Genomic DNA, 68,827 nt, shown 5'->3' with positions numbered 1-68,827 from the left:
CTACTATACTTTCTGCTTGATGACGTGCGGCAAGTCGAATTTACCTCGGACGCATTTCAGCTTCACACCGGGACAATCTTTAACTCTGAAATTGATAACCAACCCAAATTCATCATACATTATTGGTGGCAGACGCAGCAGATACTTGTTAAGTTTAATATTAATCCATTTGGTTTTTGGTTAGTTTGATGGATCGCTTATAAAGCTAATCACAAGGTTGATAAGTAGTCACCATCGCCCATGAATTTTGAAAATATTAACTATTCCTTACATCGTCAACGCACCAATAATGGGAACAGAGATATATATCTTTTGCCTGCATTTACACTGGCTCACTCACCTTTGTAATTGTAAAAAGATCTATAGCTAAGTATATTTATAGTCAAGATGTGCTGCAGTATTATGGCGACTGCTCCATTTGTCATGATGAACCACATCACTCACCTGCCGACTCTAACGAGCACGATATTGTGTTGCTGCAGGTTGTGTCCGATGCCCGGCACGTAGGCGATCATCTCTCGCCCGCTGGAGAGACGCACGAGCACGCATTTACGGTTAGCGGAGTTCGGCTTCTTGGGTTTTCTGATCAAGGCTTTTAGTATCACACCCTGAAATTATGTTCCTTATTTAACTAAAAGTAAGAGCCTGTTTAGGGAAACATAACAGGGGTTCTGGGTTATGCTTTAATGAGAAGGTTTGGAGCTTAATTCATCACGTCGCTCCGTTGACTGTTCGTGAATACACACAAACATACACTTGTAGGTTTTTCACGTTATTTTACTTCAAAGTAAAGCACTGTATTAAAAACACAAATTAAACACACGAATATTCAGTGATGCTTATATGCTTGGTACAGATTTACTCGATTTAGCTAAATAATCGAGGTTTTGTAAAACACATTGTTAGGAGACTATGTAAAAATATATATCTTAATATTCCGTATGGGTAAATAAAAACCTTCATAATATAAGAGATATTTGTGCACATTGTCTTTTATGCATATTTCTAATGCGCTGTTCATAGCAGTAAGTTTTGGCATCCCTTGTTCATATGTTACAATTACATCCTAAAGTTGAGAGTGGTGTTTCAAAATTTTTTTTTTAATTTTATATTTGTATCGCAGACTGGAATCTAAGATGTAATGTCCTATTTGCCTGTTCCTTACCTAGCTTCTTAACTCTACAAAACAAACGATAAACGATATACACACACAACGATACAAATTATTGATATGAGGCGGTAAACTAATGAGTGGTATTCACACAAGCGCGCCTGACCATATTAATAGTGACATTTAACTGAAAATTGTAAATTAATAATTTAAAAAAACCTAATACACGCATTTTATAGAATTATTTTCTTCCAATTTTGTTTAATGTTAGTTTAGTATGGAGAGTGTTTCTGAAGGGACAATATTAGTAAAACACCAGTGAGTTTGTTATAGCCCGGTTTCTATATTTAACGAATTATTTTTTTACATCTGTAACCGATAATTTTGATATGACTTCAATACTTACGGAACGTCATTTTTTAAATGTTTTTTATTCATGCATAAGGCAAAACGAATTGTTTTTTTTAAATATAGTAACCGGATATGAAAGAATAGAAGTATGTAAAATAGTCAGCATACCTTGGCGAAAGGATTTCCATTGAGCGGATTTCTTGATTTTCTCTTTTTGATATGTGGACCCGTTTTGTGCATCTGCGCGAGGGATGCCATCGTTCTCGACAACACTGATGTTGCTTGGAGATTAGAGCCGGTTAGGAAGTCTGTTGTGGGTGCCACTCGACGGATTATAGATTGTGTGGGTGTAGCTGAATAAAAGTTTATAGAATAAAATACCATGATTCATGATATGTACTAATATTATAAATGCGAAAGTAGCTCTGTCTGTTGGCTTATTTCTGTCACGAAGAAATCGAGGTAGTCTTAGATTTGGTTAAGGTCTTAAGTATATAATTTACAGGAACATATTTGCTATGCGAACTGAATTACGGGGAAAAGCTATTGCTATATAATAAAACTGATATAAATTGAAAACTTGCACATTAAAAAATAAATAAACAGCATATCCAAATAGGAGTATTGTTTAAAATACATAGCTGACATCTTTTTCATATTTTTTTCGCACGTAGTCAATATTCTTATCTCATAAAACAGCAGGTGCAGGTGCAAAACCCTCTGTTTCGGATTATCTTCCATCGTCATGTAACCTAGATATTTTACTGTAATTTGAACTCTAACACAAAGACATAAGGATATCGAAAATATGCATGACGAAAAGGCTAAATGTGTACTGTTAACCGCGAATATATTGTTAAAATCAAGGTTTTGAAGGCGTTCTCGCAATTGTATCAATTGTGTGGGCTGTGATCAAATGTTCACATGGTCTCGTGGGGCGTTGTGTACTTTATAGCGGTTCTTGAAAGGTATGATTGACAAGTCCAAGGTGTTGTACGATTCGATGCAGCGGGAACATCAAGTGTGGTCCGTTAAACAACTATTTTGGATTTGTATACATTTTTATAGATACGGTTAAATCAACTGTTGTTTGTTTGGATATTGATAAACTTTTCCTGGTTATAATATATTTGTTGATGTTACTTGCCGCTTTATCGATAACGGGCTTTAACAAGTTTCATAATACTAACAAATTATCGGTTTTGAAAAATACTAAAGTTTTTTAAGCTCCAAACCTCCTCCTCAAAAAGCGAGAGGAGGCCTTAACCCAGCAGTGGGGCATTTATAAGTTGTTACTGTATTTAATATTTCTTGCAATTTAACGGCTCGGTTTTAATGACATTGTAATGTATAAATTTAACGTATATATATCGCCGTTGCAGTTTTATTATATGTACATATATAAAGTCAAGATTTTTTTTCCCTAGTTACCTAGTCAGAACAACAAATGATTATTATAGATTGTTTTGTTATTTTTAAAATAGATGTTATTTTTTGCAAATTAAAAATATTCCAGGAACCCGAAACATATTCAGAAGTTAAAATTATTTGAGCAACAACTAAAATAACAAACGTATAGTAGAGTCGAAGGCAATATCACGTAGTGTCCGGCTGAATGTTATTGTTTGAGAAAATCGTCGCCAAGTGTCTCCCGGGAGGGAGGCTCGCATCTGTCTAGCGCAAGCAAATATTATAATATCGGTACAAGTTACGAGCTGAACACTTGTTAAACGTGTTTTAAGATTTGTTGATTTCATATGCAATTAAATCAAAGCGACAATTGACAATAGTACAAATACATTTGTAGGTATAAGATTTGATTTGAGTAGAATACAAGAATTTGTAACGTACCTATTTTATCCTGAATTTGTTGATTTGGGGCTGATTTATCGATGGGACTATGTTATTTTGAAAAGTGAACTGGCGATCAATAAATCGGTCGTATAAAATTAAAGAATTGAAGTCATTTTTTTTCATCAAAAATATTTATACAGAGCGTCATTTACAAAACGCGTATACACTAAACTTGGACTGTGTCTGAAACAGTACCTGCTCTTTTTGCGGATTATAATCCGCTAATAGTGGGCATTGTCCGCACACGACGGACACATAGATTTGAAATTATCCTTTCTGACAACGTTGCTTCGAAATTATTTAGAAAAAAAAGTCCACAGGCGACAATAGGGAAGAGTTGGGCTACGGGAGCATTGTCTGTTCCCAGAAACGCTGTAAATCATATTTGTGTAAGAATAACTTTAATACCACTCACAAATGGTACAACTTTATCGCAATTGTCAATTCAACATCTCATACAATGCGTTCGGTTATTGCAAATAACTGCACATTGTTATCAACAATAATAATAATTCTTGGAAGGATTCTTAAGACTTCTAGAAGAAAACTTATGATATATTTTCGTAACATTAACGAATTGATAGTATAATGTTAAATATTCATAATCTATATTGTTTAAATATGTATTATATATAAAAATGAAGTAACAGATCTTAAATGTCTTACTGCCAATTATGGAGAAGGTATGGAGTATACTTCACCAGGCCAGGTAGAGTATACTCCAATATTTCATGTATTTACTGGTGGTAGGGCTTTGTGCAAGCTCGTCTGTGTAGGTACCACCCACTCATCAGATATTCTATCGCAAATCAGCAGTACTTGGTATTGTGTTCTGGTTTGAAGGGTGAGTCAGTAATTACAGGTACAAGGGACATAACATCTCAGTTCTCAACGTTGGTAGCGCATTGGCAATGTAAGCGATGATTAACATTTCTTACAATGCCAATATCACTGGGCGTTGGTGACCACTTACCATCAGGTGGCCCATATACTCGTCATACCTATATAAAAAAATACGCTGGTCTACCATGGATTGGTTAGGTATAGTTATTATAAATAGAATTATAACTAACACAAGCGTTCCTATACAATTTTTATCCTTCATCATCACGTTTGAGAAGTATTATTATAAACACACATCGAGCAAGTGAAATCTTAGATCAAAGAATTCTATACCTATAAAGGAAAAGTGCTAGAAAGTTTTACTTCTGCTCAAAGATTCGAATTTTAAGAATGAGCAAAATTTCCGCGTCTTTAACGCTAAAGGATCTGCGGCGGAGCGATCAAAACAGACACAATTGATTCATTGCTACTCGTATTTTCTATGAGAAAGATTAATATGGGAAGATCCCACGTAGCGTCCGGTCAACAATCATTACTTTTAGTATCATGCGATAAATATATCAAAAAAATAATTAGTAATGTTTTAGGATTTATCACATTATTAAAATATGTAAATTTACAAATAATCAATTAATTTGTAAAGCATGAAAACTGTTTTTACTACAACATCTACATATATAAAAAAAGACTTAAAACCATCTTCGCACAAGAATTTGTAAAACATTATAAATGCCGGTGTAAAATTTTGATATCAGCTCGTAAGCGATTTTTAGCTCGTAGAAAATACAGCCATAACAACGTATAACATATATACGTAAACTGAAAATATTTTTGCCGAAAAAACAATCGGATAGTAAAATATTTATACCGAAAATACAATAAAATGCTTATGTAAAATACTTGCATGATACTTCAGGACAACATAATGCATATCAATTGGTATAGTATTTATACTTATATTTTTGTCCATTTTTATATGTTTTTTTTTTTAATTTCAATGCTAATTTAAATTCCCTTATTATTAGTTTAGTATTATTACTTTAATTTAACTAAAGCCGGTTGAGTCGTTATATCTGGTATTAGGCTTGCTGGTCCGTTTCAAATATTTAATAGTCTTGTTTTTCCTCTACCAATTTTTTATATTTGTAACCTGAAGTTACCAATAAGTATAGCACACTTTGGGAATGAAACAATCGCCTCCGGGTTATTTCGAAAGAAAAAATGTAATTCTGTTATTGTTTATTGTCTATTTTAAAATGTGAGTTATAAAATATCTCGCAGAGTTTCTTTCGCCGTTTCTTCTTAGGCCTGAGGTGTTTATTTCCGAACCGGTGGTAAATTAATGACAGTCAATAAGTAACGCTTATATATTGACTAAAGATTTTCAAATTTGGAATGTTTAGATATATATTTAAGATTTGTTATTATTAACCTGTTGATTTTCTAAATAAGTTTATTTGTGATATGAAATTTATTTCGACGAGATAAAAATTCGAAGTGGAATGTGCATTTGGAAAAATTTGCGACGACGAAATTGCGACCAATTTATTTTGTTTTGAAATGGTTTTGCTTTATTATTTACTTCATGCCATTTAAAATAACAGATATTATAGTTTACTGTGTTTGACTTTCAATCACAAGTTTTTGTGCTATTTTAATACAAGACAACATTTCAAAGGAGCAGTTATACAAAAATTTGCATGAAATAGCCGAGTCATTGTCCGGTAAAGCAGTGTTCGGAGTTCGGTGTAGTAATCCCGAATGTGCAAGCAACGTGCGACAATATGCACAAAGCCGAGGTGTGAATGAGATCTTCATCAGCGGTCAGCGCTGACTCATGCCATCCTCACAACCCTTATTTAAGCTTCGAATCGTGTAGCGTTAGCATAATACATTATTTCTCTGCTTGGACGCTTCGCTTCGATGCTTAGACTTTACTAATATTGAAAAAAAAACTATAGCCAGCTACTATTTAATCCTTGTACTTGATCAAATTAAAAAAAAATCAAATTTCCACAAGATCATTTCAATTGCTAATTTATTTATACTAATATTATAAATAAATTTGCCGTGGAGTACCGGCTTAGAATAGTACTCCCTCAATCTCATCCCGTGGGTGTCGTAAGAGGCGACTGAGGGACGGGGAAAAGGGGGGATGGGCAGCAGCGTCCCCCCTCACATAAACATCTTACCCCCCCTACTGCGCTCGCCAACACGCCTGCCCAGCGCGGCGAGTATGGGCAAACCCCTCCATTAATGGCAGATGCGCCCAAAAAAAGGCCTCCAGTTACCGGCAAGCCCGCTAGGCCCGACCAAGGTAGCGGTCGCGGTATCGGCAGGGCAGGGGGTGCTAAGAATCACCGGTTCACGGCAGGCTACCGTATAAAACGACTGAACATGGCAACGTATAATGGACGCTCGATGAGGCTGGACCATCACCTCGCCGAATTAGAAGTAGAGTTAAGTCATATAAACTGGCATTACTGGGGTTATCTGAAATCCGAAGACAGGGGGAGGACACGATAACTCTAGAGTCCGGTAACTTACTCTACTTCCGCGAAGGTGATAACCTCTCCCAGGGTGGTGTCGGTTTTCTAGTCAAAAAGGATCTCATTAGCAGCATTGTGGAAATCAGTAGTGTGTCGAACCGGGTAGCGTACCTTGTCCTAAAACTTTCCGACAGGTACTCCCTGAAGGTCGTACAGGTATATGCGCCAACTTCGACATACTCTGATGATGTGGTCGAAGCGATGTACGAGGACATCGCAAAGGCCCTCAACGACACCTCGAAGGCCCACTACAATGTTGTTATGGGAGACTTTAATGCTAAAGTGGGAGTACAAGATAGCGGTGAATCGAAAGTCGGACCTTACGGCTTGGGCTGCAGAAATCACAGGGGGCAAATGCTGGTAAACTTTCTCGAAGCGCAGGGGCTTTTTTTGATGAATTCTTTCTTTCAAAAGAAGCCTCAGAGGAGGTGGACCTGGCGAAGCCCCGATAACGTGACAAGGAACGAGATAGACTTTATCATTTCGAATAAAAGGCACATATTTAGAGATGTTTCAGTGATCAACAGGTTTAATGCCGGAAGTGATCACCGCTTGGTTCGAGGCACTCTAAATATCAACTTAAAAGCCGAAATATCGAGAATGATGAGGTCTACTCTCCGACCTACCATGCTCCAAGCTGCTCAAGGCTCCGAAAAGTTCCAAATGGAACTTCAAAATCAATTCACCGCGTTGGGAACCATAAGCAGCATTGATAAGAGAACCGACACGCTGGTCAAAATACTGCAAAACACATCCCGCAAGTGTTTTCCGCCACCGAGAAGAGACAACGCACCAAAACTCTCTGCTGAGACACTCGAGCTCATGAGAAAACGACGAGAACTACCATCGTTTTTGTCAGATAAGGCCTTAAACCGAACAATAAAAAGTCAAGTCCTCAAGTCGTCTATACCGCAATCTTTGAAGACGAAAGTCTTCAACCAATGCGTCTTACCTGCCATGACATACGGTGCCGAAACGTGGACACTAACTGCGGGACTAGTCCACAAATTCAAAGTCGCTCAGCGTGCTATGGAGCGAGCTATGCTCGGAGTATCTTTGAAGGATAAGATCTGAAATGAGATTATCCGGAAAAGAACCGGAGTCACCGACATAGCTTGCAAAATTAGCAGGCTGAAGTGGCAGTGGGCTGGTCACGTATGTCGTAGGACCGATGGCCGTTGGAGCAGACGAGTCCTAGAGTGGAGACCGCGAATCGGCAAGCGCAGCGTAGGGCGCCCTCCAGCCAAGTGGACCGACGACCTTAAGAAGGTGGCGGGCACCAACTGGATGCGGAAGGCGGAGGACAGGGAGCTTTGGCGCACCTTGGGAGAGGCCTATGTTCAACAGTGGACAACGATTGGCTGTTGATTGAATATTATAAATACGAAATAACAAGGGGCCCTGTCTGCCAGTCGCGGTAGGGGTAAGGGGCAGTGTTAGGTATAAAAAGCCCATAAGTTTCAAGGTTGCTTCATACAAAATTTCATCAAAATCAGTTCAGTGATTTATTATTATTATGTATATATGTTTTTTGATGAGCAATCTGACTAAATACTTTACGCTCATTCGTCGCCTATTGAACGACAAATTATTTTTATTATACATATATTATTATAAAATAAGTTTAATCAGTGATTCAGGAACTAGATGGAACTATATGACAAACAATAATAATGGCTTATTTGTAGACATTGCTTTGCTATCCGTACATGTCCCAGTGGACATAATCCGGGTCCACGCGGAAGGGTTCCACGCAAAAGACAGACGCGATCGCAATCCCCAAACTACGATTGATAACCATACCAAAACAACTCCTGTTCTTTATGGCATAGAAAAGCATTTTCCCCACAAAATCTAGGCAGCTGCCAAAATTAATGCGGATGTCGATTTCGCGTATCGAAATTACATGTTCGCTAAATTGACAGTTATATACGATTTCCTATTTACTATCGGATTTGTTTACGTACGATGTTATTTATAAGGGGCTTACATTGGGGATTTGAAATGCGCAACAATATGTATTTATAAAAAAAATTTACATACATAAATTTTTTAATCTGTATTTTTTGTCTTTAAATAAAATGATTATACAATTTCTGACAGCACACGCTGCGGAGACGTGTCTCTCTGTCAGGGACGATAGGTGATTATTACTCTAAAGATTTTTCTTAATCTAAAAATTATTCTATAAAAAACTGTTGTATAAGTTACATTGAGATCAATATTGTTGAAGAATTGCTTTCAGTTGCTTCTTAGTGTTATTAATTTTTTTCTATTAAAGTCCCCATTAATCTAGATCACAGCTGTATTACGATCTGGTCTAAAACATTAATAAGTAATTTTATGTGAACTTTCGGTAACTTCGTGTCTTAAGGGAAAGTCTTTTTTTTATAGTATAGATAGGCGGACGAGCATATGGGCCACCTGATGGTAAGTAATCATCAACGCCCATAGACATTGGCATTGTAAGAAATTTTAACAATTGCATCACCAATGCGCCACCAACTTTGGGAACTAAGATGTTATGTCCCTTGTGCCTGTAATTACACTGACTCACTCACCCTTCAAACTGGAACACAACAATACCAAGTACTGTTGTTTTGCGGTAGAATATCTGATGAGTGGGTGGTACCTACCCAGACGAGCTTGCACAAAGCCTTACCACCAGTGAAAAGTATCAATAGTCCACTAACACAATTTATCACTAACTGGCATTAATCACTTAAAAAAGGTTAAGTCCTTTTCAACATTAGAGCCAATAATAATTATTATCATATTCTATTTATTGGTTTTATTTAATTGAATTTATATTCACTAATATTATAAATGTTTATCTCTCTGTTTCATGGCTAACTTAGCCGAACCGATTTTGATGCAATTTAGTAGGCAGCAAGCTTGAGCCCCAAGGAAGGACGAAGCCTATATAACTGTTTGCTTTTTTATACCTTACATCTAAATGAGAAAAACAATTTTTTTTTTATAAATACTTTTTAAATGTTAGTTGCAATTTAAAGTAATATAATTTATTATCTATATAATTTCCACATAGGTCATGACTGCCTCGTTGGTCTGTTGGCTTAATGTAAGGCCGCAGACCCGGAGGTCTTGGGTTCAATTCCCAGGTCGGGACAATAAAAAGTTATTGAGTTTTTCTGTCAGAAATTTCTCAGTAGCAGCCTGGAGTTTGGAAGTTAGAAATGTACACTCCAGTGCCTCGGAAAGCACGTAAAGCCATTGGTCCTGCGACAGAACTCTTTCCGGTTGTGTTGGATTGCCGTCCCATTGGATTATGAGAGTTAGAGAATAGAGAGTGCACCTGTGTTTGCATACACACTTGTGCACTACTAAATTATTAGTATGAACACGGAAACAATTATTTTCAATTACCTTTGCACTATTTTAATATTATTTAGTACTTTTATTTATAAAATTCCAATAAGTACGTGATTTTTTTTCATAACATAACCTCAAATTCTATATTTATTTTGGCATTTGAGTTTTGACATAAGGATGACAGAACAGACCGACGGTGCTGCATGTATAATATGTTTTAAAAAATTAAAAAAAGAAATCATTGTTGGCGCAAGCGCCTGTTAAAACTGTGAAGCAATTTAGTATATGGACGTTACGGAACGATTTAGATATAAGGCACTTTGTTTATTTACCTACCCTGTCATAAAAATATGTAACACAATAAAATTTTCATTGCAACTAAACTACGCCTTTTTTAATATCTCCTCGTTAAATACTATCAAAATGCACAACATGGTCCGTTTCGAGCCTGGATGTGAAAAAACCAGTTCAAATTAAAGAAAATTTATCAAGGATTTATTAAATTGTTGGACATCAATAAATATTATATACGCAGCTGGGAATCACTGCATGATTTTGTTGCGTCATCCAGAGGATAACTTGGACGCTGATATAATAAGAAGATTTTGTGGTCAGGATAGCAGAGTACCCAGTGGTAAACTCATAAAGATCTTGATGATTATTAATTCCCAACACTCTAAGGTAGTATTTAACGTAAAATAATTTGCTTAAGGTTAGTATATCTTTGTTAATACTGTAACGTGAATAAAATTCTACGAATATTATTATAATAAAGTTAATTTAACTTAATCAAGCCTAGTTAAATTATTTTATTAATTATGTTGTAAAGATCTATCAAAGAGTATTTATCAAAGAGTATAAAATAACTGCATTATGATAAACGCTTTGTTAGGTCATAAAGATTAATTGCAACATCACTTTACGGTTATAATTTATTAAGATTTCAGTTTATTTAGCTTTATTAATATTGAAGTTAAGGTAATTTTGTTAAGTTCTTAGAGCACGTGCTAACTTGTAACCTGTAGTTATTTAAATTTTATTTGTTGTACTGTTAAATCTTTAAAATATTGTCGTATTGCTTATTATTACAGTCTGTAACTAGTATAAATTGTTGATTTGTATAAATTCTCACTTTGATTTGTATAAATTCCAGATTGTTACACCAGCCTACGCAATGCCTGAGGATAAGGAGCTTACTAGGAAACGTGCGAGTTACAAAGGAAGGTTAACTTTCTTTTCTAACTATTTAAATTCATTGGATCCTTCAACTTTGAGCACCTCTGAGGTTAGTGAGTTACAGTTGCGTTTTAGTAAGCTCGAGGCTATGTATGAACAATACGATGAAGTGCAGGTGTCATTAGAATGCAATACTGACAATATGGATAGTCAATTGTCAGAACGTAGCGAGTTTGAATCCTTTTATTATAAGTCTATATCTCGAGCTCAAGAAATACTTGCAAATCATAAGAAAAAGGATCAAGAATCAATCATAAATTTGTAAAGTTACCAACGATTCAATTACCAAAATTCAACGGATCCTACACAAACTGGCTAGAGTTTCATGACACTTTTGTGAGTTTAATACATTCAAATGATGACATGAATGATATTAATAAATTTCATTATTTAAGATCCTCGCTAGAAGGATCTGCTGCTGTGGTAATTAACTCAATTCAGTTTTCTGCTGCGAATTATTCTGTGGCTTGGCAACTTCTTTGTGATCGATTTGATAATAAGCATTTATTAACTCAACATCATGTATCAACATTATTTAATATGGATGTCATTCATAAGGAGTCGTCAGTAACATTGAAAAAATTAATAGATCAGATAAATAAAAATTTGCGTGCATTAGAATCACTAGGTGAACCTGTTAATCAGTGGGATACTCTTTTAATCTATATTATTACACATAAATTAGACAGTAAAACGTATCGTGAATGGGAGGAGTACAAAGGCAATCTCGAAAAGAATTCAAAAATTACGTTTTCCATATTTTTAACTTTTATTAAGAATCGAGCTGATATAATAGAAACATTAGAACTTTCAAATTCCTCAGCTAATAAAAATGCAAACACATTAAAAAATGTTAAAGTCAAGACAATGATTGTACAAGATTACAACAATAAAGGTAACTCTGGTGATGATAAAAATAATTTAAGTTCTGCTTTATTTAAACCTAAAAAGTGTCAAAAGTGTAGCGGTGACCATAAATTGAGTTCGTGTCCTGAATTTTTGGCACTGTCATGTGAAGCACGTTTGCAAATTTTACCTAGCTATAAGGTATGCTTTAATTGTTTGTCTGTGGGTCATTATGCCAACAACTGTAAGAAGGCAGGCTGTAAAATATGTCGTCGCAAACACCACACTCTTGTACACGTTTCTGAACATTCAAAATTTAAAAATACTCCCTCTGTTCACAAAACTGTTAATGGTAATGATACTGGTAATAATGCAACTATGTCCGCTCAATCAAATCAAAGCGCAAACTTATCGTTAACGGCAAAAATTGAACACAGTGTTTTACTTTCGACCGCATTAGTAAATGTGATGGGGGGAAACAATATAGTTCACACCGCTCGTGCTCTTCTTGACAGCGGCAGCACGTCCTGTCTTATGACCGTGACATGTATTAAACTCACAAAAGTGTCATGAAACTCTAGCCAGTTTGTGTAGGATCCGTTGAATTTTGGTAATTGAATCGTTGGTAACTTTACAAATTTATGATTGATTCTTGATCCTTTTTCTTATGATTTGCAAGTATTTCTTGAGCTCGAGATATAGACTTATAATAAAAGGATTCAAACTCGCTACGTTCTGACAATTGACTATCCATATTGTCAGTATTGCATTCTAATGACACCTGCACTTCATCGTATTGTTCATACATAGCCTCGAGCTTACTAAAACGCAACTGTAACTCACTAACCTCAGAGGTGCTCAAAGTTGAAGGATCCAATGAATTTAAATAGTTAGAAAAGAAAGTTAACCTTCCTTTGTAACTCGCACGTTTCCTAGTAAGCTCCTTATCCTCAGGCATTGCGTAGGCTGGTGTAACAATCTGGAATTTATACAAATCAAAGTGAGAATTTATACAAATCAACAATTTATACTAGTTACAGACTGTAATAATAAGCAATACGACAATATTTTAAAGATTTAACAGTACAACAAATAAAATTTAAATAACTACAGGTTACAAGTTAGCACGTGCTCTAAGAACTTAACAAAATTACCTTAACTTCAATATTAATAAAGCTAAATAAACTGAAATCTTAATAAATTATAACCGTAAAGTGATGTTGCAATTAATCTTTATGACCTAACAAAGCGTTTATAATGCAGTTATTTTATACTCTTTGATAACTACTCTTTGATAGATCTTTACAACATAATTAATAAAATAATTTAACTAGGCTTGATTAAGTTAAATTAACTTTATTATAATAATATTCGTAGAATTTTATTCACGTTACAGTATTAACAAAGATATACTAACCTTAAGCAAATTATTTTACGTTAAATACTACCTTAGAGTGTTGGGAATTAATAATCATCAAGATCTTTACGAGTTTACCACTGGGTACTCTGCTATCCTGACCACAGAATCTTCTTATTATATCAGTTTCAGTTATCGACAGTAATAGTAAACGTGAAATGCTTTCTGTTATTTCACAGATCTTTGATCCTCTAGGCCTTCTAAGTCCTTGTGTAATGACAATGAAAATGTTGCTTCAAAAATTATGGTTACACAAACTGTCTTGGGATGAACAACTGCCTCCGGAAGTTAATAAACTTTGGTTCGAATTGATTGTTGATTTACCGGAATTAAATAAAATTAGGATTCCACGACGTGTTATTATTGATTCATACCAGTTTTTAGAATTTCACATTTTCTGCTATGCGTCTGAACGAGCCTACGGTGCGTGCCTATACGTACGTAGCGTTAGTGATGAGGGTGATGTATTAGTGCGTTTATTAGTAGCTAAAGGTCGAGTTGCTCCGCTTAAACCCACAACTATTCCGAGGTTGGAACTTTGTGGTGCCCTGGTAGGAGTTCGTATATATGAAAAGGTTGTTGCCTCATTACGAGTACGAGCAGCACGAATCTTTTTTTGGAGTGACTCTATGATAGTGCTAGGCTGGTTAAAAATGTTGCCAAATAAGCTTCAACCCTTTGTCCGGAACAGAATTGCAGAAATTTTAGATAAGACACCCAGTTGTGAGTGGAGACACGTTCCTACCGATAAAAATCCCGCGGAATATATTTCACGTGGTGTCGCATTTAAGTTAATACGGAATTTGAAAGAATGGTGGTCCGGACCAGAATTTTTGATGAAAGATATGTCATGTTGGCCAACTAAACCTTTACATACAGATGATGATACACTACCGGAAATGAAATCAAATATTACTATTTTACATGCTTTGGCCAACAATGATGAATTAAATAGATTAATTAATTTTAACTCTTTTTCTAATTTTCTACGGCTTAGGCGTACTTTAGCTTGGGTTTTACGATTTGTTGATCTGAAATGCAAAAAGATAAAGAATATTGGTCCTTTTAGTAGTAAAGACTTACAAAGAGCTTTTAATGTAATAATTCGGGCATCTCAAAGTGAATCATTTATAGATTATACTTTATTAATAAATAAAAAGGAGTTGCCTAAAAAAAGTCCACTAAATAAATTCAAAGTATTTTTAGATGACCAAAATATCATGCGTGTCGGTAGTCGACTCCAAAATTCAAACTATCAGTATGATAAAAAGCATCCTATTCTTCTACATTCCAATCATCGGTTTACAGTGTTAGTATTTGAATATGAACATAAAAGGTTATTTCATGCTGCCCCTCAATTATTATTATCTTCTATTAGAGAAATATATTGGCCTATTAGAGGACGGAATTTAGCTCGAAAATGTTACTTACAATGTACGCGGTGCTGTCGATTCAGAGGTGAAACAGTTACTCCCACTATGGGTTACTTACCACAGCAGCGACTTCTAGGTGGTTTTCCTTTTGAAAATATTGGTTTGGATTATGCAGGTCCAATCCAATCAGCAGTTCGACAAGGTCGAGGTACAAAATTAGTTAAAGTTTATATTGCCATATTTATTTGTTTTACAACAAAATCAATTCACCTCGAGTTAGTAGGTGATTTATCTAGTAATACATTTATTTTAGCTTTAAAAAGGTTCATCTCACGTAGAAGAAAGCCGAAAAATATATATTCCGATAACGGCCGTTCATTTGTCGGTGCATACAATGACCTTTCGAGCTTTCTTAAAACAAATTGTGATTCGGTAACTGAAGAGATGTCAAAGGACTTATGACATCTCTTCAGTTACCGAATCATGCCGGGATAAACTTTCATTTTGCCGGGATAAACTTTCATTTTATCCCGGCATACTCCCCTCATTTTGCTGGTCTTGCGGAGGCTGGCGTAAAATCAACTAAACATCATTTAGTTAGAGTGTTGGGCCTTTGTAACATCTCTTACGAAGAATTATACACAACTTTAGTCCAAATAGAAGCTATCTTGAACTCTAATTAAATAAGTGATAACGAAGTAACAGCCTGTAAAACGTCCCAATGCTCGGCTCAGGTGCAGGTGTTGTAACGACTGGGCCATCTTCAATCTTTTATGATTAATAGGTATTTTTAAAACGTTAGTTATTAAGCTACCTACATATACTAATATTTAAACTTTCCTCCTTACTTATGTGAAACATGAAGCTTTTGTCACATTAATTAAATGAATAATAAAATATTCATTGTCGTTTACAACGCTATCGTACAATAAAATCTTAATGCTAATTATTAAGAACTCTTTATTAGTTCAAACCTTTTTGTGAGCATACTCGTGTACCTGAATGTATGTAATTAATTCGTAGATATATATCTTGGCCAATCGGATATTCTAATTGGTTATTTGATTGCAATGTTTTATTCTTTAGCTCCTACGGAATTTCAGTAACTACACGTTAAAAGCCTTCCAGTATTAGATAACATAGCGACCGCTGTCACAAAATTATATTATATAAGACGCGGTGTGATATTTACATTAGATATTAAAATTATGAGGCAACATCAGTCAACGGTAACACCTGCCTGTGTTGCGAATATTAATCCTTTAAGTGTGGGCACTGACCATACTCTACAAAAAATGACATGCATTATGCCTTCTTATACATACAGCATCTTTATCCGAAATAATATTTTTGAATATAGATTCTAACGAGAAGAACTGACAACAAACTCAATAGTTAAGTACTCTTTTCCACCAAGTTAGTTTTTTTTATTTAGGTATATTAATAATAAAACTTTATTGTTATCCAATACATACATATTATAAAAAGTAGCCCTGACTCCTGAACTGGCGTTACCCGTGCGTCAGAAGTCAGTTCCATCCCATTCAATTATTAAAAAGTATTACAAAGGGTCTTATTACTAATTATTGTAAGTTAATCCAAACCGTGTGCGCGTGACTGCATAAATGTGTGTATGTGTGCTATAATTGAGCGTGTGATGTGAATGTTCATTTATGAGGTAGTTAATAGTTTCTCAACGTCTTCATAATTAAGTTGTTTCAACCATGGTTTAGTTTTGCCTTTTAATTGGTAGTTATTAATGTCCTTTATTCATGAAAATTGAGTATTTTTTATAAAATCTAGGTACGAGACTGTTATATTGTTGCTGTGCAAATTTACTTTTAACTTTATTGTAAGGAAATCGATGGAATATGAAGTAAATACAATTAAATATATGCGGTATGCAAACGTCGCGTTTGGCACTATAAGTCGGCAGATTGGGACGGTATGCGCGATTACTATGCGTCAGTCCCATGGAAGGAACGTTGCTTCAGTGGGAATGACCTGACAGCTAGTGCCGCTGCTGTTGCTGATGAGATCATGTTAGGAATGGAATACTACATTCCTAGCTCAGATCTCATCAGTAGGGGTACGCGTAACCGTTGGTTAACTCGTGAATGTGCCGACGCTGTATCATCTAAGCAGGCGGCATATCGCGCGTGGATCAACGGCTGCGTTAGCGGGGCATCTAACATTGACTCACTGAAAGCAAACTACAATAAAAATTCCAAGTCCTGTAGGAAGGCATACACGAGAGCGGATGCACAGCGCATTGTACAGATTGGTCATGACCTTATTTCGCATCCTAGGATTCCTCGCATAGCAAAACAATTTCTGCCAACCTTCGCTGCCACCGCTCAGAAATCCGGACGGATCGCTAGCTCACAGTCCGCAGGAGAAAGCCGATCTCCTGGCTAAACTCTTTGCCGACAACTCCGTGATCGATGATTGTAGTGCGCTGCCACCAACAATACCTTCATATGGCCACACGATGCCTGACATCAAAATCAGGCAACGTGATGTGCGTGCGGAGCTGCAATCACTTGATATACGGAAAGCTAGCGGTCCCGATGGAATACCAGCCATAGTGCTGAAGAAGTGCGCGGCGGAGCTGTCTTCTGTGTTAACGCGCCTGTTCCAACTTTCTCTCTCTTCGGGATGTGTGCCGGAGGCTTGGAGAAGAGCTAATGTGCAAGCGGTTCCCAGAAAAGGGGATCGGCCTGACCCGGCAAATTATCGACCAATAGCTATCACTTCAGTAATTTGTAAGGTGATGGAACGGATTCTTAACAACCAATTGATCCATTACCTAGAAGATCACTGTCTAATTAATGATCGTCAGTACGGGTATCGACCAAAACGGTCCACAGGTGATCTTCTAGCGTACCTAACACACCTCTGGGGTGAAGCTATCGACAAGCATGGAGAATCGTTGGCTGTCAGCCTCGATATCTCCAAGGCTTTCGACAGGGTCTGGCACAGAAGTCTTCTCTCCAAGCTACCGGCATATGGTCTGCCTGCTCAGCTATGCACCAGGATTGCCAGCTTCCTACACAAGCGTAGCCTTCGTGTTTTAGTAGATGGTTGCGCTTCACAATTCTATGTAGTGAATGCTGGGGTCCCCCAGGGATCTGTGCTATCTCCTACACTCTTTCTTTTGCATATCAATGATATGCTCTCTGTTGGGAACATACATTGCTATGCAGACGATAGTACAGTGCATGGTGGATATCACGGACGCGCAGTGGCTGGGCGGACGGAAACTGAGGAGAGGCGGAAGAATCTTGTCATTGAACTCGATAGGACATTAGAGCTCATCGCCAAATGGGGTTTTGATAATCTTGTTGAGTTTAATGCCAAGAAAACACAGGTATGCGCTCTCACAGCGAAAAAGTCACCATTTTCCCCTCTTCCCTTCCTCTGTGGCACACCGCTGATGATAAAAAGCAAAATCGCCATGCTGGGGATGGACGTTCGCTGCGACCTTAGTCCAAGGGATTACATCGAGGCTATTATAAAAACTGCTTCGTTATAAATATTGCTCGCACCTTTGGGATGGCTCCGCTAAGTACCTACTGGAGGCCTTGGACCGGTTGCAGCGACGTGCAGTACGCATTATTGGCGACGTAAAGGTCACAAACACCCTTGAACCTTTACAATTGCGTCGCGAGATAGCAGCACTGAGCGCTTTCTATCGACTGTATCACGGCGAGTGCTCTGAGGAATTATTCTCTCTAATTCCTGCTTCCCCCTTCCTTCTTAAGTCCACGCGAGCTGGTTCTCGATGTCACCGCCTAACTGTGACATCAATTCCATCGCGCACAAAGACATTTGGCAACTCCTTTCTGTGTCGCACTACCAAAACATGGAATTCCTTACCAGCTCACGTGTTCCCCTCCTCTTACAACCAGGGTTCCTTCAAACGAGGCGCGAAGAGGCATCTTGCGGGCCGGCAAGGCGGGGACGGCTAGTACAGAACATTCTTCCCGACTGTACTGGCCGTCGTCGCGTTTGGACTCTACTACCACTTACCATCAGGTGGAGTAGAGTCATTTGCTATCCCGGCACATATATAATAAAAAAAAAACTCGTATTGTAATATATGCCTATTTTTAACATGTGATTTAAATTTATTAATCAGCAAAATTTAAAATATTCACTACTAAATGCGGAAAGATAAATGAGCTGACGTCATATTTCAGTCATTTCGGCTATCATCATAAAGCTACTGTAATGACAAAACTGTGTACTGTACATAATAGCACAAAAAGTTATATTTTATTAGTATAATATTCATAGCTTTAATATATTCTTGGTATCCATAATATCCTCTATAATAAATAATAATAGGTCCTTACATATGAAATTAGCGTTTTGTCGTACTGACCACTTTGATCTGATATATCTCCTTTTCGGTTCCTTCTTCGTCGTGACACTCTTGTCAGAGCGGTCGTGGTCGCCATGAAGTATCATGAATTATTCGGCGCAGATGTTATTCGCCTCACGAGCCTTCGCCATATGTCCCTGTTAGTGGTAAGCCTCGTGCATTCATGCAAGGGACCGCCAACAGTTGTTTTTATTTGGTCGGTCCATCGCATGGGCGTCCTTCCACGTAATCTGTTACCATCCACCTTGCCTTGAATGACAAGGCGCTCTATGGAGTTATTTCCTTGCCGGGAGACGTGTCCAAAAAAAGTTAGTATGCGCTTTCGAACCAGCGCCGAAAGACGCTGTTTGATGCCGAGTTCTTGAAGAATGGCGATATTGGTGCGAAATTCGGTCCACGAAAATCTTAGCATTCGTCTCCAGCACCACATCTCCATAGTATCGATCTTCTTTTTTTCGACCTGCCGCAAAGTCCACGTCTCCGCAGCGTATAGAAATATGGGGAAAACAAGCGTTTCTACGAGCCGGATCTTGGTTGCTTTGGTAATGTTTCTGTTCCTCCATATTTTCTTCAGCTTCTCCATTGCAGTTCTCGTAATTGCCATAGGTCGCTTGACCTCATCTACGCATCCGCCATTATTCGATATTAAAGCTCCCAGATATATATAGGATCGGACGACCTCACAGTTCGCAATCTGAGTGATCTCAGGCGAGTTTTTTTTTGCCCGGTCTACAATCATCATCTTCGTTTTACTGCGGTTAAGCTTTAATCCGAATTCTTGGCATATGCGCTCCATTTTAAGAAGCAATTCTTCCATATGAACTGCGTCAGACGCAAACAGGGTCGTGTCGTCGGCATAGCGCAAATTTGTAATATTGCGCCCACCAACTGCAACACCGTCACTCCAGTCCTCAAGCGCAGTGCGCATTACCAGTTCTGTGTAAGCATTGAACAAGAGCGGTGATATTATGCATCCTTGGCGGACTCCAGCGCTGGGATGAAAGTCTTCAAATAAAACATCATCCGTCCGCACGGATGCAGTCCCATCTTCTAAAAGACGCCTAAGACGATGAACTAAGTGTTTCGGTGTACCCATGTCCAGTAACACCCTCCATAGTTTGGGCCATTTTACTGAGTCAAATGCCTTTGAGAAGTCAACAAAGCAAACATAATATAATATATATATATAATAGGCTTCTCTATTATCTGGCGAACAATGAAGATCTGCTCCCGTGTACCCCTTCCTTTTACAAAACCGGCTTCTTCTGGTGCAATTTCCTTGGACAGAAAGTTCTTCAGTCGTTCATTGATTATGTGTAGCAGGATTTTACTAGCATGAGATATGAGGGCTATAAGGCGGTAGTTGCTACACTTCTTAGTTGAACCCTTCTTGTGCAAAGGAACGAAAGCCGTGTGAGACCATTCTGTTGGCCATGTTCCTGAATGCCATATCTTGTTGCATATGTTGTGGAAGATATTGACACCTATGTCGTCTAAGGCTCTTATAGTTTCGATCGGTATAGCGTCTCTTCCTGTGGCTTTCCCCTTCTTTAGATGCATAATGACGGCTTTTACTTCCGATCGAAGAATGTCTGGCTCTAGGTTTTCATTTCCGGGCTCTGTATCAGGAAAGTTTTTCGACTGGTTGTCCTGGAACAAGGACTGGCAATATCTCTTGAAAATGTCAGTTATATGGTTTAGCTCATTGACTTCTCTACCATCACTATCTTCAATGACCCAGGTCTTGGAAGGAAGTGTCTTTGTGATGGATCGAATTTTATGGTAGAGATCTCTGGACTCATGTCTATTTGCATGAGCATCGATTTCCTCACATATTTCCTCTTTGGTTAAGGAATCCAAATTCAAATTTATAAATTCATTTAGCTGGTACATTTGAGTCTTGAAAACAGTCATTCATTTGTTTTTTCCTCATTATTTTTACGTACGCGGCGTCGCTTATTACCGCACAATGGAAAACATGAAATATGGGTATATTAACGAGTACGAGTTCTACCGCGGCACCAGCGCTGCAGAAACAGCTCGAAGGATTAATGATGTGTACGGCGCTGGTATCGCAAAAGAAAGCACTGCGCGTTTTTGGTTTTAACGTTTTCTTTCTGGAAATTTCAATTACAAAGAATATGTACTTACATATATGATGACTGTGTGGTATCTACCCAGAAGGGCTTGCTCACCCAAAAGCTCTACCGGCAAGTAAATATATAGATATAGATATAGCTATGAAGAAACGTTTACAAAAGTACGTTTTTATGTAGGTTTATTTAGATTTATAATCTAAGACTATTATTTATTACGATTATGAAATTTAATTAGCGATTTAGATAATAATAATAATAATAATAATAAATAACTTTATTCACTAAAAAAGAAACAAAGACAAGAAAATAATAATATACAAAACCATAAAAAAAGAGTTAACAATATTTCATATTTCATCATATCTATGGGTATGCGAATCTTACAATTCAAAAACAATTTCGTTCATGTCTCATATCAAATAAGCCCCAACCAAAACACAATAGAAGGCATCGGCTTCGACCTTATTTGTCTTAGACTTGCAAGTACAAACTACATTTTACATAATTGTATCGTAAAACAATAAGTGGTTATTAAAATGTCTTTTTGTTATAAACAAAATGTCTAACAAATCGGCAAAGCGTTTTGTTCATCTCCCGCCGAGTTTTTGGTTTATTGCAGGCGAAGAAGATAACGCAGCTATTGTTCTCAGAGAAATTAGAGCTGTTTCAGAGAAAACGTCCCGACGGGAAAACGGTTGCACCCTTTGTGTCATTGCGAATATTACAATGCAAATGATACAATTCGGATGAACGTTTCAACTGGTTCGTAATTTCGCAATTTCACCAAACGCTCGACATTATTTTAAAAGTACTTATTTTAAAATGTTTTCTCTTTTTAAATTTTATTTGTTTTTAAAATGGTGTTTACATAAAAATAATAATAAATTAATTTGCTACGGAAGCACTAAATTAGCGTAGAGACTAGCTTACACGACTTAAATTACAATATACCTACCTGTTTACGCCGAACTAATATCGGGGATCAAACGGTAAATAAAACTAAGGAAGAGCTTTCCACTGTTCACACTATAATTTATTTTGTCTGATCATTTTAACAAAATCACCTTTACATTATATATATTCAGTAGCGAATCTAGACAGCGCGATTCAGGAAACTGACAGATTTTATTACCGCCATCTATACATACACTACCTACAGAAGGTATTTTAGTAATTTGAATAATGTATAATTTAGATTATATTAATAAAAGTAAAGACCTCTACATAATATACTTATATATTTCAAAAATAATATAATCCGAAATTTGTTTAATTAGGAATTATTATAAATATACTGTACAATATAATTGTCTGTATTTGGATTTGATTTTGTATATTTAAAGTGCTATTTTATGTAATCGCTTTGAAAATGTTGCGTGTCTTTCTGTGGCAATCATTTGACCGAAACTTAAAATAATATTTGCAAACGACTCGTGCCAATGTGTTTCTAAGCGAGATTCACGTGTGAAATTTTATTATCGATGATTAATATAGATCAATACAAAAATAGCATTACGAAATAACAATAAATATGAGTTGGTAATCAAATTCGATTCCTTTTAGTTTAGCTATTCACGACTTAAAATTAATTGGATAAGTTTAGCTTATCTTTTCTAGACATCGCATACCTTTATATATAGGAGCTGCCCGTCCAGACGTATGTTCAAAATATTAGGTAATGAAAGATTTATTTTGAAGAACCAACATGTAAAACGGGCAGCAGAAGCCTTCTCGAAGCTATAACTCTTTTACCGCTAGTACCTGGAAATTGAAGTAGGCAAACAAGTAGTAATAAAATTCGCCGACGCACTTCTTTTTTGAATAAAATATAGGCTGGCCATTAGCAATTTACGACATCATTGTTTAAATTCTCCGAGAATCTAAGAAGCATTGAAGGGAGCCGAAACAAAACATAATTGATGTAGTTGGCAACTTAAGCTTATAATTTATGATTTTACCCTAATAATAAGCAATAGTTAACGTGATTTGATGTAAAAATATCGAAAATTATCTAAAACTCCGATTCGAGTAAAAAAGTAATATATGGTTAATTTATTGAGAAAGGTATATACTTATAGTCTATAGCTCGTAGACAATATATATGTGACGTAATGCTATGACACATGTTTATTAGAACACATAAAATGTAATTATATCTCTATATATATAACTTACCTGTGTATATCTTTGAGTGAAACTGAGGAGAGGCGGGAGAATCTTGTTATTGAACTCGATAGGACATTAGAGCTCATCGCCAAATGGGGTTCTGATAATCTTGTTGAGTTTAATGCCAAGAAAACACAGGTGTGCGCTCTCACAGCGAAAAAGTCACCATTTTACCCTCATCCCTCCCTCTGTGGCACACCGCTGATGATACAAAGCAAAATCGCCATGCTGGGGATGGACGTTCGCTGCGACCTTAGTCCAAGGGTTTACATCGAGGCTATTATAAAAACAGCTTCACGAAAACTCGGAGTTCTGAACAAGGTGCGGCGTTTTTTCACGCCACAACAACTGTGCCTGTTATACAAAACACAGGTACGGTCTTGCGTTGAATATTGCTCGCACCTTTGGGATGGCTCCGCTAAGTACCTACTGGAGGCCTTGGACCGGTTGCAGCGACGTGCAGTACGCATTATTGGCGACGTAAAAGTCACAAACACCCTTGAACCTTTACAATTGCGTCGCGAGATAGCAGCACTGAGCGCTTTCTATCGTCTGTATCACGGCGAGTGCTCTGAGGAATTATTCTCTTTAATTCCTGCTTCCCCCTTCCTTCTTAAGTCCACGCGAGCTGGTTCTCGATGTCACCGCCTAACTGTGACATCAATTCCATCGCGCACAAAGAAATTTGGCAACTCCTTTCTTTGTCGCACTACCAAAAAATGGAATTCCTTACCAGCTCACATGTTCCCCTCCTCTTACAACCCGGGTTCCTTCAAACGAGGCGTGAAGAGGCATCTTGCGGGTCGGCAAGGCGGGGACGGCTAGTACAGAACATTCTTCCCGACTGTACTGGCCGTCGTCGCGTTTGGACTCTACTACCACTTACCATCAGGTGGAGTAGAGTCATTTGCCATCCCGGGGCATATAAAAAAAAAAAAGAGTAAATAGTATGTAAAGTTATTATAACTTTTCTTTTAAAATTTCTAAAATAAATAAAAATGTAGTGTCTGTCTCTCAGTTTGCCGGGTCTAATCGCCAAAAAGAAAAAAAAAATATTATAGAGAATATTCTGATGTACTGTTTGTCTTTAAAATTATCATCCAAATCCGTTCTATACCTATATAAGTATAATTACAAAAAATATTTTCAGGAAGTCATTGCAATTCTTTCGAAATGTGATAAAAAGCGTTATTTTTCTTCCGTTAATATTTTTAGGCTTTAGGACTTGGGCTTTAGGTTATTGCTCAATGTGTAATATAAACTTAACGCGGCTTAAACCGTTGGGCACTGTTAATAATAAATACATGTATAAAGATGTATTCTGCACGTACTGCTTATTACTTCATTGTATAGTAAATGTAGTAATCGATAACTACCGAATTGTGTGATTGATACAGTTGCAACGCGGAAATAAGATGCATCTGTTATTTCGGAACACATTATCCAAAATGAACTCTATTGTATGAACTCTATATAGAGTTAAAGATTGATTGTGCCACGTATGCTTTGCTAGAATTACATTTAAGGTAATATAAGTTTTATTATATTGTGTTAAAGAATGAATTATAATGGCACAGGTTACGTGCCCACGGAATGCCCACGCGCCTGCCATTTGTGTTAACCCATTACAAAACTTAGTGGTCGGTTCGACCATTTTGTATTGTTGACATATTTCAAGATGGATGGTATAACTGTTTCACAATAATGTGTGTTTGATATCTATTTTATTTTCCGTTAGTGTTTTTTTGGACGGCAGACGATTTAAATTCCATGAATTTCAATTTGAAATAACTTCGAAGAGATACACTGAATACGGTTTTGTCACAAATTTCTATAAATGACTTTTGTATATTTAAATGTGTTACTTCGTGAAAATTAACAAAAATAAATTAGTAATGAGTATTTAAAAATATTTTTTTTATAATTTGGTTTAATTACTGCAATTAAATGAATAGTAATCATTTCAAAAAGTATATTATTCTGTATTTAAATTTTCTTTTTCGGAAGCATAAAAATTACGGCATATCTATTGTCAGCAACTGCAAACCATGTAGGAAGAACTAGCAACTAAACAACCGAGATTGGTCAATCGCTCTAGGCCACTGCTGCTTCACGACAACGCAAGACACACACTGTACAATTAACAACCACTAAGTTAAATGCTACAATTAGAATGTCTACGACATCCACCGTACCCCCCGGGCCTGTCTCCAACAGATTACCATTTTTTCCGGAATTTGGACAACTTCTTACAAGGAAAAAAATTCAACTCCGATGCGGAGGTCCAAACCGCCTTCAAAGAGTTTATTGATTCTCGCCCCCATGGTGTTTTTTAGTAAAAGGATCTATGAGATAGCAAAAGTGTATGAATAGCAACAGTATTTTGATTAATTAAATATATTTTACAAAAAAAAAATAACTTTATATTCCTCCCGTACAAAACGCCAATTTCATATGTAAGGACCTAATAATAATACATTTATTGTTATATGGTTCTTTAAGTAAAGCTTCTTTGGATGCGATATGAATTAAATTTCAATATAGTATAAGAGCAACGTTTCTGTATGTAATGTTTAAGCGAGTTCCAAACCTTCTCTCCTTAATTAATTATTTAAGTCGAGTCTTTACCTAGCGGTTGTTAAGTTAGGTACTTAAGTCCTGTGTTTGACAGAAAGTTACTGTCTAACACAGACGGGTTGAAAGATGCTTATCTAATTATGTATTTAAAAATATAACATTTATGTTACGTTCTTATAGCTCACTTCTCACACATACTTTTATCACCGAAATTTAGTTGAGAAGTTTTGATTTTTGATTTTTTATGTGAAAGTTTGTTTTTTAAAGACGTATAAATTCGTAAGTATATATTTTTTAATTGTTAATTTTAAGTGCTTAGTGATAATTTGACGGTGTAATTATTTCAGTAAATAAATAAAATAAACTCAATTCACAAATATCAACGTTTAATTTGTTCTTGGAGTGATGTTTAAGATTTATTTACTGATAGCTTTTGCGTCAGTTTCGTGTTAAGCAGAAAACTCGGACGACGTCACTATTGTTTACAGCGTCCGCATTGCGATAAATTGAACACAACTCGCTCAGTCTATACAAGAGCAAAGAACAAAGGTTTCGAATTAAGATAAAATTGTATAAAAGGCAAATAAAGGTTCTCAAATAACAAAATGTACTCAAGTTCTCGGCTGTAGTTCAAAAGCTGCTGTAATTTATACTAAGTAAACATGTCGTACGCGACTTTGTTAACGCTAACAATTCATAAGGACATTTTTTTGATCCCGCTATAAATATATGACATTAAGAGACTGTAACTGATTTAAATAATTACTAATTATATTTCTTTGCTTATTTTATTCCATTGGACATTCCTAACTGTAATATTTGACTTACTCCCAGCAAAATAGTAATACAATCCTATTGTTTAAGGGGAAATTTAATATTTATGTCGCCTACAGTCCCGTTACGACTCCCGCAGGTAGAGGATTACCCCTTCCACAACACCCTTTTACGCCCACAAATGAGACAGACGCGTTAGAAAATTGCATTCAGTGTTTACTGACTATTTGTTCAGAAAACAACACATGCTAAAAAATGGCTTTGTGGACCCCCTACGCGGAGGAACCTTTGGACTTAACTACAAATGTTAAACAGGAAGTCTCACCAGACAGTACCTCAACACCTGGTTCCAAGGTTCCTGACTATAGATATTCATCAGAGCCACCGAGCTTAGAACATGAAAATAGATCTTACAATTGTTATGAGTGCAACATCCCGCCGTCCCAAATATCTCCGGTCGAGAGTTGGAACTACAGAAACGCACCTTCAACATCGCAATCAGAGGACTTAGATGTCGACTCGCTGTCTGATGATGCCGAGTATCAAGCCTTTTCAAGCAGGATGCATTTCGAGCTATGGCCGAGAAGAATGGAGGCAGCTTACTTGGAAATAATCCGAGAATGAGGCGAGCGGTCCAGAGGAATCGAGACGCTGACGACTCGTACAGGAAGCAGAGAGAAAAAAACAATTACGCGGCGAAACAGAGCAGAGACAGACGAAAGTTAAGAGAAGTTCGTCACGAGTTTCAAGTGACATATCTAAAGAAAAGAATTGCGAAATTAAGGCCCAAGCTCAGAGAACGAGTATGTCAACCTTGTCAACATCGCAAACAAATACGGAGCTTCCACCGCATCCGTGTATAAGCACAGTGCAACACAGTGTTGAACCGTACCCATACATCGGGTATGTCCAGCCCATGTACGTGCCCGTTGTTGAACCATCGCCTGGGCCTTCGAGTTCCGGGTTGCAGCAATCGACTAATAATTATATAAGTACGTGCTTGATATCGCCACCCAAGTCTCCGGGATCAGACAAAAAAAAAAAAGCGTCCAACGGAGCTTCCACCGTATCCGTGTATAAGCACAGTGCAACACAGTGTTGAACCGTACCCATACATCGGGTATGTCCAGCCCATGTACGTGCCCGTTGTTGAACCAGCGCCTGCGTCTTCGAGTACAAATATGTCGCAATCGATGAGTGTCTCAAGGAGTACGTGCGTATTTTCGCCACCCAAGTCTCCGGTATCAGACGAAAAAAAAAGCGCCCAAGTTATATGATAGATGTAGACGCTTTATCAGACGATCCGGACTACCTTGCGTTCGAGAGGGAAGCCCTCAGAGCAATGGCCGAAAAGAAAGGAGGGCTATTGCTCGGTAATAATCCGAGAATGCGTCGTGCCGTGCAAACTAATCAGAACGCCGACGATTTTTATAGAAAACAGAGAGAGAGGAATAATTTTGCTGCAAAGCAGAGCCGTGACAGGAGAAAACTACGAGAGATCCACAATTCACTCAAGGTCACTTATTTGAAAAAAGACCTGTCTAAGATCATACGTCTGCTGTCTTCGAATAGGTGTATAGTGTGTGACCAGACGTTCCTTTAGAGATTTAGAATTATAATAGTGTTTAATTTTTTTTATTTTGAACTATAAGTTCTAAACTCTAAGGTGTTTGTGCAATGATGTTTGTGCAATCTTATAAATAGTATACTTGGAGTATTACAAGGTTGTACATAATTTTCCGTGACTGCGTTGTCGGCTAAAACTTAATATATATAAAATTAAATACAGTTACATCCGGAGAGGAGCCATACGGTGTCATTTGCTTCCTGTTCTTGCATGAATAACATTTATGAATCGTTCGAATTATCTTTCATTATTCACGAATGGTTTAACTTCTATTTGATCGAATGTTGCAACTAAAATCATATTCTCCAACAATTTTTTCTGCAATGGTTATAATAAATTACTTAAATTAATATCAGTATGAAACCAAAGAACACGTAGAGCATCGTACATACAATAAAATGAAGAAATTATTTGAAAACATTTCGCGATATTGTATCAGAAAATTGTGACATCATGATATCATTGTAATCAACCTTCACATTTTTCTATCTATTGTGTCAAAAACAAGCAAGCTTGAGTAGCAAATTAATAGCAAACGCAAAATCTACGCAACTCTTCATAATAGACCGAAAGTCACCCCATTGTTCTTCCGATGTGTCCCGTTGGTTCAGGTAGCGGAAGTAACCCGTGCAGCGGGGTGGGGGTGCCCTGCACAATTAGACCACACCCCCGAGAATAAAAGACCGGGGCGACCAACAACATCATTAGTTACTCGCAGTCAACCGTAACTACTAACCGTACTAACTAAAGTAATCATGGCTCTCTGGACACCATACGCTGAGGACTCACCATTAGATCTATCTGTGAATAGTACACGTGAAACGACATCGCAAACAAATACGGAGCTTCCACCGCATCCGTGTATAAGCACAGTGCAACACAGTGTTGAACCGTACCCATACATCGGGTATGTCCAGCCCATGTACGTGCCCGTTGTTGAACCATCGCCTGGGCCTTCGAGTTTCGGGTTGCAGCAATCGACTAATAATTATATAAGTACGTGCTTGATATCGCCACCCAAGTCTCCGGGATCAGACAAAAAAAAAAAAGCGTCCAACGGAGCTTCCACCGTATCCGTGTATAAGCACAGTGCAACACAGTGTTGAACCGTACCCATACATCGGGTATGTCCAGCCCATGTACGTGCCCGTTGTTGAACCAGCGCCTGCGTCTTCGAGTACAAATATGTCGCAATCGATGAGTGTCTCAAGGAGTACGTGCGTATTTTCGCCACCCAAGTCTCCGGTATCAGACAAAAAAAAAAGCGTCCAAGTTATATGATAGATGTAGACGCTCTATCAGACGATCCGGACTATCTTGCGTTCGAGAGGGAAGCCCTCAGAGCAATGGCCGAAAAGAACGGAGGGTCGTTGCTCGGTAATTATCCGAGAATGCGTCGTGCCGTGCAAACTAATCAGAACGCCGACGATTTTTATAGAAAACAGAGAGAGAGGAATAATTTTGCTGCAAAGCAGAGCCGTGACAGGAGAAAACTACGAGAGATCCACAATTCACTCAAGGTCACTTATTTGAAAAAATACCTGTCTAAGATCATACGTCTGCTGTCTTCGAATAGGTGTATAGTGTGTGACCAGACGTTCCTTTAGAGATTTAGAATTATAATAGTGTTTAATTTTTTTTATTTTGAACTATAAGTTCTAAACTCTAAGGTGTTTGTGCAATGATGTTTGTGCAATCTTATAAATAGTATACTTGCAGAATATTATTCTCTAAAGAATTGTAAGTTGAAATAAATTTAATAAATGACCAAACATAAATTGACCTTTTAATTATTTAAAACCTTTTAGTTTTGTTACAAAATCATAGAAAGTTATAATCAATTTGAAGTTTACACTAACAATATCTATATCGAGTCAAATATCTTCAATAGATTTTTCTATCTTGTATCATAAAGATAAGGTGGACTACCGAGCTTAACCCCATTCAAGTCCCCATTGAATAAAAAGTTAAGTACATACCATTAAGTTACAATAGAATGGGTGCGGCTTGCGCAAGCGCCGCTTTTTGCTTCTTTCCGACCAATCGGGTTCAGAATGAGTGTTTATTGTGTATTCAAAGATGATCGATAGATATACATAATTTACTTTTATATTTACTTTAAATGGGTTTAGTGTATTTTTAATTTGTAGATAATCAATATAAAATGTTTAAAAGCAAATACGAAACCGTTCAATATATTTTTTGCCTCTGTTCATCAAACGATTTGTGTTATGTTTATTAGCTATTGAGATGCACACGGAATGATATCAATAAATAAATGGAAATAAGAGTGAAAAAATAACAGTACGAAACTTGCAAATTCATATATGTACTACTCAAATTTTCAATAATCCACCGCGCGAACATTAGTGTTATATTAGCTTCTTAATTAATGTTATTTTTAGGTTAAGAAATCTAAAAATAAAACTAATTCCTGTACTTAAACTAGATTTATTTCGCTACAAATAACCTTACACAACTGGATATAACAGACTACTATACTTTCTGCTTGATGACGTGCGGCAAGTCGAATTTACCTCGGACGCATTTCAGCTTCACACCGGGACAATCTTTAACTCTGAAATTGATAACCAACCCAAATTCATCATACATTATTGGTGGCAGACGCAGCAGATACTTGTTAAGTTTAATATTAATCCATTTGGTTTTTGGTTAGTTTGATGGATCGCTTATAAAGCTAATCACAAGGTTGATAAGTAGTCACCATCGCCCATGAATTTTAAAAATATTAACTATTCCTTACATCGTCAACGCACCAATAATGGGAACAGAGATATATATCTTTTGCCTGCATTTACACTGGCTCACTCACCTTTGTAATTGTAAAAAGATCTATAGCTAAGTATATTTATAGTCAAGATGTGCTGCAGTATTATGGCGACTGCTCCATTTGTCATGATGAACCATATCACTCACCTGCCGACTCTAACGAGCACGATATTGTGTTCCTGCAGGTTGTGTCCGATGCCCGGCACGTAGGCGATCATCTCTCGCCCGCTGGAGAGACGCACGAGCACGCATTTACGGTTAGCGGAGTTCGGCTTCTTGGGTTTTCTGATCAAGGTTTTTAGTATCACACCCTGAAATTATGTTCCTTATTTAACTAAAAGTAAGAGCCTGTTTAGGGAAACATAACAGGGGTTCTGGGTTATGCTTTAATGAGAAGGTTTCGAGCTTAATTCATCACGTTGCTCCGTTGACTGTTCGTGAATACACACACACATACACTTGTAGGTTTTTCACGTTATTTTACTTCAAAGTAAAGCACTGTATTAAAAACACAAATTAAACACACGAATATTCAGTGATGCTTATATGCTTGGTACAGATTTACTCGATTTAGCTAAATAATCGAGGTTTTGTAAAACACATTGTTAGGAGACTATGTAAAAATATATATCTTAATATTCCGTATGGGTAAATAAAAACCTTCATAATATAAGAGATATTTGTGCACATTGTCTTTTATGCATATTTCTAATGCGCTGTTCATAGCAGTAAGTTTTGGCATCCCTTGTTCATATGTTACAATTACATCCTAAAGTTGAGAGTGGTGTTTCAAAATTTTTTTTTTAATTTTATATTTGTATCGCAGACTGGAATCTAAGATGTAATGTCCTATTTGCCTGTTCCTTACCTAGCTTCTTAACTCTACAAAACAAACGATAAACGATATACACACACAACGATACAAATTATTGATATGAGGCGGTAAACTAATGAGTGGTATTCACACAAGCGCGCCTGACCATATTAATAGTGACATTTAACTGAAAATTGTAAATTAATAATTAAAAAAAACCTAATACACGCATTTTATAGAATTATTTTCTTCCAATTTTGTTTAATGTTAGTTTAGTATGGAGAGTGTTTCTGAAGGGACAATATTAGTAAAACACCAGTGAGTTTGTTATAGCCCGGTTTCTATATTTAACGAATTATTTTTTTACATCTGTAACCGATAATTTTGATATGACTTACTTACGGAACGTCATTTTTTAAATGTTTTTTATTCATGCATAAGGCAAAACGAATTGTTTTTTTTTTAAATATAGTAACCGGATATGAAAGAATAGAAGTATGTAAAATAGTCAGCATACCTTGGCGAAAGGATTTCCATTGAGCGGATTTCTTGATTTTCTCTTTTTGATATGTGGACCCGTTTTGTGCATCTGCGCGAGGGATGCCATCGTTCTCGACAACACTGATGTTGCTTGGAGATTAGAGCCGGTTAGGAAGTCTGTTGTGGGTGCCACTCGACGGATTATAGATTGTGTGGGTGTAGCTGAATAAAAGTTTATAGAATAAAATACCATGATTCATGATATGTACTAATATTATAAATGCGAAAGTAGCTCTGTCTGTTGGCTTATTTCTGTCACGAAGAAATCGAGGTAATCTTAGATTTGGTTAAGGTCTTAAGTATATAATTTACAGGAACATATTTGCTATGCGAACTGAATTACGGGGAAAAGCTATTGCTATATAATAAAACTGATATAAATTGAAAACTTGCACATTAAAAAATAAATAAACAGCATATCCAAATAGGAGTATTGTTTAAAATACATAGCTGACATCTTTTTCATATTTTTTTCGCACGTAGTCAATATTCTTATCTCATAAAACAGCAGGTGCAGGTGCAAAACCCTCTGTTTCGGATTATCTTCCATCGTCATGTAGCCTAGATATTTTACTGTAATTTGAACTCTAACACAAAGACATAAGGATATCGAAAATATGCATGACGAAAAGGCTAAATGTGTACTGTTAACCGCGAATATATTGTTAAAATCAAGGTTTTGAAGGCGTTCTCGCAATTGTATCAATTGTGTGGGCTGTGATCAAATGTTCACATGGTCTCGTGGGGCGTTGTGTACTTTATAGCGGTTCTTGAAAGGTATGATTGACAAGTCCAAGGTGTTGTACGATTCGATGCAGCGGGAACATCAAGTGTGGTCCGTTAAACAACTATTTTGGATTTGTATACATTTTTATAGATACGGTTAAATCAACTGTTGTTTGTTTGGATGTTGATAAACTTTTCCTGGTTATAATATATTTGTTGATGTTACTTGCCGCTTTATCGATAACGGGCTTTAACAAGTTTCATAATACTAACAAATTATCGGTTTTGAAAAATACTAAAGTTTTTTAAGCTCCAAACCTCCTCCTCAAAAAGGGAGAGGAGGCCTTAACCCAGCAGTGGGGCATTTATAAGTTGTTACTGTATTTAATATTTCTTGCAATTTAACGGCTCGGTTTTAATGACATTGTAATGTATAAATTTAACGTATATATATCGCCGTTGCAGTTTTATTATATGTACATATATAAAGTCAAGATTTTTTTTCCCTAGTTACCTAGTCAGAACAACAAATGATTATTATAGATTGTTTTGTTATTTTTAAAATAGATGTTATTTTTTGCAAATTAAAAATATTCCAGGAACCCGAAACATATTCAGAAGTTAAAATTATTTGAGCAACAACTAAAATAACAAACGTATAGTAGAGTCGAAGGCAATATCACGTAGTGTCCGGCTGAATGTTATTGTTTGAGAAAATCGTCGCCAAGTGTCTCCCGGGAGAGAGGCTTGCATCTGTCTAGCGCAAGCAAATATTATAATATCGGTACAAGTTACGAGCTGAACACTTGTTAAACGTGTTTTAAGATTTGTTGATTTCATATGCAATTAAATCAAAGCGACAATTGACAATAGTACAAATACATTTGTAGGTATAAGATTTGATTTGAGTAGAATAGAAGAATTAGTAACGTACCTATTTTATCCTGAATTTGTTGATTTGGGGCTGATTTATCGATGGGACTATGTTATTTTGAAAAGTGAACTGGCGATCAAAAAATCGGTCGTAAAAAATTAAAGAATTGAAGTCATTTTTTTTCATCAAAAATATTTATACAGAGCGTCATTTACAAAACGCGTATACACTAAACTTGGACTGTGTCTGAAACAGTACCTGCTCTTTTTGCGGATTATAATCCGCTAATAGTGGGCATTGTCCGCACACGACGGACACATAGATTTGAAATTATCCTTTCTGACAACGTTGCTTCGAAATTATTTAGAAAAAAAAGTCCACAGGCGACAATAGGGAAGAGTTGGGCTACGGGAGCATTGTCTGTTCCCAGAAACGCTGTAAATCATATTTGTGTAAGAATAACTTTAATACCACTCACAAATGGTACAACTTTATCGCAATTGTCAATTCAACATCTCATACTATGCGTTCGGTTATTGCAAATAACTGCACATTATTATCAACAATAATAATAATTCTTGGAAGGATTCTTAAGACTTCTAGAAGAAAACTTATGATATATTTTTGTAACATTAACGAATTGATAGTATAATGTTAAATATTCATAATCTATATTGTTTAAATATGTATTATATATAAAAATGAAGTAACAGATCTTAAATGTCTCACTGCCAATTATGGAGAAGGTATGGAGTATACTTCACCAGGCCAGGTGGAGTATACTCCAATATTTCATGTATTTACTGGTGGTAGGGCTTTGTGCAAGCTCGTCTGTGTAGGTACCACCCACTCATCAGATATTCTATCGCAAATCAGCAGTACTTGGTATTGTGTTCTGGTTTGAAGGGTGAGTCAGTAATTACAGGTACAAGGGACATAACATCTCAGTTCTCAACGTTGGTAGCGCATTGGCAATGTAAGCGATGATTAACATTTCTTACAATGCCAATATCACTGGGCGTTGGTGACCACTTACCATCAGGTGGCCCATATACTCGTCATACCTATATAAAAAAATACGCTGGTCTACCATGGATTGGTTAGGTATAGTTATTATAAATAGAATTATAACTAACACAAGCGTTCCTATACAATTTTTATCCTTCATCATCACGTTTGAGAAGTATTATTATAAACACACATCGAGCAAGTGAAATCTTAGATCAAAGAATTCTATACCTATAAAGGAAAAGTGCTAGAAAGTTTTACTTCTGCTCAAAGATTCGAATTTTAAGCATGAGCAAAATTTCCGCGTCTTTAACGCTAAAGGATCTGCGGCGGAGCGATCAAAACAGACACAATTGATTCATTGCTACTCGTATTTTCTATGAGAAAGATTAATATGGGAAGATCCCACGTAGCGTCCGGTCAACAATCATTACTTTTAGTATCATGCGATAAATATATCAAAAAAATAATTAGTAATGTTTTAGGATTTATCACATTATTAAAATATGTAAATTTACAAATAATCAATTAATTTGTAAAGCATGAAAACTGTTTTTACTACAACATCTACATATATAAAAAAAGACTTAAAACCATCTTCGCACAAGAATTTTTCTATTAAAGTCCCCATTAATCTAGATCACAGCTGTATTACGATCTGGTCTAAAACACTAATAAGTAATTTTATGTGAACTTTCGGTAACTTTGTGTCTTAAGGGACAGTCTTTTTTTATAGTATAGGTAGGCGGACGAGCATATGGGCCACCTGATGGTAAGTAATCATTAACGCCCATAGACATTGGCATTGTAAGAAATTTTAACAATTGTATCACCAATGCGCCACCAACTTTGGGAACTAAGATGTTATGTCCCTTGTGCCTGTACTCACTCACCCCTCAAACTGGAACACAACAATACCAAGTACTGTTGTTTTGCGGTAGAATATCTGATGAGTGGGTGGTACCTACCCAGATAGGCTTGCACAAAGCCCGACCACCTAGTAGCTTTTTTACAATTAGGTATAATTAAAGCCTAAATTTATAGGCAGAACAATTTATTAGTATGAACACGGAAACAATCATTTTCAATTACCTTTGCACTATTTTAATATTATTTAGTACTTTTATTTATAAAATTCCAATAAGTACGTGATTTTTTTTCATAACATAACCACAAATTCTATATTTATTTTGGCATTTGAGTTTTGACATAAGGATGACAGAACAGACCGACGGTGCTGCATGTATAATATGTTTTAAAAAATTAAAAAAAGAAATCATTAATAATATTTTTATTAAAATAATTTTAGGTACATAAATATTTTAATAGTGCCTTTTAAATAATATAATAATACATTAATATAAAAGTGACACTGTCGTAAAATTCTCGATAGATGTCACTTTTACCTTTAAGCAAGTTAGCTTACCGCTATTCAACGATAGATGTCATTTTTTGTTATTTGTTCTAATATTTTTTTTTTTGATAATTCATGCCAAAATCCCTACCTAATATAAATGCTAATGTTAGGCTTATACTTTCAAGCAGGAACGGAAATATGCCGTACAGCGAATGTTTGCTTCGCAAGTCAAAATATTATTTTTATTATTGAGGGTACTGACGAATTTTGTTAAGATAAAATATTTATTAAAATTAATATGTATATATTTTCATAAATATATTAAAAAAAAATTATATAGAAACTTAAACAAAAACTAAAGTTGCCATATAATTAAATCAGTATAACACTTTAAAGCTTTTAAGAGTTTAAAACTGTTTAAGAGGAGAAGAGTTTAAAACTGTTTTTGTTCTATCCGTGCAGTGACGGAGAAAGAATACATTTCACTGCCCCTCTCTTTCCCATGGGTGTCGTAAGAGGCGACTAAGGGATATCTGAGCGACCATCTGCTCATCTGGTGGTAGGATGCTAACATCCGCCTGGCTTGTTACCACCGTAAGCGTGGTGAAAAACTCGTGAAGTGGCTTGCAGCCGCGTTTCGAGGTCAGCCAGCGTACAGCCAGAGCCCGAGCGAGTATTGCCGCGATGGGTGTTGGTCCAGTTGAAGACGGCTGTTGAACCAATGCCGGGGGAAACTGTATTGACCTGACCGGCAGGGAGACCCGAAGAAACGGCTGTTCCGCTGGCCGCCCGTGGCATAGTACAGAGGCCCGAGCGTGCCTAACCAGCTCGTGAGGCTGCCCCACCAGGCCACGCATAATCTCAGGGTGGACCGTCGTGCCGGTTGGTGACCGGTAGGTGGGGTCCCGGCGGCCACTTCCGGGGGGGTTCGTGGGCCCTTCCGTCCGGCGGGTCAGTGTATTTTTCCTTTTGGCAACCATTTGGGGAAACACGCCTCCACACTTTGCCCATCCCTATCGTGGCAATACATCGCTCGCTTCACGTCTCTTTTCCATTTCATTTTTCCGAAATGGCGCAACAAAAAAGAAATAACGGTCGTACAGCGGTGCAAACCCCCACCATACCCTCGCTGTTTGAGGTCGAGTTCTCTAACATCCGAGGACTCCACACTAACCTCAACGCTGTCCACCACCATCTCGAGACAGCACGGCCAGCAATGTTGTTTCTCACGGAGACACAAATACTCCGTCCTGCCGATACCAGCTACCTTAATTATCCCGGCTACACGCTTGAAGAATCCTTCAAAGCGAAAGCCGGAGTATGCTTGTTCGTCAGGACGGATGTTTGCTGTCACCGACTACGCTGCTTGGAGGACCCCTCCTTCTCCATGTTGGTGGTACGTGTGGACCTGGTTCGTCAGAGCCGTGTCTACGTGTGCCTCTACAGATCCCACAATGGTGACTTGGAGACAAGCCGATTATTTGACCATCTTAGTCGGGTGGCAGATGCTGCGCAAGAGCAATTTCCTAACGCGGAATTGGTGTTTTTGGGGGATTTTAATGCCCACCACGAATCCTGGTTGAAATCCCTCAAAACTGACCATGCTGGAAGGACTGCTCATGCTTTTGCTCTCACACATGACTTGACCCAACTGGTTGATCAGCCCACCAGGATCCCAGATATTGATGGGCAAACACCTTCTCTACTGGACCTTCTGCTGACTTCTCACCCGGTGGAATATCAGGTTGTGGTTCAGGCTCCTCTTGGCTCTTCGGATCACAGCCTTATTTCTACCAGAGTGCCACAGGCCAAGCTGCCACCACTAGCGGTATGCAAACGTCGCGTTTGGCACTATAAGTCGGCGGATTGGGACGGTATGCGCGATAACTATGCGTCGGTCCCTTGGAAGGAACGTTGCTTCAGTGGGAATGACCCGACAGCTAGTGCCGCTGCTGTTGCTGGCGAGATCATGCTGGGAATGGAATACTACATTCTTAGCTCAGATCTCGTCAGTAGGAGTACGCGTAACCGTTGGTTCACTCGTGAATGTGCCGATGCTGTATCATCTAAGCAGGCGGCATATCGCAAGTGGATCAACGGCTGTATTAGCGGGGCATCTAACATTGACTCACTGAAAGCAAACTATAATAAAAATTCCAAGTCCTGTAGAAAGGCATACACGAGAGCGGATGCACAGCGCATTGTACAGATTGGTCATGACCTTGTTTCGCATCCTAGGGGCTCCCGTAGCTTCTGGCGTCTGACCAAGTCTGTGCAAAACAATTTCTGCCAACCTTCGCTGCCACCGCTCAGAAATCCGGACGGATCGCTAGCTTACAGTCCGCAAGAGCAAGCTGATCTCCTGGCTAAACTCTTTGCCGACAATTCCGTCATCGATGATTGTAGTGCACTGCCACCTACAATACCTGCATGTGGCCATACGATGCCTGACATTAAAATCAGGCAACGTGATGTGCGTGCGGAGTGAATTTCGTTCATGTCTCATATCAAATAAGCCCCAACCAAAACACAATAGAAGGCATCGGCTTCGACCTTATTTGTCTTAGACTTGCAAGTACAAACTACATTTTACATAATTGTATCGTAAAACAATAAGTGGTTATTAAAATGTCTTTTTGTTATAAACAAAATGTCTAACAAATCGGCAAAGCGTTTTGTTCGTCTCCCGCCGAGTTTTTGGTTTATTGCAGGCGAAGAAGATAACGCAGCTATTGTTCTCAGAGAAAGTAGAGCTGTTTCAGAGAAAACGTCCCGACGGGAGAACGGTTGCACCCTTTGTGTCATTGCGAATATAACAATGCAAATGATACAATTCGGATGAACGTTTCAACTGGTTCGTAATTTCGCAATTTCACCAAACGCTCGACATTATTTTAAAAGTACTTATTTTAAAATGTTTTCTCTTTTTCAATTTTATTTGTTTTTAAAATGGTGTTTACATAAAAATAATAATAAATTAATTTGCTACGGAAACACTAAATTAGCGTAGAGACTAGCTTACACGACTTAAATTACAATATACCTACCTGTTTACGCCGAACTAATATCGGGGATCAAACGGTAAATGAAACTAAGGAAGAGCTTTCCAATGTTCACACTATAATTTATTTTGTCTGATCATTTTAACAAAATCACCTTTACATTATATATATTCAGTAGCGAATCTAGACAGCGCGATTCAGGAAACTGACAGATTTTATTACCGCCATCTATACATACACTACCTACAGAAGGTATTTTAGTAATTTGAATAATGTATAATTTAGATTATATTAATAAAAGTAAAGACCTCTACATAATATACTTATATATTTCAAAAATAATATAATCCGAAATTTGTTTAATTAGGAATTATTATAAATATACTGTACAATATAATTGTCTGTATTTGGATTTGATTTTGTATATTTAAAGTGCTATTTTATGTAATCGCTTTGAAAATGTTGCGTGTCTTTCTGTGGCAATCATTTGACCGAAACTTAAAATAATATTTGCAAACGACTCGTGCCAATGTGTTTCTAAGCGAGATTCACGTGTGAAATTTTATTATCGATGATTAATATAGATCAATACAAAAATAGCATTACGAAATAAATATAAATACGAGTAGGTAATCAAATTCGATTCCTTTTAGTTTAGTTATTCACGGCTTAAAATTAATTGGATAAGCTTATCTTTTCTAGACATCGCATACCTTTATATATAGGAGCTGCCCGTCCAGACGTATGTTCAAAATATTAGGTAATGAAAGATTTATTTTGAAGAACCAACATGTAAAACGGGCAGCAGAAGCCTTCTCGAAGCTATAACTCTTTTACCGCTAGTACCTGGAAATTGAAGTAGGCAAACAAGTAGTAATAAAATTCGCCGACGCACTTCTTTTTTGAATAAAATATAGGCTGGCCATTAGCAATTTACGACATCATTGTTTAAATTCTCCGAGAATCTAAGAAGCATTGAAGGGAGCCGAAACAAAACATAATTGATGTAGTTGGCAACTTAATCTTATAATTTATGATTTTACCCTAATAATAAGCAATAGTTAACGTGATTTGATATAAAAATATCGAAAATTATCTAAAACTCCGATTCGAGTAAAAAAGTAATATATGGTTAATTTATTGAGAAAGGTATATACTTATAGTCTATAGCTCGTAGACAATATATATGTGACGTAATGCTATGACACATGTTTATTAGAACACATAAAATGTAATTATATCTCTATATATATATAACTTACCTGTGTATATCTTTGAGTGAAACTGAAGAGAGGCGGGAGAATCTTGTTATTGAACTCGATAGGACATTAGAGCTCATCGCCAAATGGGGTTCTGATAATCTTGTTGAGTTTAATGCCAAGAAAACACAGGTGTGCGCTCTCACAGAGAAAAAGTCACCATTTTACCCTCATCCCTCCCTCTGTGGCACACCGCTGATGATACAAAGCAAAATCGCCATGCTGGGGATGGACGTTCGCTGCGACCTTAGTCCAAGGGATTACATCGAGGCTATTATAAAAACTGCTTCACGGAAACTCGGAGTTCTGAACAAGGTGCGGCGTTTTTTCACGCCACAACAACTGTGCCTGTTATACAAAACACAGGTACGGTCTTGCGTTGAATATTGCTCGCACCTTTGGGATGGCTCCGCTAAGTACCTACTGGAGGCCTTGGACCGGTTGCAGCGACGTGCAGTACGCATTATTGGCGACGTAAAAGTCACAAACACCCTTGAACCTTTACAATTGCGTCGCGAGATAGCAGCACTGAGCGCTTTCTATCGTCTGTATCACGGCGAGTGCTCTGAGGAATTATTCTCTTTAATTCCTGCTTCCCCCTTCCTTCTTAAGTCCACGCGAGCTGGTTCTCGATGTCACCGCCTAACTGTGACATCAATTCCATCGCGCACAAAGAAATTTGGCAACTCCTTTCTTTGTCGCACTACCAAAAAATGGAATTCCTTACCAGCTCACGTGTTCCCCTCCTCTTACAACCCGGGTTCCTTCAAACGAGGCGTGAAGAGGCATCTTGCGGGCCGGCAAGGCGGGGACGGCTAGTACAGAACATTCTTCCCGACTGTACTGGCCGTCGTCGCGTTTGGACTCTACTACCACTTACCATCAGGTGGAGTAGAGTCATTTGCCATCCCGGGGCATATAAAAAAAAAAAAGAGTAAATAGTATGTAAAGTTATTATAACTTTTCTTTTAAAATTTCTAAAATAAATAAAAATGTAGTGTCTGTCTCTCAGTTTGCCGGGTCTAATCGCCAAAAAGAAAAAAAAAATATTATAGAGAATATTCTGATGTACTGTTTGTCTTTAAAATTATCATCCAAATCCGTTCTATACCTATATAAGTATAATTACAAAAAATATTTTCAGGAAGTCATTGCAATTCTTTCGAAATGTGATAAAAAGCGTTATTTTTCTTCCGTTAATATTTTTAGGCTTTAGGACTTGGGCTTTAGGTTATTGCTCAATGTGTAATATAAACTTAACGCGGCTTAAACCGTTGGGCACTGTTAATAATAAATACATGTATAAAGATGTATTCTGCACGTACTGCTTATTACTTCATTGTATAGTAAATGTAGTAATCGATAACTACCGAATTGTGTGATTGATACAGTTGCAACGCGGAAATAAGATGCATCTGTTATTTCGGAACACATTATCCAAAATGAACTCTATTGTAATAATATAGAGTTAAAAATTGATTGTGCCGCGTATGCTTTGCTAGAATTACATTTAAGGTAATATAAGTTTTATTATATTGTGTTAAAGAATGAATTATAATGGCACAGGTTACGTGTGAATGCCCACGCGCCTGCCATTTGTGTTAACCCATTACAAAACTTAGTGGTCGGTTCGACCATTTTGTATTGTTGACATATTTCAAGATGGATGGTATAACTGTTTCACAATAATGTGTGTTTGATATCTATTTTATTTTCCGTTAGTGTTTTTTTGGACGGCAGACGATTTAAATTCCATGAATTTCAATTTGAAATAACTTCGAAGAGATACACTGAATACGGTTTTGTCACGAACTTTCTATAAATGACTTTTGTATATTTAAATGTGTTACTTCGTAAAAATTAACAAAAATAAATTAGTAATGAGTATTTAAAAATATTTTTTTTATAATTTGGTTTAATTACTGCAATTAAATGAATAGTAATCATTTCAAAAAGTATATTATTCTATATTTAAATTTTCTTTTTCGGAAGCATAAAGCTTAATAGTCCCTTTCAAATTAAACTTATTTAATTTTTTTAAAGGCCCTAATGGTGAGTTCCCATAATAGATAATGATGTCCAGCGCGTGCTTTGATAAAAGTCATCGAAGCGTCACCAGGGGACCAACTGATGCGTCTTTCTCGTAACTTCCGGTCGAAATTTTGCAATTATATAAATAAAAACCGACGGTGGTCCTACATTGATCCCGTGACAGGAAAGGGTTATAATACCTTAAACGTTTCAAGTGAGACGCATCTACAATTGGTCAAAAGATTATTCAAAAACATGAAAAACCAGTTGTTTGGGTTGATGCATTACTTTAAATATTGTCATTTATTGAACTTTAGCTTCCGATATGCATTTTTTCAAATTTTCAATAACCGATAACGAAATTTCGACCTTCAGAACTAACCCCGTGGACGGTCGGAGACAAAAGTTGAAAATGAAGAATTAAAGGCTATTGTGGAAGCGGATCCATCACAAAGCACTTCGGAGATAGCTGCAGTCTTCGGGGTAAGTGATAAAACTGTATTAATTCATTTCAAGCAAATCGGGAAAGTAAAAAAACTTGAACGATGGGTACCTCATGAATTGAGTGAATCGAACTTGCAAACACGCGTAGACTGCTGTGTTACTTTGCTCAACCGACACAATAATGAAGGGATTTTAAATCGAATCATTACTTGTGATGAAAAGTAGATACTGTACGATAATCGGAAGCGCTCGTCGCTATGGCTGAACCCTGGAAACCCAGCCAAATCCTACCCTAAACGAAAATTGACTTAGAAAAAGTTACTTGTGAGTGTTTGGTGGACTAGCGCCGGTGTCGTTCACTACAGCTTTTTAAAATCTGGCCAAACTATTACGGCATATCTATTGTCAGCAACTGCAAACCATGAAGGAAGAACTAGCAACTAAACAACCGAGATTGGTCAATCGCTCTAGGCCACTGCTGCTTCATGACAACGCAAGACACACACTGTACAATTAACAACCACTAAGTTAAATGCTACAATTAGAATGTCTACGACATCCACCGTACCCCCCGGGCCTGTCTCCAACAGATTACCATTTTTTCCGGAATTTGGACAACTTCTTACAAGGAAAAAAATTCAACTCCGATGCGGAGGTCCAAACCGCCTTCAAAGAGTTTATTGATTCTCGCCCCCATGGTGTTTTTTAGTAAAAGGATCTATGAGATAGCAAAAGTGTATGAATAGCAACGGTAATTTGATTAATTAAATATATTTTACAAAAAAAAAAAAAATAACTTTATATTCCTCCCGTACAAAACGCCAATTTCATATGTAAGGACCTAATAATAATATTTATATGGTTTTTTAAGTAAAGCTTCTTTGGATGCGATATGAATTAAATTTCAATATAGTATAAGAGCAACGTTTCTGTATGTAATGTTTAAGTGAGTTCCAAACCTTCTCTCCTTAATTAATTATTTAAGTCGAGTCTTTACCTAGCGATTGTTAAGTTAGGTACTTAAGTCCTGTGTTTGACAGAACTAGTTACTGTCTAAAAAAGACGGGTTGAAAAATGCATATCTAATTATGTATTTAAAAATATAACATTTATGTTACGTTCTTATAGCTCACTTCTCACACATACTTTTATCACCGAAATTTAGTTGAGAAGGTTTGATTTTTGATTTTTTATGTGAAACTTTGATTTTTAAAGACGTATAAATTCGTAAGTACATATTTTTTAATTGTTAATTTTAAGGCTTAGTGATAACTTGACGGTGTAATTATTTCAGTAAATAAATAAAATAAACTCAATTCACAAATATCAACGTTTAATTTGTTCTTGGAGTGATGTTTAAGATTTATTTACTGATAGCTTTTGCGTCAGTTTCGTGTTAAGCAGAAAACTCGGATGATGTCACTATTGTTTACAGCGACCGCATTGCGATAAATTGAACACAACTCGCTCAGTCTATACAAGAGCAAAGAACAAAGGTTTCGAATTAAGATAAAATTGTATAAAAGGCAAATAAAGGTTCTCAAATAACAAAATGTACTCAAGTTCTCGGCTGTAGTTCAAAAGCTGCTGTAATTTATACTAAGTAAACATGTCGCACGCGACTTTGTTAACGCTAACAATTCATAAGGACATTTTTTTGATCCCGCTATAAATATATGACATTAAGAGACTGTAACTGATTTATATAATTACTTATTATAGTTCTTTGCTTATTTTATTCCATTGGACATTCCTAACTGTAATATTTGACTTACTCCCAGCAAAATAGTAATAGAATCCTATTGTTTAAGGGGAAATTTAATATTCATGTCGCCTACAGTCCCGTTACGAGTCCCGCAGGTAGAGGATTACCCCTTCCACAACACCCTTTTACGCCCACAAATGAGACAGACGCGTTAGAAAATTGCATTCAGTGTTTACTGACTATTTGTTCAGAAAACAACACATGCTAAAAAATGGCTTTGTGGACCCCCTACGCGGAGGAACCTTTGGACTTAACTACAAATGTTAAACAGGAAGTCTCACCAGACAGTACCTCAACACCTGGTTCCAAGGTTCCTGACTATAGATATTCATCAGAGCCACCGAGTTTAGAACATGAAAATAGATCTTACAATTGTTATGAGTGCAACATCCCGCCGTCCCAAATATCTCCGGTCGAGAGTTGGAACTACAGAAACGCACCTTCAACATCGCAATCAGAGGACTTAGATGTCGACTCGCTGTCTGATGATGCCGAGTATCAAGCCTTTTCAAGCAGGATGCATTTCGAGCTATGGCCGAGAAGAATGGAGGCAACTTACTTGGAAATAATCCTAGAATGAGGCGAGCGGTCCAGAGGAATCGAGACGCTGACGACTCGTACAGGAAGCAGAGAGAAAAAAACAATTACGCGGCGAAACAGAGCAGAGACAGACGAAAGTTAAGAGAAGTTCGTCACGCGTTTCAAGTGACATATCTAAAGAAAAGAATTGCGAAATTAAGGCCCAAGCTCAGAGAACGAGTATGTCAACCTTGTCAACATCGCAAACAAATACGGAGCTTCCACCGCATCCGTGTATAAGCACAGTGCAACACAGTGTTGAATCGTACCCATACATCGGGTATGTCCAGCCCATGTACGTGCCCGTTGTTGAACCATCGCCTGGGCCTTCGAGTTCCGGGTTGCAGCAATCGACTAATAATTATATAAGTACGTGCTTGATATCGCCACCCAAGTCTCCGGGATCAGACAAAAAAAAAAAAGCGTCCAACGGAGCTTCCACCGTATCCGTGTATAAGCACAGTGCAACACAGTGTTGAACCGTACCCATACATCGGGTATGTCCAGCCCATGTACGTGCCCGTTGTTGAACCAGCGTCTGCGTCTTCGAGTACAAATATGTCGCAATCGATGAGTGTCTCAAGGAGTACGTGCGTATTTTCGCCACCCAAGTCTCCGGTATCAGACGAAAAAAAAAAGCGTCCAAGTTATATGATAGATGTAGACGCTTTATCAGACGATCCGGACTACCTTGCGTTCGAGAGGGAAGCCCTCAGAGCAATGGCCGAAAAGAAAGGAGCGTCGTTGCTCGGTAATAATCCGAGAATGCGTCGTGCCGTGCAAACTAATCAGAACGCCGACGATTTTTATAGAAAACAGAGAGAGAGGAATAATTTTGCTGCAAAGCAGAGCCGTGACAGGAGAAAACTACGAGAGATCCACAATTCACTCAAGGTCACTTATTTGAAAAAATACCTGTCTAAGATCATACGTCTGCTGTCTTCGAATAGGTGTATAGTGTGTGACCAGACGTTCCTTTAGAGATTTAGAATTATAATAGTATTTAATTTTTTTTATTTTGAACTATAAGTTCTAAACTCTAAGGTGTTTGTGCAATGATGTTTGTGCAATCTTATAAATAGTATACTTGGAGTATTACAAGGTTGTACATAATTTTCCGTGACTGCGTTGTCGGCTAAAACTTAATATATATAAAATTAAATTCAGTTACATCCGGAGAGGAGTCATATGGTGTCATTTGCTTCCTGTTCTTGCATGAATAACATTTATGAATCGTTCGAATTATCTTTCATTATTCACGAATGGTTTAACTTCTATTTGACCGAATGTTGCAACTAAAATCATATTCTCCAACAATTTTTTCTGCAATGGTTATAATAAATTACTTAAATTAATATCAGTATGAAACCAAAGAACACGTAGAGCATCGTACATACAATAAAATGAAGAAATTATTTGAAAATATTTCGCGATATTGTATCAGAAAATTGTGACATCATGATATCATTGTAATCAACCTTCACATTTTTCTATCTATTGTGTCAAAAACAAGCAAGCTTGAGTAGCAAATTAACGCAACTCTTCATAATAGACCGAAAGTCACCCCATTGTTCTTCCGATGTGTCCCGTTGGTTCAGGTAGCGGAAGTAACCCGTGCAGCGGGGTGGGGGTGCCCTGCACAATTAGACCACACCCCCGAGAATAAAAGACCGGGGCGACCAACAACATCATTAGTTACTCGCAGTCAACCGTAACTATTAACCGTACTAACTAAAGTAATCATGGCTCTCTGGACACCATACGCTGAGGACTCACCATTAGATCTATCTGTAAATAGTACACGTGAAACGACATCGCAAACAAATACGGAGCTTCCACCGCATCCGTGTATAAGCACAGTGCAATACAGTGTTGAACCGTACCCATACATCGGGTATGTCCAGCCCATGTACGTGCCCGTTGTTGAATCATCGCCTGGGCCTTCGAGTTCCGGGTTGCAGCAATCGACTAATAATTATATAAGTACGTGCTTGATATCGCCACCCAAGTCTCCGGGATCAGACAAAAAAAAAAAGCGTCCAACGGAGCTTCCACCGTATCCGTGTATAAGCACAGTGCAACACAGTGTTGAACCGTACCCATACATCGGGTATGTCCAGCCCATGTACGTGCCCGTTGTTGAACCAGCGCCTGCGTCTTCGAGTACAAATATGTCGCAATCGATGAATGTCTCAAGGAGTACGTGCGTATTTTCGCCACCCAAGTCTCCGGTATCAGACAAAAAAAAAAAGCGTCCAAGTTATATGATAGATGTAGACGCTCTATCAGACGATCCGGACTACCTTGCGTTCGAGAGGGAAGCCCTCAGAGCAATGGCCGAAAAGAACGGAGGGTCGTTGCTCGGTAATAATCCGAGAATGCGTCGTGCCGTGCAAACTAATCAGAACGCCGACGGTTTTTATAGAAAACAGAGAGAGAGGAATAATTTTGCTGCAAAGCAGAGCCGTGACAGGAGAAAACTACGAGAGATCCACAATTCACTCAAGGTCACTTATTTGAAAAAAGACCTGTCTAAGATCATACGTCTGCTGTCTTCGAATAGGTGTATAGTGTGTGACCAGACGTTCCTTTAGAGATTTAGAATTATAATAGTGTTTAATTTTTTTTATTTTGAACTATAAGTTCTAAACTCTAAGGTGTTTGTGCAATGATGTTTGTGCAATCTTATAAATAGTATACTTGCAGAATATTATTCTCTAAAGAATTGTAAGTTGAAATAAATTTAATAAATGACCAAACATAAATTGACCTTTTAATTATTTAAAACCTTTTAGTTTTGTTACAAAATCATAGAAAGTTATAATCAATTTGAAGTTTACACTAACAATATCTATATCTATATCGAGTCAAATATCTTCAATAGATTTTTCTATCTTGTATCATAAAGATAAGGTGGACTACCGAGCTTAACCCCATTCAAGTCCCCATTGAATAAAAAGTTAAGTACATACCATTAAGTTACAATTGAATGGGTGCGGCTTGCGCAAGCGCCGCTTTTTGCTTCTTTCCGACCAATCGGGTTCACGAATGAGTGTTTATTGTGTATTCAAAGATGATCGATAGATATACATAATTTACTTTTATATTTACTTTAAATGGGTTTAGTGTATTTTTAATTTGTAGATAATCAATATAAAATGTTTAAAAGCAAATACGAAACCGTTCAATATTTTTTTTGCCTCTGTTCATCAAACGATTTGTGTTATGTTTATTAGCTATTAAGATGCACACGGAATGATATCAATAAATAAATGGAAATAAGAGTGAAAAAATAACAGTACGAAACTTGCAAATTCATATATGTACTACTCAAATTTTCAATAATCCACCGCGCGAACATTAGTGTTATATTAGCTTCTTAATTAAAGTTATTTTTAGGTTAAGAAATCTAAAAATAAAACTAATTCCTGTACTTAAACTAGATTTATTTCGCTACAAATAACCTTACACAACTGGATATAACAGACTACTATACTTTCTGCTTGATGACGTGCGGCAAGTCGAATTTACCTCGGACGCATTTCAGCTTCACACCGGGACAATCTTTAACTCTGAAATTGATAACCAACCCAAATTCATCATACATTATTGGTGGCAGACGCAGCAGATACTTGTTAAGTTTAATATTAATCCATTTGGTTTTTGGTTAGTTTAATGGATCGCTTATAAAGCGATGAATTTTGAAAATATTAACTATTCCTTACATCGTCAACGCACCAATAATGGGAACAGAGATATATATCTTTTGCCTGCATTTACACTGGCTCACTCACCTTTGTAATTGTAAAAAGATCTATAGCTAAGTATATTTATAGTCAAGATGTGCTGCAGTATTATGGCGACTGCTCCATTTGTCATGATGAACCACATCACTAACCTGCCGACTCTAACGAGCACGATATTGTGTTCCTGCAGGTTGTGTCCGATGCCCGGCACGTAGGCGATCATCTCTCGCCCGCTGGAGAGACGCACGAGCACGCATTTACGGTTAGCGGAGTTCGGCTTCTTGGGTTTTCTGATCAAGGTTTTTAGTATCACACCCTGAAATTATGTTCCTTATTTAACTAAAAGTAAGAGCCTGTTTAGGGAAACATAACAGGGGTTCTGGGTTATGCTTTAATAAGAAGGTTTGGAGCTTAATTCATCACGTTGCTCCGTCGACTGTTCGTGAATACACACACACATACACTTGTAGGTTTTTCACGTTATTTTACTTCAAAGTAAAGCACTGTATTAAAAACACAAATTAAACACACGAATATTCAGTGATGCTTATATGCTTGGTACAGATTTACTCGATTTAGCTAAATAATCGAGGTTTTGTAAAACACATTGTTAGGAGACTATGTAAAAATATATATCTTAATATTCCGTATGGGTAAATAAAAACCTTCATAATATAAGAGATATTTGTGCACATTGTCTTTTATGCATATTTCTAATGCGCTGTTCATAGCAGTAAGTTTTGGCATCCCTTGTTCATATGTTACAATTACATCCTAAATTTGAGAGTGGTGTTTCAAAATTTTTTTTTAATTTTATATTTGTATCGCAGACTGGAATCTAAGATGTAATGTCCTATTTGCCTGTTCCTTACCTAGCTTCTTAACTCTACAAAACAAACGATAAACGATATACACACACAACGATACAAACTATTGATATGAGGCGGTAAACTAATGAGTGGTATTCACACAAGCGCGCCTGACCATATTAATAGTGACATTTAACTGAAAATTGTAAATTAATAATTTAAAAAAACCTAATACACGCATTTTATAGAATTATTTTTTTCCAATTTTGTTTAATGTTAGTTTAGTATGGAGTGTTTCTGAAGGGAAAATATTAGTAAAACACCAGTAAGTTTGTTATAGCCCGGTTTCTATATTTAACGAATTATTTTTTTACATCTGTAACCGATAATTTTGATATGACTTCAATACTTACGGAACGTTATTTTTTAAATGTTTTTTATTCATGCATAAGGCAAAACTAATTGTTTTTTTTTTTAAATATAGTAACCGGATATAAAAGAATAGAAGTATGTAAAATAGTCAGCATACCTTGGCGAAAGGATTTCCATTGAGCGGATTGCTTGATTTTCTCTTTTTGATATGTGGACCCGTTTTGTGCATCTGCGCGAGGGATGCCATCGTTCTCGACAACACTGATATTGCTTGGAGATTAGAGCCGGTTAGGAAGTCTGTTGTGGGTGCCGCTCGACGGATTATAGATTGTGTGGGTGTAGCTGAATAAAAGTTTATAGAATAAAATATCATGATTCATGATATGTACTAATATTATAAATACGAAAGTAGCTCTGTCTGTTGGCTTATTTCTGTCACGAAGAAATCGAGGTAGTCTTAGATTTGGTTAAGGTCTTAGTATATAATTTACAGGAACATATTTGCTATGCGAACTGAATTACGGGGAAAAGCTATTGCTATATAATAAAACTGATATAAATTGAAAACTTGCACATTAAAAAATAAATAAACAGCATATCCAAATAGGAGTATTGTTTAAAATACATAGCTGACATCTTTTTCATATTTTTTTCGCACGTAGTCAATATTCTTATCTCATAAAACAGCAGGAGCAAAACCCTCTGTTTCGGATTATCTTCCATCGTCATGTAGCCTAGATATTTTACTGTAATTTGAACTCTAACACAAAGACATAAGGATATCGAAAATATGCATGACGTAAAGGCTAAATGTGTACTGTTAACCGCGAATATATTGTTAAAATCAAGGTTTTGAAGGCGTTCTCGCAATTGTATCAATTGTGTGGGCTGTGATCAAATGTTCACACGGTCTCGTGGGGCGTTGTGTACTTTATAGCGGTTCTTGAAAGGTATGATTGACAAGTCCAAGGTGTTGTACGATTCGATGCAGCGGGAACATCAAGTGTGGTCCGTTAATCAACTATTTTGGATTTGTATACATTTTTATAGATACGGTTAAATCAACTGTTGTTTGTTTGGATGTTGATAAACTTTTCCTGGTTATAATATATTTGTTGATGTTACTTGCCGCTTTATCGATAACGGGCTTTAACAAGTTTCATAATACTAACAAATTATCGGTTTTGAAAAATACTAAAGTTTTTTAAGCTCCAAACCTCCTCCTCAAAAAGGGAGAGGAGGCCTTAACCCAGCAGTGGGGCATTTATAAGTTGTTACTGTATTTAATATTTCTTGCAATTTAACGGCTCGGTTTTAATGACATTGTAATGTATAAATTTAACGTATATATATCGCCGTTGCAGTTTTATTATATGTACATATATAAAGTCAAGATTTTTTTTCCCTAGTTACCTAGTCAGAACAACAAATGATTATTATAGATTGTTTTGTTTTTTTTAAAATAGATGTTATTTTTTGCAAATTAAAAATATTCCAGGAACCCGAAACATATTCAGAAGTTAAAATTATTTGAGCAACAACTAAAATAACAAACGTATAGTAGAGTCGAAGGCAATATCACGTAGTGTCCGGCTGAATGTTATTGTTTGAGAAAATCGTCGCCAAGTGTCTCCCGGGAGAGAGGCTTGCATCTGTCTAGCGCAAGCAAATATTATAATATCGGTACAAGTTACGAGCTGAACACTTGTTAAACGTGTTTTAAGATTTGTTGATTTCATATGCAATTAAATCAAAGCGACAATTGACAATAGTACAAATACATTTGTAGATATAAGATTTGATTTGAGTAGAATAGAAGAATTAGTAACGTACCTATTTTATCCTGAATTTGTTGATTTGGGGCTGATTTATAGATGGGACTATGTTATTTTGAAAAGTGAACTGGCGATCAAAAAATCGGTCGTAAAAAAATAAAGAATTGAAGTCATTTTTTTTTTCATCAAAAATATTTATACAGAGCGTCATTTACAAAACGCGTATACACTAAACTTGGACTGTGTCTGAAACAGTACCTGCTCTTTTTGCGGATTATAATCCGCTAATAGTGGGCATTGTCCGCACACGACGGACACATAGATTTGAAATTATCCTTTCTGACAACGTTGCTTCGAAATTATTTAGAAAAAAAGTCCACAGGCGACAATAGGGAAGAGTTGGGCTACGGGAGCATTGTCTGTTCCCAGAAACGCTGTAAATCATATTTGTGTAAGAATAACTTTAATACCACTCACAAATGGTACAACTTTATCGCAATTGTCAATTCAACATCTCATACTATGCGTTCGGTTATTGCAAATAACTGCACATTATTATCAACAAAAATAATAATTCTTGGAAGAATTCTTAAGACTTCTAGAAGAAAACTTATGATATATTTTCGTACAGTACAGTACAGTAACAGCCTGTTAATGTCCCACTGCTGGGCTAAGGCCTCCTCTCGATTTTGAGGAGAAAGTTTGGAGCTTATTCCACCACGCTAACGAATTGATAGTATAATGTTAAATATTCATAATCTATATTGTTTAAATATGTATTATATATAAAAATGAAGTAACAGATCTTAAATGTCTTACTGCCAATTATGGAGAAGGTATGGAGTATACTTCACCAGGCCAGGTGGAGTATACTCCAATATTTCATGTATTTACTGGTGGTAGGGCTTTGTGCAAGCTCGTCTGTGTAGGTACCACCCACTCATCAGATATTTGTTTATTTGTAAGTAAGTGAAACAAACAGCATATTTTATATTACATAAAACTTATAAACCTTAAATAACACACATGCCAATACAGTTTCCACAAATAATTAATCTGGAAGTGAACATATATATAAAAGAGATAAAACAGTAAAATTAAATGTATGGTAATTAAAAAAAAAAAACTAACAAGTGTAAAAATATATATAAACCAAACCTATATCATGTGAAATATGAAAAAGGAAAAAAAAAAAAAAGTTAATAACAAATCTTAATCTAATTATTTTTAAGTATCGAGTTAAACTTACCGAGACCGCCGCTGAACAAGTCTATGTGGTTATATTTATCGTTATAGTTGCTACACGATCTTACTATAAAACTATTTTTGTAATAATTTGTTTGATGATTTGGAGTTGCGAAAGTGGCTTTGTACCGAGCACTTAAGCGAGGACAATTAAATAATATTTTATTTAGGAGATAAGGCGAATCTATAAGGCTGTTAATAATTTTAAATAGAAACAATTGGTCTCTATGTTCTCGTCTAGTTTTCAAGGACAGTAGAGTAGGCAAATCGTGACCAAATTTATATTTTAATTTTTTAATAAATTTATTTTGAATTGTTTCGATTGCTTGAATATACTTAGCATAACATGGATTTCATACAGTCGATGCATATTCCAAGTGTGACCGAACGTAAGCATTATAAAGTATAATGTGTGTATTAGGGTTCCTAAAGTCAGTACCTTGCCTTGAGATGAAGCCCAACATTTGGTAAGATTTTAAAGTAATTTTTTCAATATGCTTATCGAACACGAGTTGGCTATCAAGGTGTACCAAGATCCCGTACCTCAGTTACCCTTCGCAATTTAACACCAAACATTGAATAACTGAAAGAATGTTGCATTTTTTTTCTTGAAAATGTTATAATACAACATTTAGCCAAATTTAGTTGTAAACCATTAGATTTGCAGTACTGTCCTAACCTATTTAGATCATTTTGGAGTTCGATACAATCCTGGTTATCCCTTATAACTTTGAAAATTTTTGTATCATCGGCATAGAGTAAAAACTGTGAGTTTAAGAAGCAGCATGTTAAGTCATTGATAAAGACGTTAAATAATAAGGGACCAAGGTGGGAACCCTGAGGCACACCGGATGTTATAGGTACAAAAGTAGAAGTAAACCCTTTAACTGCGACAGCTTGAGTACGATCACGAAGGTAGGATGTCAACCATCGCAAAAGATCGCCGTGTACACCGATGTTTTCTAGTTTTTTTTGCAACAGATTATGAGAAATTTTATCAAAAGCTTTCGAATAATCGGTGTACACGGCATCTACCTGGTGACCATCTTCCATAGCTTTCAATACTATATCAAGAAATTCGCAAAGATTTGACTCAGTTGAGCGTTTATTGATGAATCCATGTTGATTTGGTATAAGTAAAGGCCTTAATAACGGAAACAAGGTATCAAAAATAATTTTTTCAAACATCTTAGGAATCACAGACAATTTTGAAATGCCACGGTAGTTTTTAACATTATTTTTATCGCCTTGTTTAAAAATAGGTGTGATTAAAGATCTCTTCCACTCCTTTGGCATACAACCCGTGTTCAAGGACTTTGTAAAGAGAATAGTTAAAGGAGTGCAAAGTGCCTTGCTGCAATTTTTTAGAAAAATAGGATGTAGGCCATCTGGGCCGCTACCCTGAGATATCTTCAGCTTTGAAAGATAATGCTCTACTTTGTTATTAGTAATTTCAATTGAATTTATTATTGTCTGATTGCAAGAGTTGTTAGACGATATGATCGACATGGACCCTGAATCCAATTCAAAAACAGAATTAAAAAAGTGATTAAACATATTCGAGATTTGTTGTCCGTCAGAACTGAATTCATTATTATAAAGTATCCGGCAGAATGTTATGACCTTTCTTAGATTTTATGAAAGTCCAGAAATGCTTAGAATTAAAACATATATTCAGTTCTGCTCTCTCTACGAATAAATTGTAACAATCAGTTTCAATATTTTTTGTTTGAGCCCGAAGGTCCGAAAATTTATTGTAATCATATATTCGTCCATAAATTTTCCACTTCCTATGCCATTTTAATTTTTTATTTATTAATTTTTTTTTTTAATTAGTGTCCGAGAATACCAACAAGGATATTTATTGTTTTCAGTAATTACTTTTGATGGAATAAAATGTTGTATGATCGGGTCCACGATTTGATAAAACATATCAACTGCTTCGGTTATATTTTTATTATTTAACTGAAGCTCCCAATTAACTTTGTTTAATTCAGCACCAATAACCTCATAGTCAGCCTTATGATATAAACGAACAATACGCCTATTAGGTCTTAAATTCCTTTCAATTGAACAAATATCTATCATAAGACAGAGAGCAGGGTGGTGGGCATCCTCTGGTTCATATAAAGGGGCGGTACGAGATACATCACAGTGTAAATTTGAAAGAATTAAATCCAATAACCTACCGTTTACATTAAGAACGTGATTAAACTGACGCAAGCTTGTAAAATTTATAAATGCAGATAACTGATATGTTATAACATCCACAGAAGGATTTGAAATATTAAGAGAGCTGTTATCATCACTATATAACCAAACCGATTTACGTATGTTAAAATCACCCACCATCACAATGTCTTGATATGGATGATGAAAAATTAAGTCAGAACAAACTCGAAAAATTCCAATTGTGACTCAGCCTGGTAACAATTTTGTGGAAAATAGCAACAGAAAAGAAGTATTGACTTATGTGGTAAATTGTGCCGCAATATAATTTTTAAGTATGTAATATCGACATGAGGATGAGTTGGTGAAAATTCTTTAATACACATGTCTACAGAAAATTCCTTACGAATAGCTATTAATGTTCCACCCCCTCTCTCCATATCAAGACAGTCATATTTACGGTCATTACGATATACAGTATATCGGGTATCAAATAATTCCTCGTCAAAAATACCTTCCAAAAGCCACGTTTCTGTTAGGCAGATAATGTCATAGTTATGATTTAATACATTAAGATAAAATTGTTTTGTCTTGGTACGTAAACCACGAACGTTGTGGTAAAAAATATTCAAAATCATGGCGGATATAGAAAAATATACAAATATGCATTCTGTTTATTACGAATTATCCAATTAAAGTTTTCGAATAACATTATCCAATACTTAAGTAGAGTACTTATATCTGAGCAATTACCCCTAGGCTTATTATTATTAAATAGAAGAAGTACAATTAACTTATCACTAGATTTAGACTCATAACCACCGACAAGCACAGCAATCTCATCAAATTTAACTCGATTATACGGTATAAAGTATGATATAATGCAAAGAATTACATAAAAAATATAAGAATATAAAAAATATAACGATTGCCTATAATAAATTAAGTAAGTAAAAAAAATATTAAATAACGAGTTTACGCTTATGAAATTTTTTTTAAAGATTCTTCAGATGTAATGTGGAGTACCGGCGAGTTATCTGTTCTTCGTAACATAATCGTGCAATTCCGGACCCAACAATAGACATAACCTTTTTCCTTAGAAAGACGTTTGGCTTCTCTCAATAATGCTTTGTTACGCGTGGAGAGGTGATCATTAACATATATTTGATTTTGCACCCCTGGAAATCCAATGTCAGACGCCTTGATGCTTCCTAATTTGCGAAGTGATGACAAGAAATCATCCTTTTTATATCGAGACTGCATCTTCACAATAATAGGTTTAGGCTTTTGAATGTCTAAATCATTTTTGGTGGCTACTCGAGTAACAAAGTCAATGTCAGTGTCAGGGCACAACTTAAAGTTTGATCTTTCAGCAAGTAATTTAACTATATTTATTAAATTCTCACCCTTTTTTTGAGGTATGCCATTAATCTGTATATTAGAGCGCCGAACCCATTGCTCATTCTTACAGTGGCTTTCCTTTAAGTCCTTGATCAATGTCTTTAAGTAATTAAATTCCGCTTGCAAACTATGGATTTTAGATAATTCGACCTCAAAATTATCTATTCTTTCATTAACAGTTTTTACAGATGACTCGATGTTTACAATTCTTTCAGTCCACTTCTTTTTGAATGACTCGATAGTTGAGCTTAATCTATTAAAACGCTCATCGAAATGAGACATTAAAGAGTTTGCATCAACGTTTAAAATAGAATGCTGTTGAGACGCGGTCAGCTCCTGGGGACTACTTTGACCAATCTTTTTAGAAATTTTACAATTAGGACACTTCCATTTGGCCTTATTCATTGGCAACATTTTCTTAAAATCACCTTCTGATAATCCAATACATTCGTGATGGAAGTTACCTTGACATCTAACGCATTTAATAGATACTTCAGGTTTTAAAATATCCATACATTGTTTACAATCCATTTTGTTTTATAATGTGAGGCAGGTAAACAAAAAGAAACACTGCATAAGTATTACTTTGCTATTCTATCGCAAATCAGCAGTACTTGGTATTGTGTTCTGGTTTGAAGGGTGAGTCAGTAATTACAGGCACAAGGGACATAACATCTCAGTTCTCAACGTTGGTAGCGCATTGGCAATGTAAGCGATGATTAACATTTCTTACAATGCCAATATCACTGGGCGTTGGTGATCACTTACCATCAGGTGGCCCATATACTCGTCCTACCTATATAAAAAAATACGCTGGTCTACCATGGATTGGTTAGGTATAGTTATTATAAATAGAATTATAGTTGAAGAATTGCTTTCAGTTGCTTCTTAGTGTTATTAATTTTTTTCTATTAAAGTCCCCATTAATCTAGATCACAGCTGTATTACGATCTGGTCTAAAACACTAATAAGTAATTTTATGTGAACTTTCGGTAACTTTGTGTCTTAAGGGACAGTCTTTTTTTATAGTATAGGTAGGCGGACGAGCATATGGGCCACCTGATGGTAAGTAATCATTAACGCCCATAGACATTGGCATTGTAAGAAATTTTAACAATTGTATCACCAATGCGCCACCAACTTTGGGAACTAAGATGTTATGTCCCTTGTGCCTGTAATTACACTGACTCACTCACCCTTCAAACTGGAACACAACAATACCAAGTACTGTTGTTTTGCGGTAGAATATCTGATGAGTGGGTGGTACCTACCCAGATAGGCTTGCATAAAGCCCGACCACCTAGTAGCTTTTTTACAATTAGGTATAATTAAAGCCTAAATTTATAGGCAGAACAATTTATTAGTATGAACACGGAAACAATCATTTTCAATTACCTTTGCACTATTTTAATATTATTTAGTACTTTTATTTATAAAATTCCAATAAGTACGTGATTTTTTTTCATAACATAACCTCAAATTCTATATTTATTTTGGCATTTGAGTTTTGACATAAGAATGACAGAACAGACCGACGGTGCTGCATGTATAATATGTTTTAAAAAATTAAAAAAAGAAATCATTATTAATATTTTTATTAAAATAATTTTAGGTACATAAATATTTTAATAGTGCCTTTTAAATAATATAATAATACATTAATATAAAAGTGACACTGTCGTAAAATTCTCGATAGATGTCACTTTTACCTTTAAGCAAGTTAGCTAACCGCTATTCAACGATAGATGTCATTTTTTGTTATTTGTTCTAATAATTTTTTTTTTTTTGATAATTCATGCCAAAATCCCTACCTAATATAAATGCTAATGTTAGGCTTATACTTTCAGGCAGGAACGGAAATATGCCGTACAGCGAATGTTTGCTTCGCAAGTCAAAATATTATTTTTATTATTGAGGGTACTGACGAATTTTGTTAAGATAAAATATTTATTAAAATTAATATGTATATATTTTCATAAATATATTAAAAAAAAATTATATAGAAACTTAAACAAAAACTAAAGTTGCCATATAATTAAATCAGTATAACACTTTAAAGCTTTTAAGAGTTTAAAACTGTTTAAGAGGAGAAGAGTTTAAAACTGTTTTTGTTCTATCCGTGCAGTGACGGAGAAAGAATACATTTCACTGCCCCTCTCTTTCCCATGGGTGTCGTAAGAGGCGACTAAGGGATATCTGAGCGACCATCTGATCATCTGGTGGTAGGATGCTAACATCCGCCTGGCTTGTGACCACCGTACGCATAGTGAAAAACTCGTGAAGTGGCTTGCAGCCGCGTTTCGAGGTCAGCCAGCGTACAGCCAGAGCCCGAGCGAGTATTGCCGCGATGGGTGTTGGTCCAGTTGGAAACGGCTGTTGAACCAATGCCGGGGGAAACTGTATTGACCTGCCGGTCAGGGAGACCCGAAGGAACGGCTGTTCCGCTGGCCGCCCGTGGCATAGTACAGGGGCCCGAGCGTGCCTAACCAGCTCGTGAGGCTGCCCCACCAGGCCACGCATAATCTCGGGGTGGACCGTCGTGCCGGTTGGTGACCGGTAGGTGGGGTCCCGGCGGCCACTTCCGGGGGGGTTCGGGGGCCCTTCCGTCCGGCGGGTCAGTGTATTTTTCCTTTTGGCAACCACTTGGGGAAACACGCCTCCACACTTTGCCCATCCCTATCGTGGTAATACATCGCTCGCTTCACGTCTCTTTTCCATTTCATTTTTCCGAAATGGCGCAACAAAGAAGAAATAACGGTCGTACAGCGGTGCACACCCCCACCATACCCTCGCTGTTTGAGGTCGAGTTCTCTAACATCCGAGGACTCCACACTAACCTCAACGCTGTCCACCACCATCTCGAGACAGCACGGCCACCAATGTTGTTTCTCACGGAGACACAAATACTCCGTCCTGCCGATACCAGCTACCTTAATTATCCCGGCTACACGCTTGAAGAATCCTTCAAAGCGAAAGCCAGAGTATGCTTGTTCGTCAGGACGGATGTTTGCTGTCACCGACTACGCTGCTTGGAGGACCCCTCCTTCTCCATGTTGGTGGTACGTGTGGACATGATTCGTCATAGCCGTGTCTACGTGTGCCTCTACAGATCCCACAATGGTGACTTGGAGACAAGCCGATTATTTGACCATCTTAGTCGGGTGGCAGATTTTTTTTTTTTTTTTTTTGATTTTTTTGATTTGAGATGCTGCGCAAGAGCAATTTCCTAACGCGGAATTGGTGTTTTTGGGGGATTTTAATGCCCACCACGAATCCTGGTTGAAATCCCTCAAAACTGACCATGCTGGAAGGACTGCTCATGCTTTTGCTCTCACACATGACTTGACCCAACTGGTTGATCAGCCCACCAGGATCCTAGATATTGATGCGCAAACACCTTCTCTACTGGACCTTCTGCTGACTTCTCACCCGGTGGAATATCAGGTTGTGGTTCAGGCTCCTCTTGGCTCTTCGGATCACAGCCTTATTTCTACCAGAGTGCCACAGGCCAAGCTGCCGCCACTAGCGGTATGCAAACGTCGCGTTTGGCACTATAAGTCGGCGGATTGGGACGGTATGCGCGATAACTATGCGTCGGTCCCTTGGAAGGAACGTTGCTTCAGTGGGAATGACCCGACAGCTAGTGCCGCTGCTGTTGCTGGCGAGATCATGCTGGGAATGGAATACTACATTCCTAGCTCAGATCTCGTCAGTAGGAGTACGCGTAACCGTTGGTTCACTCGTGAATGTGCCGATGCTGTATCATCTAAGCAGGCGGCATATCGCAAGTGGATCAACGGCTGTATTAGCGGGGCATCTAACATTGACTCACTGAAAGCAAACTATAATAAAAAGTCCTGTAGAAAGGCATACACGAGAGCGGATGCACAGCGCATTGTACAGATTGGTCATGACCTTGTTTCGCATCCTAGGGGCTCCCGTAGCTTCTGGCGTCTGACCAAGTCTGTGCAAAACAATTTCTGCCAACCTTCGCTGCCACCGCTCAGAAATCCGGACGGATCGCTAGCTCACAGTCCGCAAGAGCAAGCTGATCTCCTGGCTAAACTCTTTGCCGACAATTCCGTCATCGATGATTGTAGTGCACTGCCACCTACAATACCTGCATGTGGCCATACGATGCCTGACATTAAAATCAGGCAACGTGATGTGCGTGCGGAGCTGCAATCACTTGATGTACGGAAAGCTAGCGGTCCCGATGGAATACCAGCCATAGTGCTGAAGAAGTGCGCAGCGGAGCTGTCTCTTGTGTTAACGCGCCTGTTCCAACTTTCTCTCTCTTCGGGAAGTGTGCCGGAGGCTTGGAGAAGAGCTAATGTGCAAGCGGTTCCCAAAAAAGGGGATCGGTCTGACCCGGCAAATTATCGGCCAATAGCTATCACCTCAGTACTTTGTAAGGTGATGGAACGGATTTTAAACAACCAACTGATCCATTACCTAGAAGATCACTGTCTAATTAATGATCGTCAGTACGGGTTTCGACCAAAACGGTCCACAGGTGATCTTCTAGCGTACGTAACACACCTCTAGGGTGAAGCTATCGACAAGCATGGAGAATCGTTGGCTGTCAGCCTCGATATCTCCAAGGCTTTCGAGAGGGTCTGGCACAGAAGTCTTCTCTCCAAGCTACCGGCATATGGTCCGCCTGCTCAGCTATGCACCTGGATTGCCAGCTTCCTACACAAGCGTAGCCTTCGTGTTTGAGTAGATGGTTGCGCTTCACAATTCTATGTAGTGAATGCTGGGGTCCCCCAGGGATCTGTGCTATCTCCCACACTCTTTCTTTTGCATATCAATGATATGCTCTCCCTTGGGAACATACATTGCTATGCAGACGATAGTACAGTGCATGGTGGATACCACGGACGCGCAGTGGCTGGGCGAGCGGAAATTGAGGAGAGGCGGAAGAATCTTGTCATTGAACTCGATAGGACGTTAGAGCTCATCGCCAAATGGGGCTCTGATAATCTTGTTGAGTTTAATGCCAAGAAAACACAGGTATGCGCTCTCACGGCGAAAAAGTCAACATTTTCCCCTCTTCCCTCCCTCTGCTGGTGATGCAAAGCAAAATCGCCATGCTGGTGATTGACGTTCGCTGCGACCTTAGTCCAAGGGATTACATCGAGGCTGTTATAAAAACAGCTTCACGGAAACTCGGAGTTCTGAACAAGGTGCGTTGCTTTTTCACGCCACAACAACTGTGCCTGCTGTACAAAACACAGGTACGGTCTTGCGTTGAATATTGCTCGCACCTTTGGGATGGCTCCGCTAAGTACCTACTGGAGGCCTTGGACCGGTTGCAGCGATGTGCAGTACGCATTATTGGCGACGTAAAGGTCACAAACACCCTTGAACCTTTACAATTGCGTCGCGAGATAGCAGCACTGAGCGCTTTCTATCGTCTGTATCACGGCGAGTGCTCTGAGGAATTATTCTCTCTAATTCCTGCTTCCCCCTTCCTTCTTAAGTCCACGCGAGCTGGTTCTCGATGTCACCGCCTAACTGTGACATCAATTCCATCGCGCACAAAGAAATTTGGCAACTCCTTTCTTTGCCGCACTACCAAAGAATGGAATTCCTTACCAGCTCACGTGTTCCCCTCCTCTTACAACCCGGGTTCCTTCAAACGAGGCGTGAAGAGGCATCTTGCGGGCCGGCAAGGCGGGGACGGCTAGTACAGAACATTCTTCCCGACTGTACTGGCCGTCGTCGCGTTTGGACTCTACTACCACTTACCATCAGGTGGAGTAGAGTCATTTGCCATCCCGGGGCATATCAAAAAAAAAAAAAAAGATGATTTAAATTCCATGCATTTCAATTTGAAATAACTTCGAAGAGATACACTGGATACGGTTTTGTCACGAACTTTCTATAAATTACTTTTGTATATTTAAATGTGTTACTTCGTGAAAATTAACAAAAAAAATTAGTAATGAGTATTTAAAAATATTTTTTTTATAATTTGGTTTAATTAGTGCAATTAAATGAATAGTAATCATTTCAAAAAGTATATTATTCTATATTTAAATTTTCTTTTTCGGAAGCATAAAGCTTAATAGTCCCTTTCAAATTAAACTTATTTAATTTTTTTAAAGGCCCTAATGGTGAGTTCCCATAACAGATAATGATGTCCAGCGCGTGCTTTGATAAAAGTCATCGAAGCGTCATCAGGGGACCAACTGATGCGTCTTTCTCGTAACTTCCGGTCGAAATTTTGCAATTATATAAATAAAAACCGACGGTGGTCCTACATTGATCCCGTGACAGGAAAGGGTTATAATACCTTAAACGTTTCAAGTGAGACGCATCTACAATTGGTCAAAAGATTATTCAAAAACATGAAAAACCAGTTGTTTGGGTTGATGCATTACTTTAAATATTGTCATTTATTGAACTTTAGCTTCCGATATGCATTTTTTCAAATTTTCAATAACCGATAACGAAATTTCGACCTTCAGAATTAACCCCGTGGACGGTCGGAGACAAAAGTTGAAAATGAAGAATTAAAGGCTATTGTGGAAGCGGATCCATCACAAAGCACTTCAGAGATAGCTGCAGTCTTCGGGGTAAGTGATAAAACTGTATTAATTCATTTCAAGCAAATCGGGAAAGTAAAAAAACTTGAACGATGGATACCTCATGAATTGAGTGAATCGAACTTGCAAACACGCGTAGACTGCTGTGTTACTTTGCTCAACCGACACAATAATGAAGGGATTTTAAATCGAATCATTACTTGTGATGAAAAGTAGATACTGTACGATAATCGGAAGCACTCGTCGCTATGGCTGAACCCTGGAAACCCAGCCAAATCCTACCCTAAACGAAAATTGACTCAGAAAAAGTTACTTGTGAGTGTTTGGTGGACTAGCGCCGGTGTCGTTCACTACAGCTTTTTAAAATCTGGCCAAACTATTACGGCATATCTATTGTCAGCAACTGCAAAGCATGAAGGAAGAACTAGCAGCTAAACAACCGAGATTGGTCAATCGCTCTAGGCCACTGCTGCTTCACGACAACGCAAGACACACACTGTACAATTAACAATCACTAAGTTAAATGCTACAATTAGAATGTCTACGACATCCACCGTACCCCCCGGGCCTGTCTCCAACAGATTACCATTTTTTCTGGAATTTGGACAACTTCTTACAAGGAAAAAAATTCAACTCCGATGCGGAGGTCCAAACCGCCTTCAAAGAGTTTATTGATTCTCGCCCCCATGGTGTTTTTTAGTAAAAGGATCTATGAGATGGCAAAAGTGTATGGATAGCAACGGTATTTTGATTAATTAAATATATTTTACAAAAAAAAAAAGACTTTATATTCCTCTCGTACAAAACGCCAATTTCATATGTAAGGACCTAATAATAATACATTTATTGTTATATGGTTCTTTAAGTAAAGCTTCTTTGGATGCGATATGAATTAAATTTCAATATAGTATAAGAGCAACGTTTCTGTATGTAATGTTTAAGTGAGTTCCAAACCTTCTCTCCTTAATTAATTATTTAAGTCGAGTCTTTACCTAGCGATTGTTAAGTTAGGTACTTAAGTCCTGTGTTTGACAGAAAGTTACTGTGTAACACAGACGGGTTGAAAGATGCTTATCTAATTATGTATTTAAAAATATAACATTTATGTTACGTTCTTATAGTTCACTTCTCACACATACTTTTATCACCGAAATTTAGTTGAGAAGGTTTGATTTTTGATTTTTTATGTGAAAGTTTGATACATATATATAATAATATATAAATAAATTACGCGGTTTTTTTAATCAATGTATATGTATAAGTATTATATTAAATTGGTTCTAATTGTTTTATTAAAGAGTTACCCGCCTAAAAAAAGACTTGTTCCACCACGTTGCTTCGATGCTCGTTGGTGGGTGCACATAGAGCAGATTACCGGTTAAGATTAGTTCTAACCACTGGGCCATATCGATTCAAAAAAAACTAGTAGACTCAAAAGCATTATTTTCAAGTGATATAATCTGTCTGTCTATGCACATATCAATCGGATGTCATCCGTTCAATTGTCATTAATCACTAGACAGACATAATTATATAAAAGTATTTGTATTAATTCATGATTCTCAGACGTTATTCAATAAACTACGTCATCATATCGAATGACACGAGCCGCGGTCGTGTGTAGTTAGAGATTAAAATACATCAATTGATCGCTCGTTTTCATTGGTCGCTGAATTATAGCGTGCGTGAGCGCAAGCCGCGCCTACACAATAGTAGGCGTAGGTATGTTTTGTTGCCATCTTAAGTTTTAATAACCTAACTGATATTATAAAAGCAAAGTTTATTGTTTTTTACGATTTCATTTCTTAATTACATAATCGATCGTCGTGAAATTGCATACACGTTGTAAGCGGTACAGTAAGGGAGCGTATCTAACAATGCCCCACCCCTCAAATGCGGGAGGAAAACGTTCACGATATATAAAAAATATTACTTCCTATTTAGTACATGTACTAAATAGGAAGTAATATTTTTACAAAAATGAAAGTAATATTACTTCCTTCTTGCGCTTTATTTTGAATCGATATAAATATATAGAATCTTATATATATATATATATGCACGTAACGTCACTCTCTATAGAATGGTAGTGCTGATTTTAAATCTGAAGTAGATTATTGTGGGTCCTAAAATCCGGCAATCAATTTGATACACTTGACCCATTCAAACTATCAATCCTTAACACTGCAAGACAAGTACCTAAATATGGTCTTAGCTATGTATTTATAGGATTATAAAACACACTAATAGGTGAGGTATATTTAACTTTTCGAGTGCGAAGTCATGATCTGTAGTGCTAGTCAAACTCATAATATAAATACGAAATTTGTCCGATGATAATGTAATTTGACACAGAAATAGTCTGGAAGCAATACATAAGTTTGTACTTAACCGATATATACCCAATTTACGGGATAAAATGGAATATACGAGTTCACGCACGTAGTCACAAGGAATTAATGTTTGTCCTCATTAGTTAATTACTTTAGTATAAATTAAAAACGATTACTTTTATTATCATAGGACTACGATAACGCGTGGCGTCTTCATTAGTATGTTGACTTGTTTGTTTAAAAATATTTTCGCTAACGACTTTATTTTTATTTTATTTAGCTCGCTGACCTTGAGTTCCGGGGCTCCAACACAAATCGGTTAGGGTAAATAAAAAAAAATCGGGTTTCCTTTCGAGAAGTTCTCAGTCCGGAGTCTGGAGGTTAGCAGCAGACGGCGATTCATTTTTAAGCATGGCTTAAATCGATTAAGAGAATACCATCTAAGATTGAATTTGCCTATTAGATGTATATATTATCAAATGATTCAAAATTTAATCAATCTCAATGCTCAACTTATAAACGTTTAAAATTAAACCTAAAATAATATAAGACGCGTGCACACGTCGCTACCGGTGAGTCAAAATAAACACGTCGAGATTGTCACGTGGAGATTGTTTTGATTGCGGTAGCAGCTTGTCGTGCGCGTACGCGAAATAAAAAAAAGTTACCATAGATCAAGTATATGTGACGCGGGGAGGAAGGATTGTTTAATCTGCAGCTTGTTTAGGATCCGATATGCTTTTCAATACTTGTATATAAAAGTAAGAGCCCAGAAATGTCGTGGCGCTGGGCAAATTACTCCTCTCCCAATGAAAACAATTGAGGCTTATTCCACCACGCTACTCTAATGTCGTTTGGAGGTTGATTTTCCTATAAGATATAAAACCACAAATTATGCAGATGAAAACTTAGAGGTGCTTGTCTGGAATTGAGTCCTTAAACTTCAACTTCATTGCCGTTCTTGCATTCTTGGTTCACAGTAAAAATAATAACCAAACTTTTAGTTAATTATGTATTGGTAATTTAGCTGTATATATTATAAAACGTCTTATTATCGAAATAACTAAAATTTCAATGAAAGATGATACGGGAAAGCACCTGAGGAAAAGTCGAAAAAGTCATTTTATATGTAGCTTTTGTATCAGGAATAGGTATATATAGGTACAGTTCTATTTCGGCATTAAGTATACATGTTGGCATATAATTTTCTTAGTAAATATACTTTTTTATTTCGATTACTAAGTTAATTATTATTTTCATTAACTTAAATATTTAAGTAATCTATTTAATAACTTACAAAAAAAATGTAGCAACATTAATAGAAATTTTTAAAAAAGAAAATATGTTTTTATACTCTTATGTGAATTTATGTTGTGCAATAAGTATTAAAAAATATATATGTTCTTTGTTGTGTTATTGATATCTTAGAATTTTTTTTGGGATATTTCTTGATGGCATTGAACAAACCTGTCTTGGTACATACCCACACATCAATTGCTAAAATAGCAACAGGCAGCAAGGTGAGTGAGCCAGTGGAATTGCACGCACAAGAAACTTAAATCTTAGATACGTGGTTGGTTGCAGTGCCAGTTTCTATGGTGGTGACCACTTATCATCAGGTGGTGTTTTTTCCTGCATGTCTTCCTATAAATATCATATAACCTCAAGTTTTCGCGTAGAAAAAGATTATATTAGAAAGTATGTCTATTTATATATATTAAAGTCCACAGCCACATCTTTACCGTCTCAATATACATTCACCCCACTCTTATTAACTTGCGCAGGCGAGGGTTCATGGGCGGCGCATAATGAGCGAGGGTGCGACCCCATCCACCCTTACGTTGTTATGTAATATCGATCTCTCCCTTGCTGCAAGGATAACTTTTATATGTGTGATTGCGAATAGAGAATAACGGCGCCTAGATTACAATATAAGAATTGACTTTTAAAATATTCTGTATATCCAAAAAAAAAATTTCAATAAGGCGGAATATTTCATTCAGGGTTCTGACCCTGCAGACGATTAGGCAATGTTAGTCTCCAATTGCCTTTAGGAGAGTTTAATCAAAATTGCCTTTAATCTCGTCTACAACATCAATCATTCAAAAGCTACAATTTCCTCGCCTTGATCAGAAAGAAGGCTACGGATACCTAACGGATGATATGTTCAATGTACGAATATGACACGAATGTTTCAAGTGAGTCACTTACTATCCGTAAGCAAAACAAACCGTTTTCTGAATATAAAAAACGGGCATGTGTAATTTCATTCGAGAATTGAAGTAATTTATGAATTAGTCACGGCGTCATCGAGTCTGCGTCCGAAATACCACGTGATCATCAATATTTACCTCTTTTCTTGAAATCAGCTGAACATAAATGGCTTTGTTAAATACAGAAAGATTGTATTGTTAGAAAGAGAAGTGAACAGGTGCGAAACTTGTAATTCAATTTACGGTATTAAAAATGACACTTTTGAAGCATTTGCAACATGTTTGATTTTTCAACTTATGTAATTCCTTAGAGATTTGGTCCAAACAAAAGTGACCGTTAGACGGTTCTAAGAAAATATTTGCCTGTCTTTGTCTTTATCTTAAGCTCCGGGTGTATTGTGAATGTTCTAGTATTTCGTATTGAGTATTTGTACGTTCTTCGTTTAATACTTTTTCGATTCACTATTGTTTAAAAACC

General features: G+C 37.0%; 2 pseudogenes; both read left to right on the top strand.

The window, feature by feature from the left end:
- Positions 1-27,171: 27,171 nt before the first annotated feature.
- LOC126769784 (hepatic leukemia factor-like) lies at positions 27,172-45,308 on the top strand (annotated as a pseudogene).
- Positions 45,309-45,364: 56 nt separating this feature from the next.
- Positions 45,365-55,084, top strand: LOC126769783 (hepatic leukemia factor-like; annotated as a pseudogene).
- The last annotated feature ends 13,743 nt before the right edge of the window (positions 55,085-68,827 follow it).

Source organism: Nymphalis io, chromosome 7 (genome assembly GCF_905147045.1).
Source record: "Nymphalis io chromosome 7, ilAglIoxx1.1, whole genome shotgun sequence".
In the NCBI taxonomy this organism is placed as follows: Eukaryota; Metazoa; Arthropoda; class Insecta; order Lepidoptera; family Nymphalidae; genus Nymphalis; species Nymphalis io.
This window is presented reverse-complemented; position numbering and strand designations above follow the sequence as displayed.